The sequence below is a fragment of the Musca vetustissima genome, unplaced genomic scaffold (genome assembly GCF_032173495.1).
Source record: "Musca vetustissima isolate MV318-11 ecotype Yass unplaced genomic scaffold, APGP_CSIRO_Mvet_v1 utg3459, whole genome shotgun sequence".
Classification (NCBI taxonomy): Eukaryota; Metazoa; Arthropoda; class Insecta; order Diptera; family Muscidae; genus Musca; species Musca vetustissima.
Genome location: NW_026887786.1, coordinates 12,091 through 84,179, shown reverse-complemented (window position 1 = coordinate 84,179; position 72,089 = coordinate 12,091). Strand labels below are relative to the sequence as shown.

The 72,089-nt window shown below is 33.1% G+C and overlaps 5 protein-coding genes across 5 annotated transcripts; 1 reads left to right on the top strand and 4 right to left on the bottom strand.

Annotated features, from left to right (window-relative positions):
• Positions 1-23,151: 23,151 nt before the first annotated feature.
• Positions 23,152-24,474, bottom strand: LOC133335475 (small ribosomal subunit protein eS1). The gene is made up of 2 exons (XM_061543749.1): positions 24,069-24,474; positions 23,152-23,670 (listed from the first exon to the last, which is right to left on the bottom strand). The coding sequence occupies exons 1-2, from the start codon at positions 24,407-24,409 to the stop codon at positions 23,205-23,207; spliced, it is 807 nt and encodes a 268-aa protein (XP_061399733.1). The 5' UTR covers positions 24,410-24,474; the 3' UTR covers positions 23,152-23,204.
• A 7,373-nt stretch (positions 24,475-31,847) lies between these two features.
• On the top strand, positions 31,848-44,204 carry LOC133335474 (coiled-coil domain-containing protein 102A). Its single transcript, XM_061543748.1, has 10 exons — positions 31,848-31,915; positions 31,997-32,107; positions 32,221-32,414; positions 32,475-32,671; positions 35,472-35,610; positions 35,674-35,767; positions 35,832-36,170; positions 36,233-36,340; positions 42,596-42,762; positions 44,141-44,204. Exons 1-10 carry the CDS (start codon positions 31,859-31,861, stop codon positions 44,202-44,204), a joined length of 1,470 nt encoding a protein of 489 aa, XP_061399732.1. The 5' UTR covers positions 31,848-31,858.
• On the bottom strand, positions 37,507-57,597 carry LOC133335473 (glutaryl-CoA dehydrogenase, mitochondrial). Its single transcript, XM_061543747.1, has 3 exons — positions 57,592-57,597; positions 38,453-38,918; positions 37,507-38,300 (listed from the first exon to the last, which is right to left on the bottom strand). The coding sequence occupies exons 2-3, from the start codon at positions 38,916-38,918 to the stop codon at positions 37,507-37,509; spliced, it is 1,260 nt and encodes a 419-aa protein (XP_061399731.1). The 5' UTR covers positions 57,592-57,597.
• A 350-nt stretch (positions 57,598-57,947) lies between these two features.
• Positions 57,948-62,194, bottom strand: LOC133335472 (uncharacterized). The gene is made up of 2 exons (XM_061543746.1): positions 61,919-62,194; positions 57,948-59,096 (listed from the first exon to the last, which is right to left on the bottom strand). The coding sequence occupies exons 1-2, from the start codon at positions 62,192-62,194 to the stop codon at positions 57,948-57,950; spliced, it is 1,425 nt and encodes a 474-aa protein (XP_061399730.1).
• An 8,275-nt stretch (positions 62,195-70,469) lies between these two features.
• Positions 70,470-71,660, bottom strand: LOC133335471 (solute carrier family 2, facilitated glucose transporter member 12-like). The gene has a single exon (XM_061543745.1). It carries the CDS (start codon positions 71,658-71,660, stop codon positions 70,470-70,472), a length of 1,191 nt encoding a protein of 396 aa, XP_061399729.1.
• Positions 71,661-72,089: the final 429 nt, after the last annotated feature.

The following is a 72,089-nucleotide window of genomic DNA, read 5'->3' as shown; positions in this document are numbered from 1 at the left end:
GTTTTATAATAATTCAGCATTTAATCTTCGTTAAGTAGTCATTGTATACGTATATGTCAGAAAACATGTTGGGTGTAAATGTACCATTAATATATTTTCACTATTTTATTGCAATATCTGTTTTAAATAATAAAATACATACCCCTGATAATAACAACCATTTTTATAATAGTACATTTTACAAATTTTGTTACAGTTTTTGTAGTTTTCTTTTATATTGCTAATCATGTACGTTTGCAGATTCCTCAGTAATATAGAGTATTTTTCCGATTTGGTTTTTACACAGCAAACAACCAAATTATGGAGTCTAGAATGTTTAACTTTTCCTAGAATGAAAAAAAAACTATAGTTGATTTCTATATATTTTATAGCATTAACCAAAAAAATAAATATATGTAAATATGTGTTTTATTAAATAAATACCCTGCTTCATTTCATTTTCTATTGATGGACTTGTTAAGCAATAAATATTAAAATTCCAGCAATTACAGGACTTTTAGAGTTCATTCACTTCCAGTTCCATTGGTGCCAAATACATACGTATGTATATTATATTTCGAAACGAAAGTTTTGATATGTGTCACTACTATTTAGATGACTATATACTGAAAATATGGAAAAACAGATATTATTTTATTTCAATACTTACCCACAAGTTTTTTATCTAACTTTAAAATATTTTCGTTACATTCTTTTCAAATAGGCACCCGCTATAGGAAGAATCCTGTTACAATAGATATGAAATATATCAACATGAAACATAACAAAATCTATTTAAGATCAGTTTTTTTAATTGACAATCATGGCATAATTATACAATGTAATCTCATGCAGTCATATCCCAGTATGGAGTATGAAGTAACTAGATCACCAAGTAACTAGCTATATAACTATCGGGCATGTTCTGGCATTCACTTCAGCGACAGAAGTGTATCGAACACACGCCGAGGTGTTCTGTAACACACTTTACACCCATTTGAGGTGTATTCTTTACACTTACATTTCCATAGTGAGAGTTGGGTGTATTCATGTTTTTTCATATAAAAGAAAAACTTTTTTGAAATAAAAAAGGCACATGATGATAGATTGATATGTTATTATTGCATATAAATAGATACTAAGGTTTGTCTTCAATTTTCTTCAACTGAATTTCTCGCTTGACACAAACAGCTGATTTGAAGTAAGGCCGAAAAAGATAGGGATACCAAATGTTCCCCTTAAATCAATAAACAAATTAGTGATATTACAGAGTTTTTCATACATATATTTTATGTTGCGAATAATAAAATATTAAGAAATAATAATAAAATTGTCGTTAGAATTAACGAAATTACTAAAAAAATACAGAAACAATGTTAAAAACGAATACAGTTTATATTTTATGGCAACACTATTTCTGCAAAGTACCATGTCGACGTTTATTTTTGTCGCAGTTCAAAATTTCAATTCACGTGAGAAGCAGAACAAGAGATAGCTTCTGAGGTGAAGTGTATGTGTAAAGTGAAAAGAACACACCGTGAGTTCCAGAACATACCCGTATATAATAGCAGACAATTGATATTTTTTGAACAACTGGGATATTTCCAATTTTGTCATAAATTTGCCTTTGACAAAATTCAACTTTCAAAATTTAAATGATAATCGGGTATGTTCTGGAAATCACTGTGTGTTCTTTTCACTTTACACATACACTTCACCTCAGAAGCTACCTCCTGTTCTGCTTCTCACGTGAATTGAAATTTTGAACTGCGACAAAAAGAAACGTCGACATGGTACTTTGCAGAAATCGTGTTGCCATACAATATAAACTGTATTCGTTTTTAACATTGTTTCTGTATTTTTTTTAGTAATTTCGTTAATTTGAACGACAATTTTATTATTATTTTTTTATATTTTATTATTTGCAACACAACATATATGTATGAAAAACTCTGTAATATCATTAATTTGTTTATTGATTTAAGGGGAACATTTGGTAACCCTATCTTTTTCGGCCTTACTTCAAATCAGATGTTTGTGTCAAGCGAGAAATTCAGTTGAAGAAAATTGAAGACAAACCTTAGTATCTATTTAAAATTTGTTTTTAATGGTGTTTCATGCTCATTTTGTGATTTTAAACAAATTATACGCAATAATAACATATCAATCTCTCATCATGTGCCCTTTTTATTTCAAAAAAGTTTTTCTTTTATGAAGTGAATGCCAGAACATGCCCGAATATCTTGATTCGAAATGTACGCATATTTTTTGTTCAGTGGCAAAAATTACTAAATAATTTATATTTATTTGAGAGCAAAGTCGCTTAATTATACAAGGTAGCTTTCAATTTCAATTTAATGGAATCAATTTAAACGAAAATAGTTTCCTTCGAAATGTACGCATATCATGTGTTAAGTGGCAAAAATTGCTAAATAATTTATATTTATAAATATTTTGATGTTCCCTACCTCTAAAACTTATAAATAAAGGGTGTAATAACCATGGTTAAATCTTGATAGCAATGTTCAGCTTTAGAAAATATATTTTGTTTAATTCATGATGCAATAATAAGGTGATGTATCACAACAACAAACTTTGTTTTTGACTCGATTATCTGTCAAATTTTTCCATATAATATTTCAAATGGTTGGCAACACTGCACAACGAATTCAAGTAGAAATTAAAATGGAAATTAAATGGACTACCTATTCATTGTGCCGTGGTTTAATTTATTGAAAATATGCCAATCGACATACATACAATTTTATGGAATTTATCTTTCTTTTTTTTTTGAAATTGATATATCAATTCCAAATCAAATTCTCAAATGAGACTACCTTCTCTAATTATGCCATGATTGATAATGAATATTAAGGTAAGTTTAGATTTACGAAATCCACTCGATTATTATTCTTTTTTGTGGTCTTACCCGTTTTCTCCGTGTACCAAAGTACATCCACATATTGATATAAATTATACGGAGAGCTCATATATATTGTTTGCGTTTTTAGAATTCATCACTTACATACATTGTTTGTCCAAACGTATCTTCTGTTCGTACATTAATCTAGAAGACACAAAGAAAAAATATGTATTTGTAATATTATAATTTTCAACTCAAAAAATGTATGATAACAATGTTTGCGCCATATAACATCATACATAGCATGTTGATGTATGTAGAAAATCAGTTGTATGTTTATATCATCCATTTAAAAGTCATATTTAGACAAATATATATAGGAAGGCATCATATTTCACATATAAAACTACTGCTGCATTTAATTTCCCTAAATGTATACTTATCTTTAGGTTATCTGCCAATGTAATACACAAATGATGCAAAATGATTCAAAAAACCTGTTAAAAATATATAGAATAAACATTAAATACATTCATTTAATTTTCGTACAAATGATGATAGAATGTTAAATCTAATAATAGATTATGCATTTAAAATAATGTTTAATATTAACATTTAGGCTATTCGTTCTAAATCGAGGTACTAAATCCTAACAGTTTAGATATGTATTTAAATGATATAAAGTCAATCAGCTGATATTTGTTTACGTATACATATACAGTTGCGGTCAAAATAATAGCAGCGCTCCGTACAATCAATATTTGGAAAACGGAGAAACATGCTGTGATCATACGAGTGACAATTATGAAGCTTGACCAAAAAGTCCACGAGAAAGTTGTAATAACTTCATCGATTTAATGTAACACCAATGTGAAGCAATATTACGGACCAAATGTTGTGCAACAAATTATTAAAATTCTCGAGAATAATGTATTTCGTTACCAATGCTTATGTTTCATATAAAAACAAAAACATTTGTTTTTTACCCGACCACCACAAAAATGCGTATATATACGTAAACAAGTAACAGCTGACAAATCCACATCATTTCTTTTTAATACTAATCTAAACAGCTAGGATTTCGTACCTCGATTTACAAATAGAGTCGATTTAGAAGTCATAGTCTAAACGCGCTTTAAGGTGACGTATACGGTATGGAATTGACATTTGAAATCGAGTGGATTTAGTAGTCTATTTTTTTATTAAAGAAGTAAAGAAAACTGATGATCTATTAAGTGAAGATTTCCCATTCAATATTTGTTCAAGAACTTGACATAAAAAAGGGAATTATAATACAATGTTGGCTCCTACTTTAAAAAATGTCAGTCGCCCCTTAATGTTAGAAATAATAATAAAATAATAAAATTGTTTAATACTTACCAATTATACATACCACCAAGAGTCCGGAATTAATTTAATGGTATAGGTATCACCAATTTTATATCACCATTTTCGTATATTATTATTGCATATTTATATTCTTACCCATTGATTTTTTTATTAATCCGCATAGAAGATATCACCAAATTGATGGCACCAGCCGGTTGCGCATGAATGTATACTTACATACGCCGAATTTGTAACGTAACGTATTGCCCATAATGTGTATATATTGCCCTTTTGCTGGATTAGTTTCCACATATTTGCGATTCTACAGGTATTTTCCTCACTGGTATTGTAATTTTGTATAACGTCGAATAGTAAGTATTGGGGAGACGCATATGATGACTTCCTGTATGTCTCTTTAAGTTGCATTTTATTAAATGTCATAGTCACATTTTTAGTTTATACGCCGTTCTCCTTTATTCTTTTATATTAAACTTATATCCTGAAAGCCTGAAATCCTTGTTTGAATCTCCATTTAAAGACCAAATCAGGGTCTATTAAAACATCAACCCGAAAGCGACAGCTGTTTTTTACATGCTAATGCAAACAAATGGTTGATTTCGAATGATGTCACATAATTTTGATATATACACTGGTGGCCAAAACTAAAGCTACTATAATTGCATGAATAATAAATGCCGTATAACTTTTTCAAAAATCAAGATTTTGTTTTTTTTTCATTTTTAAAACGGGGCTTTGTTCACTTAAAAAATCAAAAATGCAAAATTCAATATGAAATAAGTAATAATTTATGGATAAGGGAATTGTTTCAATTTTTGCTTGGACAAAACTAAAGCAATTCCACAGTACAAACAGATGAGCTCTATAAATTTAGTTATTTTCATCATTTTAAATCATTTTTAAATGGATTTTTTTACAAAAACATGTGTCTGGTTTTCAATTTTGACTTAGCTAGAAACAAATGCAGTACTCCTGAAAATAGGACTACTATTGCAGTACAGGATTAGGATTGAGGTAGCTTTAAAAAATTGTACGTATGTGTACGAATAGTACTAAAGGGTACTAAATTTGGGAAAAAAATTGACTGTTGGAGTGTAGGATTGAAGTAGTTTAGAAAATTCGTACTTACTCTAAAGTTGGATTTTGCTTGAAAGAATAGAGCTGAAAACCTGAAAATTAGAATAAAGATTACGGTTGAAGATTGACCTATAGAGACATCTTGGGAAATTCGTATTTGTACAAAAAGTACTAAACGGCACTAGATTTGGTACAATGTGGATTTGGGTGAACGAAGAGGACTGGAAACCTAAAATTTGGAATAATGGTTGCTGTTGGAATATATAATTGAGATATTGAAGTATAGTACTTATGTGCACTAAATGGTACTATATTTCGTACAACTTGATTATGTGGGAACGGATAGAACTGAACTCCAGAATTTTGGAATAGAGTTGGAATCTTTAAATGTGGACTTAAGGGTATTATTGGAGTGCATGACTGAGGTAGTTTTCGGAAATTATGGGCAAGAAAAAAAAACAAAATTTGGTGCAATTTGGACTTTGGTGGAATTAAGATCACTGTTACAGTGTAGGATTGATGTTGTTTAAAAAAATATTAAAAGTACTAAATTTAATACAATTTGGATTTGGGTGAATAGATAGATCTGGGATCCTGAGATTTGGAATGTAGATTATTACTTAAGTGTAGGAATGAGCTGTGGAAATTCGAGTTTATGTGTACGAATTGTACTAAATGCACTAATTTTGGAACTATTTTCATTTGGGTAACAGAGAGAGTAGACCAAATCTAGTACAATTTAGTGAACAGATTGAGCTGGAGTTTTTAAATTTGGACTTACGATTACTATTTGAAAGCGGTATTGGAATATTGAGGTTCGTTTGAAATATGGGTACGAAAAGTACAGAATGGTACCAAATCTGGCATAATTTGGTTTTTAATGAACAGACAGAGCTGGAATTCTTAAATGTGGACTTACGATTACTATTTGAAAGCAAAATTGAGGAACATTTGGAAATTTGTACGAAACGTACTAAATTTGGTACAATTTGAACTTTTGGTGGAATTAAGATTACTCTTAGATTGTAGGATTGATGTAGTTTTGGAAATTTGTACTTATGAGTATGAACTTACTTAACAATTTAAATTTGGTTGAATCCTAATCCCTTATAATGAACTTGATATTGGATGTAGGGATAGAGGTGGAATTCAGAACTATAGTACAATAAATTATACAGTATACATGATTTCCATATGAACTATTATTTTTATTTATTTATTTATTTTTTTTGAATTCCCCTTCCGCATACGAAGTAGCGGGCACTTTGCTATTCGTTGGATATAAACTCAAGAACAGAGAGCGGGCTAGCTATGGTAGCAGGTCTACATGGCGGAAACTCATATTAATTGGAATTCGACTCAGTGTAGAAATATTATATAATGAATTAAAGTTAAATATGACATAAAAAATACCGCGAGAAAGTCCAAAAATGGAAGTCTAATGCCACAGTATTGCAAGGGTACTGGTAAGCATGGAGGAGAGTCAATAATGGTATTGGCTTGTTTTTCATTTTGTTTTCAAAAAGTTGCTTTAGTTTTGGCCACCAGTGTATATGTCAAATAAATGACTTAGAAAATTGATAAACAATTATGTTGCACTAATACTATCACATTTTGATGTTACAAGCAAAACAGCATTTAAACATATTATTTAAGATATTTTATTATTATTTCATTACTAATAAAAAGTAATGATTTGTTAAATTGTAGACAAAGTAAACGTTAACATTTTGTATCCTCTTTTACAGAAAACACATGTTCCAAATCATATTTAATTACATGTTTTATCTCTGTTTGCAAGGATACAATGTCCTTTGATACATATTTGTCTCGGATTGTGGTTAAACTTCACTGCACTTTCTAACCGGTGATGTTTGCCATACTTACTTTAAAAAATAATAACACTGGTCTTATTATAATTGTGTATATTTTTTAAGGCCCAAACATTGCCATTTCTTAAAATAAGTTCGGCTATTTAATGATGAGGATGTGAAAAAATTTAGAAATAAAAAAATAATACATTTACTTTATGTCCAACAAAAAAACCAAATAATTTGGACTAGATTTCTACTAGATTTCAAAAAGTAGGTACAAAATCCTAGCTGTCAAAACAAAAACCTTTGTTTTTGTCTCGACCATCTGCCAAATATCTCCTTTTAATATCTCACATGGTTGGCAACATTGTACATGGAAGTCAATTAGAAATTACGCACTTTGACAGTTAATCGAGTAATCAGCTGCTCTAAATGGACTACCTACTTATTGTGCCATGTCATGATATAATTATTATATGTCAATCAGTTATTTACAACGGACGGAATTATAAATTTCATTCATAACCTATTTATTATGAAAAGCTATTGTTCACATCTTATTGGAAGATATGCATTACAACAATATATCGTTCGACATATTTCAAGGTATTTATTGAAATTACGAAAATGTTTTCATTATCTGGAATGACAGTTTACAACAGTGTTGTGCCAAACGAAAACACATTAGAATTTTTTACCGAGTTAACCTACTTTATGAGGATTTATTTGACATTTATACAATGGAATTGACAATTTAAACGAAATCCGGAGCAATGACAATTTATCATAAAAAAGACTGACGAAACTAGAATAGATGTGTAACCATTGACGTACTGGAGTTTCATATTTCAATCCAAATTATTTTCCATTTTCCTTTTATACATTTGAAAGCATGATTCAATAATACGGTGATGTATCAAAACAAAAACCTTTGTCTTGTCTCGATCATCTGTCAAAATTTTCCTTATAACACTGCACATCGAATTAAAGTAGAAATTACGCAGTTTGGCAGTTAATCGCTAAATGGACTAACTATTTATTGTACAATGTTTGAAAGTTTTAGACTTTTACGAGTACCAGTACAGACTGTTAGGGTTGAGGGGAAAATTACCCCAGTTAATAAGCAAACACACACTGCACCTAATTCAAGCAGACGTTGTTTATAGACAATGATAGATGGCAGCCTAGGAAGGCTACAGCAGACCAAGTTAATAGCTAAATGGACTAACTATTTATTGTACAATGTTTGAAAGTTTTAGACTTTTACGAGGCTACAGCAGACCAATCATCTACTTAGTTGGAACAAAAACGATGATTAACGATACTAACTGTAAGAAGTAAGATGACGATGGTTTGAGGAAGCCCTATGCTCCCAAGAGGAGAAATTGGAGAAAAAAGTCGTCTCAAAAAATAGAACAGACGTGGGCAAAAATTAGGAGGTGGGTTAAACCGAAAATGTACTTGCCGGTCGCTTATTAACAAATATGAAAAATATACCATAAAATACTTGCTACGGAACTCGAAAGGAAGTGTAGAGTTATTTTTTCACATTAAAGAATTCTTCTGAAGAATAAATATTGAAAATCGTCTCTATTTTGCAAAAATGATCCAGAAATGTATTCCGAAGACATAATATTAAAAGAATGGACAACAAACCATTGAAATCAACAAACGTTTGAAGATGTATGTAACGCTAAATATATGAACTTATATTTGTTTCATTTTTTCGGATTTTTGTGGACATAAAATAAATTTTGAATGTATGAAAGAATTTTATTGTTGAAAAAAAAGTTTTCGCCAATCTTCCTGAAAATAAATTATAAAAAATGTAAAGGAATTAAATAAGGTAATAAACAAATATTTATGAATAAATCTTATATGATTCAGTTCTTCTTCACTACATACAAACATCGCGCACTTACACTATATATGCACGAAGAGAAATTCTACGTATTCTCTGGGCTTAATTCACAAGAGAGTAAATAGTATCGAAGCATATATATCAAGCCCCAACTTAAATCAAATATTTTTGTTGATAAAAATCGACTAAAACGGCAGGTATACTAGGTACTTTTACCTGGTTAGCCTAGTTTATGAGGATTAATTTGACATATATGTAATGTAATTGACAATTTAAACACACTGGGTTAACGAAATCCAGTACGATGTAAATGTACTATAAAGAAATAAAAAAATATGTTCTATGATTTTTTATATTATGAAGGGGAAGGTTTTATCATAGTAAAAATGTGTACATTCTTGCAGCTTTTGGAAACTCAAAACTGGGGGAAATCTAGAAACCATAAATTTCAAAAATATTTCAATACATACTTTTATATTTATACTCGTATATTTATAGTTTTGGTTATAATCGAGACAAGATAATCGAGACAAAAACTAATGTTTTTGTTTTGATACATCACCTTGTTATTGCATCATGCTTACAACAGAGGATTTCTTTCCACGAAAGCAATGTTGTATTTGATCAGTATTGCGATTTTGATCACGATTTAATATGAATCGAGATTTTCGATGGTGTATTTTTGTATGATAAATCATAATAAAATAATTTTTTTCTCATAGCAATATATAATTATATATAACTTTTTTGGAGAGGGTACAACGGGTTAAATATATCCTAGCCTATAAACATATATATTTTATATGTAAGCGCGCAATTTGTAGTCAAGAAGTATTCATCACAATGAATTGTATTTATACCAATTAAAATGAATTAAAATTTAACTTATCTTATTATTTAATTAACATTTTTTTGCAGCATCCACTGATATGTCTGAAAATAAAAATTGAATACGAAATTATTAATGGCATAAGATTTTAGGTCAAGTCGGAATATATATATGGAATACATATACAAATATAACTATGCACCTATATTTCTTGTTCTTGTCGTAGAGCAAGGTCTAGGTCATCCAGGGAGACAAGCTGGATATCAGCTACCTCTCAAGTTTGCTGTCGAAATCCATTATTGTGAATTGATTTCTATTATAAAAAACAAACAAAATCAAAATTTCGACATTAGACTAGAGAAAAAAAAAAACATCTGACCATGATGCAATAATAAGGTGATGTATCAATACAAAAACCTCTGTTTTTGTCTCGACCATCTGTCAAATTTTTCCTTATTATTATATTTACATGGTTGGCAAAATTGCGCATCGAATTCAAGTAGAAATTACGCACATTGACAGTTAATCAAGACATCAGCTGCTCTAAATGGACTAACCATTAGAGCAGCTGAGCAGTGGGTAATTTCTACTTGAATTCGATGTGCAGTGTTGCCAACCATTTGAAATATTATATTGAAAAATTTGACAGATAATCGAAAATTGCTTCATATAAGAAAAACGCGAATAAGAAAAACACTGATATAAGAAATATTTGTTAAACACCAAAGCTAGCAAAGTCCAAATTTAGATTAGGCGAGTTTACTTGCGGCAAGTCTTTGTTTGTAGGAGAAAGGGGCAAGGGGTATAGAAATGAAAAAAAAAAAAATGCTCGTACCGACAATTTTCTGGCAATTCGTTTTGTGTATTTCGTATTTGTTGACATTTTATATATATTTAAATGTGAAAAAACAACAAATAAAAAAATTTTTTGGAAACCGAATTGCCTTGTATAGACGCAAGGAGCAAGTTCAAAAGAGAACGATAAAAATTGTCGCAAGTAAACTCGCCTAATATAAATCAGGACAAAGGTATTTGAAAACGTTTCATATAAGGAAATATGTAAATTATTTTCCAATTTATTAACGTTGAAAATGTTTTATTTCATCAGCCTAGTCTCAAAAAATAATCCAAACCTAGGATTATTGACTTCACTCTAAAATTAACAAAATGGCCGACCTTTAAAAATAAAATTTTTGGAAAATCGCCGATTTTTGACCAAAAACCAAGTTAAAAAATGAGGAAGTTCTTCACCGATTGGCTTTATCCTAGTTCATACGATATCTATACACTCACAGAGAAACGTGTACAAATTTGGAATCGATTGGGTTATTAGTTTTTGAATTATCGTGCCCGCTATTCTTTTAGAGAAAAACGCGTTTAAAGTTTGAGAAGCCCTTCAGCCGTCACTTGAGGCTGACAGAATAAATCGGCTATATCTTCAAGAGTTCTTGAGATTTTCACTTGAAATTTTGTAGGGACATTCTTGAATTAGTGTAGATTCGAACTATGTCAAAAAAATTTTTGAACGCCCGAGAATGGGGGGATGGGGGTTCCCCTTAAACAACAGACCAAATAATACTCCACTTGCGTATAGGCATATAGTGGTCGACATTTGTTTGAGAGCATCTGACGTACCGTTCCAAAATCTACTAATTTTACAAAAGGTTCCTGAACCCACAAAACTGTTAAAACCAAGGTGCGCAAAAATTCGCTCGCGAATGATTCAAACTACATTCTTTTCGTTATGTGCTCATTTTAAGAATGAATTTATGGCGATAAATTCTTTCTTAAAATGAGCATTCGCCAAAGAATGGTCGCACACACATAACAAACGAGTGAGAGCACACAACAACGTTCGTTCGTTTCGTTTGGTGGTTGAAATTCTTTCTGACATTCTCTCACGAATGAAAACAAACATTCCCGAATTCTCGCGAATGCTCAAAACGGCAACAACAAAAACAACAAACGTTCGTGAACTCAATAGTTGTTGGACATGTGTTTTGTTATTCCACACACTGCTACACACACATTCGTTCGTTGTTTATATGTGTTTTTATGACATTTTTGTTTGTTGTTGTTATTAACAGTGCTCGCGAGAATTCGCGAACATTTGTTTTTTGAGTTTTTCAAAAGAATATTCTTCAGCAACAAATGCTCGCGAAAGAATGAATCAACGACGCTTGCAGCGAAATGTTATCGTTCGTGAATTTTTCGTACAATGCGAACATTCGTCATCTATTTTCATTTTCAAAATCTGATCGATTTATTTTATTGCAGGTTTTCTTACACGTATTTGAAAAGTTTCAACGGTTTTTTGTGCGGGAAAATTCAAATTTGTAACACTTCATAATATATATATATGGATTGGTCATGCCTGTCTGTATGTCGAAATTACGGTAGAGATCTACATATTTAGGACAACTATTTGATATTGAAAATGACCGAAACGTATCCTAATGGCAAATAGAAGAAAAACTGTGTTTGATGTTTTTAAAATAACACTTCAAAAACTACCTTAACCATTTCTCTTAATACAAACAATATCCAAAGTTAAAATTAGTTTAATCCAGATACTTACCAAGGTCGTCCATAAATATTTATAGATTTTTTTTCAACTACAAACAAACTTACCTTTGAAACTACACAATCTAATCAGCAAATTGAAATATTATATTGCCCAAATAGAAGGATATCAATTGAGTAAATTTGCTATAACAATTTTGTTGTGGGAATAGTTAGTGTTCAGTTAGTATTTTATTTTATTGCCCGATTAAATTTACAGTATATATTATCTTTTAAATTTTCATTCCCTTGTCTATATAATGAAATTGGTTTCCACGCATATCTAAAAATAAAGAAATATATTATCCATAAGATAGGGATGCTATTCTTTTGCAAAAAAGAGAAAATATAATATAATAAAATAACAATTTGTATCGAATTTGTAACAATCCAGGTAGGCAAAATATTTTATGTTCGTTGGGTGAAATTCATTATACATTAGATATGTGAATGTTTTTTTAATGTATGATTATAAAAAATAACTTACTTCCAGAGTTTAAACAGACTGGAAGGATTTTATAAAGTTTAAAATTGTTTAAAGAAGTAGTAAAGGGATGAAAGTCGAAAGGATGCCATACGCCAACTTGGGAAACTATTTAAAAACTTAATCAGCCTTATTCTCGATATTCGCTAGGGTAATATCTCACGTGTGAAATTTTTTCGCTTTCACATTCTTGCCTTATTCTGAATGAATAGGGAGAAGCAATCGTGTTGCCACATTGTAATTAAATTTTGTAATATTTTTCAATATTTTATTTATTGATTTTCTGTTTTTTTAATCGTTACTTTTTATTGATATTTAAACGTCATAACAATATAAATGTGAAACATCAAGAATCATCTGTAAAATTGCTTTGTAATTAAACGGAAATAAATGAAAGTTTGAAAAATATGGCAACATAAAACGGCATGTGAAACAGCTGTTTATTGTTTTGATGCAATTTGGTGCAACACTTTTGATACCTATGAAAAAATTTCACTTTGGGTTCATTGCATCATTTTCTGAGAGTTAGCCGTAAAGTAATATTTAATGCGAAAGAAAACAATAGAATAGTAGAAAACAATAGAATAGTAGAAAACAATAGAATATACCTTATACGACCAACTAAATTGTTTTTATAAACAAATACGTAAAATAAAAATACTGTAGCTATTTAGCAAAGAACGGTATTTATTTAACAATAATAAAATTTTCTATAACAACTTTAAACATTAGAAAAATAAATATATGCACGGCAACAAACGATAGAGGTGTGCTATAATTTAAAAATGGTTAAATAAAGCTCTAAAATTTGTAGCACAACATTGTATATAATTTTCAAGCTGGACCAACAAGTATTTTTTCCGCTTTGAAAATCATAATACAATACCTCTTCAAATAATTCGTTCATATTTTTAATCGGAAACTTAAATAAAAGATAAATCGTAAGTTGGATATTTAATGACACTAGATTCGAAATAGCCAATAGGCGAGAAAATCAAATTCTAACTGAAGGGTAAAAATTAAATAAAAAAGGAACACAATTATGTAGTGAAATAATAAACTGAATTAATTAATTAAATCTATTAATAAAAAATTAATTAATTAAATCGTTGTGTTTTTGCCATCATAAAAAATGTTCTTTTATTTGTAATCTATTGTAGTTGTTGCACCAAATTGCAAATATGTATAAATGTTATCCATAAGGGACTTTGTTATATGGGAATACTCCAATGTGTATTAAAGTTTTTTAATTCGAAAATAGATTAGAATGGATTGCATGTTCTCCACAAAAGGTTTGATAAATGGACCAGTAGTCCTCAATTCGTATTGAAGTTTTGAAATTTGTAATGTTGAAATAGTTTTGTACACCGTGAATCGAGTAGTCTAAATATAGGAATAAATCAAGGCTTTTGATCAATGGACCGAGTAGCCTTCAATTCGTATTGATGTCTTGAAATTTGTAATGTAGAAATATGTTTGTACACCGTGCATTTACAATTATAGCAAAAACATTTAAATACAATTTGTTTCATAAAAAGGGTTAGTAAAATTTCCAAAAAAATGTAATAAACACCTTGAGAGGAGAAGGTAGAGAAAATTATTATTTAAAATTTTGTATGTCATATGACATGCAGAAAAAGGAGAACATACTTCGAAAGAACATAATACATGTTTCCATGTAAGAAATTGTTGTATACAATTCAAATATCTCATCTCCTTCATTGGCATTAATCGTTTCCTTAAAACTAGTTGTTAGTAAGAAGAAATTCTTATAAACTAAAATCGTGTTGACGTGTAATCGAATCGGTATTCCAATAACGTTCCGGTTATCAAGTGTTCACATGTTCGTTATTAAAACTCTTGGTATTGATGATCCTCCTTTGCCTTGGGATCTTCCATTTCGTATTCCTCTGCACCATACCTACTTTACGGGAAGAGAAATAAAAAACAAAAAAATGCAAACAAAAATTAATGCTGTTCAAAATATAACCCTAACCATAAGTGATTTATTAGCCATGTATTTAAAAGGAACAATTTCAGGTTTTATAACAAAGTTATATCATGATATATATAATCATAAATGTTTTGTCATCATTCTATTGTCACTTTATGTTTGTGTTTTATATCAAACAACTTCGTTTGAAAGTTATTCGTAATATTACGTTATATTTTCCTAAATCGAGATGATTTTTATAGTGATTTATTTAAATGTACATAATGGGTGTTATCAGAAGAACAATTCAATTTCTGTATAATTCCACAGAAAAAAAAAAACAATATTCATTTTTTACAACTATTGCCTTTATTAAAATTATTGTGAACTGTTATTAAAAATTCACTTTTTTAACATTATGTTTAAATGCTTCAATGTGTATTTTTCTATAAACATTTAAAAATAGATAAAAAACTCTATAAATATCCCCCCGATATTAAAGTGTCGCCCATATAAACGTCGACCTAAACCTCAAAATATATCAGCCTTATTTCCCTATTCATTCAGAATAAGGCGATAATGTGAAAGTGAAAATTTTTTCACAAGCGAGATCTCTCCCTAGCGAATATCCAGAAATAGGCATCACGGTACAACTCTAGTTTAGTATAAACGTCCATATTTTTTTGAAATTGTTCCATTTTTTGTTTTCCCTATTCATTCAGAATAAGGCGATAATGTGAAAGTGAAAATTTTTTCACAAGCGAGATCTCTCCCTAGCGAATATCCAGAAATAGGCATCACGGTACAACTCTAGTTTAGTATTAACGTCCATATTTTTTTGAAATTGTTCCACGAGGTAGGTATTATTAACCGGAAGTTCGAATACTGGTACCCGGTTCTACGGAACCCATTATTACAAATATGGGTATCATTTTAAAGGTTATAAAAATTCCCTTCGTTTGACGTACTTTTTTATAACGTTTAAAATAATACCCATATTTTGTATAATATGGGTATCATCATGGCCTTGATCGGTCGAAAAAAATACTGAGCGGCTGAATTGCAACCAAAAATTAATTTTAAGCAATTGTTAAATATTCATCGATTTCCAATAGTGACTTTTGCTACCAAATCTAGTAAAACGTGTCGATTTTATAAGTTTTTATAAAAATTTCTTCGAAAAAAATCAGTTTTTTTTGCCAACTCCCGTTCGTTTTTTTTCAGTGTTTATGATATCTACTTTTTCTTTGAGGATTGATTTTCCCTTGCGGATTTTTTGTTCATAATAAAAGGAAAATGATGAAAAGAAAAAAATTGCTTACGGATTTGGTATTCATGATTGGGCTGATAATTTCATAGGCTATTTTTGGCTTAAATGCACTTTACGGACACCTCTCAGATCATTTTGAAATTTTTATCATAGGTAGCCCTTCTGATGCTGATTACAACAACATGCGTTTTTTCGGGGGGAAATCAGTACTTCCCGAGATATGGGGTTCCAAAGTTCAAAAAATACCCCACTTTTTATTAAACATATTTAAGAATACCACTCCGAAACGTTTAATTTTTTTACAGCACATAGTCCTTTTGGAGCTGATTACAACCACATAATTTTTTTGGGGGAACTTCGTACTTCCGAAAATATGGGGTTCAAAATTTTAAAAATAAGCTTATATGGTTATTTCTTTTATTTAAGGATTTTTTCCTTTAGGGACACTCGGATTGTTCTGGATCTCTGCTGATCCTGTATAATTTACATGATTACATAAATATGTTACTATATGGGAGGAAGTCCATACTTCTTGAGAAATGGGGTTTGGAAAAAATAGGCTGGGGCCGGGGATTTAGTAATGAAGCTTATTAAATATGATTTTAATTTTATTCAATCACGTATAACTTTTAAAAAAGAAATTGAAATTAAAAGAGAATTCCGCTCGCGTAGCCCAATTTTTCACCTGTCCATAGAAGAAAGTCTTAAATCCCCGGCCGAAGGCCGGCTATTTATAAAAAAATTGAAATTAAAAGAGAATTCTGCTCGCGTAGCCCAATTTTCCACCTGTCCGTAGGAGAATATTTTAAATCTCGGCCGAAGGCCGGCTATTTAAAAAAAAAAAATAAATTAAAAGAGAATTTTGCTCGCGTAGCCCAATTTTCCATCTGTCCATAGGAGAAAGTCTTAAATCCCCGGCCGAAGGCCGTCTATTCAGAAAAAATTGAAATTAAAAGAGAATACTGCTCGCGTAGCCCAAATTTCCACCTGTCCATAGAAGAAAGTCTTAAATCCCCGGCCGAAGGCCGTCTATATTCAGAAAAAAATGAAATTTAAAGAAAATTTTGTTCTCATAACTCAATTTGTTGTCGGATAATAAGTAAGGGTATAAAATGTAGGTTTTTATTAAATTTTGATACCCCATATTTCCGGAAGTACAAAGTTCTCCCCAAAAAAAAAAAAAAAAATTATGTGGTTGTAATCAGCTCCATAAGGACTATGTGCTGTAAAAAATTTAAACGTTTCGGAGTGGCATTCTTAAATATATTTAATAAAAAGTGGGGGTATTTTTTGAACTTTGGAACCCCATATCTCGGGAAGTACTGATTTCCCCCCGAAAAAATTTATGTTGCTGTAATCAGCATCAGAAGGGCTACCTATGGTAAAAATTTCAAAATTATCTGAGAGGTGTCCGTAAAGTGCATTTGTTCCCTATTTTTTTTTTTGGTATAAAATTCGATCTCTAAAAAAAATATTTTCCACTCTCAATATTTAATGCCGTGCAGTACAAATATTTAAATCCTAATTGCTCTAAAATTAAAATATTTAAATTATTTCATTGTAACTTTCAAACGAATTTCGTGTCCGTCCTTGTCATGAAACCATCGATTGCATTTCCTTGTTGCTAAACTTATCTTTTTTTAATGCAGACAAACCAAGGCAGATTCCATTATATGTTCTGCGCGTATAGACAGATATATCTAGAGAAGAAAATAATTTTTTTCGATCAATATTTGTATGAAATCGACAAATATGATTCTGCTAATAAACACACAAGCAATTTGTAACACTGGCTTGTTATAGGGTAATGTTAATTTAAATATTGAACACATTATGTGTATATTTTACAATGCTGGGTAGGAATATAAACGGATAATAAATAAAAAGAAAACAAAAAATGTATTTGTGCTTTTAAAAACATGTTAAAACATTTATTGAAATCAAAAATTATTATGAGAGAAGCGCATGGTTATTTTAGAAGGCTTCATTCCATACTAGTCCACAAGTTTTAAATGATATATTAACCAATTATTGATAAGGACTTACAAATATTGCAAAGTGTAAAAGTCATGATTGTGAATTTGTGGCTAGGCTATTTAGTACATTAGTAAATTTTCACAACATCGAAAGCCTTTTAAATGACAAATATGTGTTCTGCCAAATACTAACTGTTTTGAAATACTGAAGAGGATTTTCACATATTTGCTGGTGGCCAATGTTCGTGGAATTCTAGAAAGTAAATAAAAAAGAGCTATTAATATTTTATTTAAGAAAATATTAAATATATATTTTAAATTGTGTATAAATCAGTATGGATTTTGTGTCATTTAACAGTCAAATGATGGGGAATCCGAAATAATATCATCATAATGATTATAATTAGAAAATTTAACTTCAATTTATTATACGAACCTATTGTGATCGTGAAAATGCCACTTCTTCAGCGATATTTATGCACAACATATCTCTGCAAATAAAAGAGAACAAAAATTAATTTCTTGTACTATAGAGTTCTATATGTTCTCCTATAGACTTTTGTTAGTTGTTCAGAGTGGATTTTGTGTCATTTAACAGTCAAATGATGGGGAATCCGAAATAAAATCATCATATAGAAATAACATGATACGGTAATCAAATTCGAACATTTTTCCACGTAAAATTAAATTGAGCAATTATCCTATTTCTATTCCTTAACCACTAGTATAGAAATGAAAATAAACTCAGTTTAATTTTAAGGCAAATTTCGCGAATCAAATGTATTTGAGAATTAGTATATTAAAATTGTATATATTAATAAAACATACCTCTTTCGATAATTCTGCACCAGAATATCAATTTAAATAATCTAAAACAAAATAAAATTAAAATAAATAACTTATTTTTTCTGTGAATTGTTTTAATATTTTAATGTAAATAAATTTGATCAGCAATTAATTTTGCGTTGGTAATGGGAGAGTTCTCTTCATGGCTTATCAAAGCGAGCTGGGTTAGTGTTTTCATCATATAACAAATCTATTTAATACTTATAAAGTAGGTACATGTAAAATTTTAAGAAAATTTCTTTCAAATAAATATCACAAGAAAAGTTCCTCTATACAATAGTACACAAAAATGCCATGTTTTTATTATATTTACCTTTTGGTGATACGACACCACAACAGGATTATGCAATTGAAATCGCAGCAAATATGAAATCTGAAACAAATAAAAATACAATTAGATATTGTTTATATATTTTTTATACGCAATTATGTTAAATTATAAAATCAGCAATTAAGTTTGCGTTGGAAATGGGAGAGTTCTCTTCATGGCTTATCAAAGCGAGCTGGGTTAGTGTTTTCATCATTGAAGTAATTTTGAAATATAAATTAAAAATTTTAATTTTTATTACCTTCTTCTTTATTCTCCGTCCAATGGTCACTAGTCATTTCTTCATCCAAGTAAGTGATTTTTCATTTATTACCTGCAAAATGAAACAGAAATAAACAAATTAGATATAACTCTTGTCGGCTGTTGAACACATTTTTAAATTAAATTTAATAATCAGCAATTAATTTTGCGTTGGAAATGGGAGAGTTCTCTTCATGGCTTATCAAAGCGAGCTGGGTTAAAGTTTTCATCATAAAATATATATTCTGTATAAGTTTATATATAGTACATTAATATGCTTACCTTTGAATCCTTGAGAGATAGTGGCAAACAAACTGCATTGTTTTAAATCAAAATCTACAAAATAAAAAAAATAAATATATATTACAATAATGTTTTGGGTTGTGCGGAAGGAGATATATAAAAAAGAATTTAAAAAATCAGCAATTTATTTTGCGTTGGTAATGGGACAGTTCTCTTCATGGCTATTCAAAGCGAGCTGGGTTAAAGTTTTCATCATAAAAAAATTACAATTAAGGTATATTTATATAAGTGTGTATGAAGAAAAATATCTCGAATTTAACACTTCATTAAAATTTTCGGAATTTTTTCCGTGCCTACAGATTACATTTATATTGGACTTGTTTTAATATTTTCAAATTAATAAATCTTATATATTCTAGGCATATAAGTTTCACATTTTTACACACACCTTATTAAATACGCCTCAGTAATAATAAATAGTATTTTTATAGAAATTTCTTACGATTCTTACCTTTTATTCTATGGTAGATGTTTTAACTTGGAGCAATAATACATAAGGTATTTTTTTGATCCGTCTTACATCTGCAATCAAATATAAAAAAATGAAAATTAAAAAGTGTTTATAACTATTTTTTATTGCTTCTAATTTATGAAATAATAATCAGCAATTAAATTTGCGTTGGTAATGGGATAGTTCTCTTCATGGCTTTTCAAAGCGAGCTGGGTTAAAGTTTTCATCATAAAAATGTTTAGTTTTTTTTTTGACAAGGATTGCTAATAACATAATTTCAGTTAATTTCAACACATTTCTAAAAAAATGAACCAATAAAAATAAATAGAGTGAACTCTCAATAATTTGGATACTCAAACTGACATTAAAGTATTGAAAAAAATCAGGGTATTAGGGTATTTTCGAATTCGAAAATATGAACTACCCCGACATTATCGAGAGTTCACTGTAAATAGAATTTTTTGGAGTATGGATATTAAAAATCTTCCAATTATAAAATATTTATTTGTACCGGCTTCGAAAAACCATTCACAAACGATATAGGAGGAACTGAAATATGTCTAGTAATCCTTATTCATATTTTGTTTTTTCATAAGTTACTCTGCTCACCTTTTATTTTAATTCCATATAACTGTTTGTACTGGGAGATGAAACAACTGAAAGAATAAAAAAAATATTATAATTTTCATTCGAAAAAGAAAAATATTTACTAAACTTATATTTATTTATCAGTTCTACTATCTAGATTGAAATAGCTCACATTATGGGTTTCAAGTTTCAAAAAAATACATCATTTTAAATCGATATTGTTAAAATGTTGTAGAGAAAAAAGATGGCGAAATAAATATGTTCTGGAAATTCGAGTAAGCATAGATGAGTTGCAATTGTCTGCATCCCTTATCCTTTATTACTACAATTGTGCAGCAACCGTTGTTGCTTTATTCCTTGTTTGAATATAAATGTATAGGTAATTCTCTTACCATTAGACAGATGAAAATATTGCCAAACTTAAGAGACAAAAATAGTTTTTTTCTTTCAAAATTGTTATTAGAGGAATATTTGAAATCCGTAGGAATACTATGATGCTGCTCTCTCTCTTTCGCATATTATGAGAGAGTGAAAATGAAATAAACAAATATTTCAACACAAACACGATAGCCACGGCTTGCTTGCAGCATATGTATATAAAAATAGAAATTTTATTGACAAAAACAAAACAATAATGACTAGATTGCGCCATCTTTTTGCTCTCCACAACAATACAAAGGAAAGAAAATCAATGCATATACACATACCTTTTGTTCAGACGTTGTGTATGGAGGAAAATTGTGTTTCATCAAATACACCAGAAATCTGAAAATATAAAAAAAAAATACATAAAACAATATTATTTTAAAGGAATTATATAATAATAGCGAATGAGTTCTACATATAAAAATCTATTTAATTTGCATTAACACTTTTTCAGTTCTTCATATTTTAAATTTAATACAAGCCGAAGAAAAAAAATATAGTCTATGAAAATATTGAATTTAAAATTAATATATCAGTATATTTCCAAAGGCACCATAAATTGATTTCATGAAACAAATTAAATAAATTACACGAATTTAGGTAATTTAAACAAAATTTCAATTGAGGAACTCGATTTGAAACCACAAAGTTTTATGAAATCACTTTAGTGTGGTAGGCCTTCGACTAACTATAAAATTAAAAAAAGGTCTTTTTTGTGAAAGTTTAACAAATTTCTAACATATTTATAATCTACTATGAAAATATATATTTTTTAATTTTATATCTATTTCATAGTATTGAACAACATACCTTTAAATCAATCAAAAGTTCATGTTATCACATTTTTAATCTGGTACAATAATCTGTAAAAAAAGTAAAAAAGAATTGTTAATACTCTTCCATAGTTTTAATTAAAACTTGTAACTAATAATTGGGTACATCAGCTAAATTAGTTTTCATCAAGTTGCTTCAAGAGTAGCAAATAATTCGAATGAACATCATGTACAATATAAATAACTCTTAAATTGTCATTGTAAAAAAAAACTTACCTTCAAAAATTGAATATCTCGAATCGTCATGTCGGCAATATTTTTTTGTATCTGAAATAGACAAAAAAAATCGTTAGAAATGCATCGAAAGTAATTTTACAATATTGTATAAAAATTTCAAAAAATAAAATTATCAGCATATAATTTTCATCATACTGCATCAAGAGTAGCAAATAATTCGAAAGAATCAACATCATGTTTAAACTATAAATTTTTAGAATTTATCAAAAAATTAAAAATGCTTACCTATCACAAAGAAAAATATTCCCCTTGGATGTTGACATCATATTTAGGGAGGTGGTGCACCCATACATTGCAACCAACTATTGTTTGGATATCTACAAAGAAAAACAAAAAGAAGGTATACATTAGCTATAACTCCAACAAAGAATACACAATTTATTTTCATCTTGAAACTATCAGCAAATAATTGTCATTCATTTCTTTTTTGTAGTATTTCAAAAAAGTGTCAGCGACGAAAAATAATTAAACATCATTTCAAAGACATTAAAAAATATATTATAGATAAATTTACTCACCTCATTTTTGTTGAAACAAGATGTTTTTTTTTCTCCGATGAATGCGTGTGTTCTCTTCAAAGCGTCTAGCCCAACTGAAAGTCTGTAAAGAAAACAAGAAAGCAGAACGACTTCCCTTCGAACAAACAACCTATGACAACAACACACATGGGCGGACAACTGCATCGCAGAGTACGTTTGTTGTGTCACCCTTAATGTTGCCTCTCTTATCTATAGCAATGCTCTCTCAAAACAAAACAACAACAAATATTTTAGTGCAGTGGTTATGACCATACCATTTCCCCCATATGCTGCTGAAATAACAAAAATTTAATCATGTTTTTTTTAACTCAAAACTTTGCAAAAAGTTTTGTCTTTCATTCTTTTCTTCAAAATTAGAAAAAACATTTTCTACAACGAATGTTACTTCCAGGTATTATGCATTTAAAATATAAACTTCTTAAACAGACTCTTGTACTGGAGGTTCATAACCTTCGGGTCTGTCGATGACGGCACCTTCAGCCGAGACAACGGCTTCGGTACTCTTGCTACCACCATCACCGTGCAATTCCAACAATTTGGACAAATCGAAACGGGGCTTCTTCAATACCTTAACCTTGCGGATGTAGACATCGTGCAAAGGATAGATACGTTGGCACTTCTTCTCAATATCCTTGGCAATGGAGTCCAAAGCCAATTTGCCAACCAACTGCTTCAAGTCAGACTTGGTGACTTCTTCGGTGATGATTTCGTGCATCTTGACGCGAATCTTACGGACTTGAGAGTGTTGGGCATAGCAGGTCTTGCGTTGGGATTGTTGATCCTTTGCGGTGAAACCGATGCAGAAGACACGGAGCAAGTAGCCATCGGTGGTCTTGGCTTCAACAATACCTTCGATGAGGGTTTGCCATTTCTTGACCATGGATCTGGAATGGGGGTTAAATACAAAATGCAATAGATTAGTAACTACAACAACAATAATAACACATTTTTATTAAATTACAACAATTGTATACACCATAAACAAATCAAGTGAACGCCGCATAGTGTAACATCACAAACACACACACACACATGTATATTAGCAATTATGCTAAATGAACAAACACATGTTGTTTCTTTATATATATGGACCATTACTATAGTCTTGAGTTTTCATTATTAATTATTTAATGTTATTTCTTGTTCATCACTATTATTGCACTTTTTTGTTTTGTTGTCCACTGTCTTGTTGTTTTCTACATTCAAGCACTATTGCGAGCGAACACGTTTTTCTTTTCACCACACATTGAACACATTTTATTCTTGGGCAGCACGCTCGTACCTGTATTTATCGGTGGTCAAATCCATACCGTGGAAGTTGCACAAGATGTTACGGTCTTGCACATCTTCGGCGATGAGACGGAATTTACGGAAAGAACGTTCGGAATCGTTGTCCTTTTGCAAATCGCCCAAAGCGACTTCGAAGACACGGCCCTTCAAGTAATCAGAGGCGATTCTCTGACCCTGGGTACGGTTGACCAAGGTTTTGCCAACTTGGCGAACAACAAACATGTTGGGGGCTTTAACATCGTACCAATCCTTGCGGGAGAAGGGATCTACGACCTTCTTCTTGCCACCTTTTTTGCCTCCTTTGGAGAGTCCCTTATTTTTACCGACCGCCATCTTCAAAGTTCAAAGCGGAAAAAGAACGAGTCACGTTGATTGCGATATCAAAAAAGAAAGGAAGCCGAAAAATGACAACTGAACAGTAATTTTTCGTTAAGTTTTGACAGATTTTTGGCAGTGTTCACGACAATTTTGTACAAGATGTTGCCATATTGAATTTATTGAAAAATCAAAAATATCATGTTTTAGCGAAAATACATCATATTAAAAAGCTTCAGCCATGAATATAATGTCAACTTTAAGTTTTCTTCAAATAAAAGTTGTGTATTTACAAATATTTTTCATTTTACATATATAATTTTTTATCTGTATGGCAACACCATGAAATTATTTTAACGAAACTTTTCTGAACACTTCCCAACATATGCCCACCAATACAACTCTGTTCACACATAGAGTTGCCATGGCTTTCATTTGGAGCTTGTATTCGCTTAGCATTTATTTACACAAGAAGAGCTATGAAATATTAAAAAAAATCATGGCAAAGTAAAAATGGTAGAATTCATGGCACAATTATGAAGGTAGTCTCATTTGAGAAATTGATAATTGCAACCCTTTTTAATATGGAATTCATATATCAATTTCAAATAAAATGAAAAATAAATTCCACAAAATTGTATGTACAGTAGTGGACATTCGTTTGAGCGCATATGCGATTTTACTATGAAAACACATTTTTATATATTTTTTTTAAACAAAATGGTGAATATAAGGTATCGAATATCAAATACAAACATACACTTTGAAATAACTGAAATGCAATAAAAATAGCGTAATAAACAAACTTAGACTTAATAATGGATCAAAAATATTTGTAATAAATCAAAGTAAATCAAAAAAGAAAAAAGTAATAAATTACTTATATTTTTTGCATAAATGGGTTCGGTTAAGCTATTGTCATCATAAATATCATCAATTCTACAAGGAAATATGGACATTCTAATACAAAAATTGGAAAATAAATAAATCATTCAGAGTGGGTAATTACATTAAGGGTCTAAAAAAGGAACATTTGTGGTGTAAAACCATCAGCAAAGACAATTCCAATTCTGCTTTAAGAGATAAAGGACGAATTCGAAAGAAACCAGCTAAAAATCGATATTCCAACAACAAAATTAAGGAAATTTTTTAGCTATCTGTTACAATACGTACCATTTCACGGTACTTAAAGTTTACTTCTTAAATAAGATGGACTCAACGAATAACCAAGCTACGTTTAACGAACGCTTACAAATGAAATTAGTGGAATTTGATAAATGCATATGGAGTGGACAAATAAATTGTAAATGATCATAAACATGTGGTAAGATCGAAGCCGAATTTCTGGCGGGAAGTCACATGGTATGGTGTACATACTCGTACGAATGTAAGCTTTCACTTTGTGATGTGTCCACCAAAATGGATTCTTAAATGCATAATGAATTATTAGACGTCGTTTTAGTAACACATTTTGATTAAAAAGAGAAGGATATAATTTTCTCCAGGATAACGCTTCCATCCAGCCTCGAAGTAAACAAAAACTTGATTTTCTGACAAAAATATAAATAATTTACCACGGACGGCTTGCACGTATATGAGATTCCTGTGGCAAAGGTGTATGACTCTTTATAATGTTTTCTTTTGTAAATTCCTTAAATATGCTGTGAAAGAATGCTGGTTAGATATTTAACCAGCAAAATATTTATAAATATAAATTATTTTGCAATTATTACCACTGAAAACATAATATGCGTACATTTCGATGGAAGATATTTTCATTTAAATTTTAAAAGTTGAATACTGTCAAAGGCAAATTTATGAAAAAATTGGAAACATATGACTGCATGAGTCTACCTTGTATAATTATGTCTTGGGTAAAATAAGTTAAATAAGTTCAGAAAATGCATTCTACTTTAACGTCTTATAATTGGTGTTTTGTTTATGTGAATTTTTTACTATATTATTATCTAAGGAATATATGAATTTTTTTTCAATATCAGTTCACGAATGTTGCAATTCTGAATTTTAATTTACATTTCCTCACCTTATTGGGCCAATCTTTAATTCAAAAGTGATAGAGTGTACATCGCTTTAATTAAGTTTAAAAACTTGGCCGATACGTATTGCACATTAAAAAAAATTGAAAAAATGTATAATTTTATTTTAATATAATTATTTCTAATTTATTTCTGGACGCCTACGTTACAAAGACACTTTTTAATTTTTTGACAATTAATGCATGAACTCAATTGCCATCGACTGTCCTGTTGCTTCCAAACGCAGGGTAAGTAAAGGTCACATTGAGCAAACCTTCGACGAAAACTGTTAAATATTTCTTTGCTAAAATGTGACCTCAAAATATTTTAATTGCAAACACAAAATCATATGATTTTTGTACAACAAAATTACTATTATTATATATATATATGGTAAAATTTGTTATTCCGCAAAATAGTCTACATAGAGCTTATATATTTATAAATTTTAACATTAAGAATTTTGAAAATTGGTTCCAAGAGGCAATAGATGCTTATGCTTGCATACTGGGAGAATTTATCCTAATATGTTAAAAAATATGCCAATCGATATGCATACAATTTTTTTGGGAAATTATTTTACAGATTTTTAGTCTGTTCCCGTACTGCAAGAATCTACGAGATTTTACAATTTTTTTCGATATCATAAAGGAAAAAAGTGCTATCTAAGTAAAAAATAGTAGATTCTTGCAGTACGGGAACAGAACATATATTGATAGATGAACTACAATTAAAAAGGGTTGTCGATATCAATTTCTCAAATGAGATTACCTTCTATTATTATATCATGGAAAATGGCCTTTGAGTAAGCTAGAGCTGTATATTTTAATAAAAATAAAAAAAAATGGTCTGATTCATTTTAAGCTCTGTTACAAAGAGCCGATCCCAATTTAACTACATGGGAAGTTCCGTGGTCGGTGCATTCCAAATGTAAACACATAGTTGCCTGGTGAGGTTGCTTTCAAATGCATACGGTCTTTGTAAAATTAACTTTTTAAACATGGTACAAGGAAACAAGGTAGGACAACTTGAGGTGAAAAAAGCAACTCTGTAGGTAGTGGCGTTTTCTGTCAAATACGTAAATGTACGCAATGAAAGCGTTAAAAGTGTTTTTGATTTTAATAAAATTTCAATAATAATTGCAGTTTTTCCATAAGCGTATGTCGCGGGAGTAGTACGTCCACCCACAAAAAAACAAATCACAATTTAAAAGGAATTTGAGTTATGTGGGACTAATAAAATGAAAAATAAATTCTATAAAATTTTATGTATGTCGATTGGCATATTTTCAATAAATTAAAAAAATATATTTTTTAATTTATTGAAAATAAGTGTTACAACTTAGGGGGGAACACATGAGAGAGTGTTTAGGGCGTTGTTTAAAATAAATGATGCTGGAATCGCAATTTATTTTTGTGTGGTAAATGACATAAAATTGTGCTGATTTTGGGAATTGAATGATGCAACAACCCTAAATCCTGATTTTTTTTCTATGTTATGTAAATGTGCTTTACCAAGAACTAGATATATGTCGATTATGTTTTCCAATGATATTTTGCAATTCATAGGCGACAATAAATAGTAAATAGCAGCAACTTTTGAAGGCAAATTTATTTGTGTACTCATATAGCACTACACATGGTTTGTCAAAGTCATATACAAAATGTGTGACTTTTAATGTAAAAGTATAATCAAGTTTGACTCTCTACAATGCCAACTTAACATGCACTGATCGAATCCTCTTATGTGTTTCCGCCTTTATATTTATATTTATATTTATATTTATAAGAACGGGAACTTAAAAATATTAATATTAAATATTTTTGTCATTGAACACATGATGTGTGTACATTTCAAAGGAAGGTACTTTCATTTAAACTTTGAAAGGTGAATGTTGTCAATAGTAAATTTATGAAAAATTTGCAAACATATGACAACATATGGCAACAATCTACCCGATTTTACTATTTTCTTCGATATCATAAAGGAAAATTCTCAGTAAAAATTAGTGGATTCTTGCAGTACGGGAACAGACCATACATTGTATAAATATGCCATGTTTCAACGTTTGGGAAATTACAAAAATGTCAAAAATGTTGTGTTCCTATAAAAGTATTTTTTTTTTGTTATGGGTCATTATTTAATTTTATAGGAAATAAAACGTCGTAAAGTGTATGTGACAATTGGCTTTACAAACAACACGAAAAAGTTATAAACCATATTATCATGGCTTTAGTGACTCCCCATATTATCACGGCTTTAGTGAAGCCCCATGAAGGAAAATTGTTATCGCAGTAAAAAATTGTGGATTCTGGGGCAGATCACTTGTTTTATTATTTAAATATTCCTTTCGATTTATGTCAAATAAATAAATAAAAATTGATATGACGCATCTACCTTATTGAATATAACTTTCATGAAAAATATAGATATCATTTTATTGTGAATGCATGTTTGAGGATAGGGATACGCAAGGTGTATTTAATAATGTGTAAGTGACACCTTGACCCATGAATACACAAATTCATTAATTATTCCTCAAAGAATAGTTCTTGACAAAAATAAATTAATAATTGTTTTTGTTTATTTTTGTCAAAAACTTATTGTCAGCATGACAATTTAATTTCTATAACAACAATGTTGTTTTTGTAAAATATTTGTTGTTGTATCTAATGCATACACCTTATTAAATACACCTTGGACCTTGGGGATACGTAGTCGAGCGCAAAAGTCGACTTTTATGCCATGTACAGACGAGCGTTGTTCGCTCTCTCATTCATCGTTCGACCCTTAATTATGAAGTAATTACTTAGTTCCCCATACAAAATTTTCTGAGCGAACACCGACTTTTGTACATTGTTCAATTCGAATCACTCCCTGAATAATCAAGAATTTTCTCCCATCCCTAACAATTGAGAGCATTTATCGAAAATAAATTAATTTTGGCAGGTTGAAAATATTTATAAAATTTTCAAACTATTTTAGCAAAACGGAAAATGATGAATGAAAAATAAAAACTTGTTTAGTTTTTATATATGCAGCAGTATGTAAATGTTGTTATCTAAATAATGCAATATGAATTTCTTTCCCCTTGGTTCTAATTAACGTACAAAACAAGAAACAAATTTAGGGAATCGCAAACAAAAAAATTCTCAAAATTTTTATATATGATATTTGAATTTAGAAAATATAAAAATGTATGAAAACAACAATATTTTCAGAAAAAATGGAAAACATGAATTAAAAGTAAATAGATATGTGTTCATACTACAGTCGGAAAAAGTAAATTAATTAAACCAAAAAGTCGATTTTTAGACTTTTCGATTTTTACCTTTGACTAAAAAGTCAACTTTTCGATCTTTCGAATTTGTCAAAACTGTTCAAAATCAATTTTCGACTTTGACTGATTTTTTATATGAATTATTGTGAACAGAAAATGTATAGTTCCGGAAAGTGCAATTTTTGGCCAATTTAAGCTTTGTGATAAAAAACCAAGTATTTATGAAGAAAATCTAAAGTCGATCTTTGAAAAAAGTTTGAAAAGTCGACTTTACGATTTTCTCATAGATCAAAAGTCGACTTCGACTTTTAAGGGCTAAGCAGAACGCTCGCGTTAAGCCATCCGTTGCGTTAAGTGTTATCGAAAATACAACAACCACAAGGAAACGATAACACAAACGCTCGAAGTTGATGTGCGCTGCGCTTTGGAGTTAAATATATTTTAACTTTTTGCGTGATTTAACGCGATAACAAAAAACGCTCAACGCGAACATTCTGTTTAGCCCTTTAGATTTTTCAATACAAAAAGTCGATTAATCGATTAGTCCAAACGAAGTGTCATTCAATGAACTAGTTCGTTCCGGAACTACAAACACCTGATCAACTTTCGTTTGTTTTGATTCTCATTCGCCACGGTTGGTCCTCGTCTCGTTTGCTTTTTGCTTTCAACTTTCATCTAAACGCAACCAGAGAGTCACGAGTCAGCGTCATAATTTTTGAACGGCGTGAAAACCAAACGAAAGAGTTAGAGTCTAAACACAACCAGAGAGTCACGAGTCAGCGTCATAACGGCGTGAAAACCAAACGAAAGAGTTAGAGTCTAAACACAACCAGAGAGTCTAGAGTCAGCGGCATACTTTTTCGCCGGCGTGAAAACCAAAAGAAAGAGTTAGCGGCACAAAATATCAATTATTTGTTTTCATTTTCTGACAAAAAATTTTACGTTGTGCAAACCAAATTCAATTTATTATTTAATAAACAATAATGTCAATGAACTTGTGAAAAATTATTTTTTTCCATTTTATTTTTAAAATTTTCTTTCATTTTATTATAATTTCGTTAAAAAACGTCTACATGTTTGAAAATATTTGTTTTTTTAACAGCACTGCCATATGTTTTGATATAAATTTCCACTGAAATGTTGGCACTGCTGATTAAACGTTTTTCTCTCTTGCTCTCAATTGAGTTGCCATATTTTAAACTCAATTGAGAGCAAGAGAGAAAATTTGAGTATGACGCTGAGCAAAAATGAATAAAATCTATTCTGGCGTCAAGCCGCTAGACGCGAACGTCAGTCGTCGCGATTTCCCTTTGTCAATAAATACACGGTAAACGATCGTCGCTGACTCTACACGCTCTGGGTGCGTTGAGACTCTTAGCGGCTAGCGGCACAAAATGTCATTTATTTGTTTTCCTTTTCTGACAGAATATTATACGTTGTGCAAACCAAAATCAATTTATTATTTAATAAACAATAATGTCAAGGAACTTGGGGAAAGTTATTGAAAAAATTATTTTTATTCCATTTTATTATTAATTTGTTAAAAAACGTCCACTGGCATATGTTTTGATATAAATTCTCATTGAAATTTGGTAGCACAGTTGATTTTTAATGAATAAAATATATTCTAGCGTCAAGCCGCTAGACGCGAACGTGAGCCGTCGCGATTTCCCGTTGCCAATAAGAAACACACGGCAAACAACTGTCGCTGACTCTAGACTCTATGGTTGCGTTTAGACTCTCATTCGCCAGGTTGGTCCTCGGCTCGTTTGCTTTTACCTCAGGTTTACAGGGTTGTAATTAGCAAACTCTGAATGTGAGCTACCCTTGCTACTCTCATCCTTTCCTTAAACCTCATTCGTAAACAATGCAACTCCTTTTTAGTCTCCATCCCACCTCATTCGTAACTTTCCGTCTTCTTTTTTGACTTCTTCTTTACAGGGCATTTTGTCTTATCCCATCCCATTCGTAAAGGTGGAACGTTTTTCAATATTTCTTTTCTGCAGAGACTTGTGTTTGATTGGCGAAAAAATGCCTATTGGAGGTTGAAATAATTTATTTTATTGTTTTAAAATATTCTATAACAAGACTTTAAGCTTGTTATGATCGAGAACGAATAAGATTAAACGTTTTGTTAAAATAATCTAAAGCATGATGGAACAAGTAAACAACACTCGTTATGGAGATACTGAGTGGGAGGCTCGCGAAGTTAGTATCACAACAATTAATCAGAATATTCAGGATATTATAAATGAGGATTTTAATATTAAATTATTTTATTTTATCCAGTCTCAGCGACAGCGCGAATTGGAAGAAGCTCGGGCACGGGCGGCCCAGATGGAAAAGACTATGAAGTGGTGGTCGGATTGCACAGCCAATTGGCGAGAAAAATGGAGTAAGGTAAATCTTAAAAGCTCAGCAACGCAAACCGCATTTCTGTGGTTACCAAAAATTTGTTATGTCAATACAAACACATACACATATTAATGTATATCCTTGCATATTGCATTTAGGTTCGGAATGAACGTAACAAAGCCAGAGAAGAAGCGAAACAGTTAAGATCAAGCTTGGAAATGGCAATGAAGGAGGCCAACTCTTATAAACGCGAGAAAAATGATCTCGAAATACAAATTTCTCAGCTGAAAAAGGAAATGGAGAAGGTTCATTCGCTTATGATGAAACATGCAGGACAATTTCATAAATCCGGGTAGGCTTTAAATCAATTCCATAATATAGATAAAAAATTCTAATAAAGGATTTCATTTAGTGTGGCCGATACGGGAGAAGAAACTGAAGGAAATGTTCGAGACTCCAACAATTCGCCGGATATGTCTTCTGATGGTCTGAAAAATGTTAATAGTGAAGATGGTTTAGTAACAAAGTCAGCGGGCGGTGACTTGAAAGATCTTGACATCGAGGAGTTTATTTTAAAGGGGGCTATGCCGAAAAATTTGGCAGATATGGGTAAGCAATCTATGAGTACATTTAAGAAATGACGCTTTGTTTCCGGAGTTCGTAGATATTATTGAACAGTTTAAATCCTTATAAAAAAACTTTGTTTTTGCAAAATAGTCAGGCTTAATCCCAGTTAGTTGTTTTTATAAAAAACAACTATTTATTAGTGGGGAATGTATGGCATTGTCCGCCGAGGGGTAAGGCAGGGAAGACTATAGTTTCGGATCTCGCCACTGATCCTCATCAGTTCCCTTAGTTTTTTGTTGGGATATTCTCCCCAGAAGCTATTAATAGCTTCTTTACAAAAAACCTTTCAAACCCAAATGTCTCTTGTGACAATTCGAAGTTCTTACTGTTTGGTTTATTGCTTTAACTAGCAATGCCAACAACAACGTTATGTGCATTCGTCACAAAGTGACGACACATAGCAGTGGGAAATGTATTGTAGTTGTCTGTAAATGCCTTGTTGACCACGAAGTCATGCGCCAACGAAACGAACTTCTCATTAGGGTCGTATCGCTGGTAACGTAAGAACTTCGAATTGTCACAAGAGACATTTGGGTTTGAAAGGTTTTTTGTAAAGAAGCTATTAATAGCTTCTGGGGAGAATATCCCAACAAAAAACTAAGGGAACTGATGAGGATCAGTGGCGAGATCCGAAACTATAGTCTTCCCTGCCTTACCCCTCGGCGGACAATGCCATACATTCCCCACTAATAAATAGTTGTTTTTTATAAAAACAACAAACTGGGATTAAGCCTGACTATTTTGCAAAAACAAAGTACAAATGGTATCCCAAATAACCCGCTAAACACTACTGAAGTTGTAGACGAGGCACGGTCATACTGTTTGGTTTATTGCTTTAACTAGCAATGCCAACAACAACGTTATGTGCATTCGTCACAAAGTGACGACACATAGCAGTGGGAAATGTATTGTAGTTGTCTGTAAATGCCTTGTTGACCACGAAGTCAGGCGCCAACGAAACGAACTTCTCATTAGGGTCGTATCGCTGGTAACGTAAGAACTTCGAATTGTCACAAGAGACATTTGGGTTTGAAAGGTTTTTTGTAAAGAAGCTATTAATAGCTTCTGGGGAGAATATCCCAACAAAAAACTAAGGGAACTGATGAGGATCAGTGGCGAGATCCGAAACTATAGTCTTCCCTGCCTTACCCCTCGGCGGACAATGCCATACATTCCCCACTAATAAATAGTTTTTTATAAAAACAACAAACTGGGATTAAGCCTGACTATTTTGCAAAAACAAAGTACAAATGGTATCCCAAATAACCCGCTAAACACTACTGAACCTTTAAAAAACTTTAATTTGTTTTTGAAGAAGTCCATAAAATGAGATTCTGTCGATAGGAGAAATCCGGCCTTATTCGAAATGACTTCTGGCCATAGCAGCAAGTATCTAAGTGTTGTGACTAGATGCCAAAATCGGCTTCGCCACAGAATCTTATTTTATAAAAATAAAAAATATCTTTTGAGGGAGGGCCGATGATTGCGACCAATCCTTAAACTACATATGGGAAATTACAAAAATCTTTTAAATTCCTTGAAGCTGAGGTTTGCAAGGTTATAACTCGCGAAGTATGAACATATTGCATATAATTTAAATTCATTTCTATAAAATGAAGTGTTCTTGTCAAAATCTTAAAATATTGGTAACAAAATAATAAGTTTGGTGGAAGCTGTGATGGTGGTAATGTAAAAACATGGGTGAAAATGTGTTGAAGCCAACGAGTTTTTTTGTGTTCGTTCCTGATTTGTGGCTAAACTACACAACGCACGCATATGTTATCAGTGACTAAGTTGCAGAATACCCCATGGACAATATGGTTCTAATGAATGATTTTTCGATATAATCACTGCATCCACCCTAAATGGATGCTGACATTTTGAAGCCGGATTTTCGGTATTTTTTTGAATTTTTCTTATAATTAGGATGCGCATCCAGGTAATGGATAAAACTGATTATAGGATTGTAGAACTCGTGATTTTACTTCGTTTAGTGTATATCTCATGAATGTGCTCACCGTAGGTTCTTTGCAATTAGATTCCAAAGACGAAAATTTGGTGCGAGAATTTTTATAAAAAAGATCATTTTTGAGTCTAAAATTAAGAAAGTTCATTCAAATTCTGTGGAACCCTGCGTGATTTTAGTTTTTTTACGTACCGGATCTAATGAGCCCATCCGTGTCCTTTTGTGTATTTTCATAGGAGATTACTGAAATCGGATGCGCATAAAAATCGTATGCACGTTGCGTGAAAATCATCTAAAAGAATTTGTAGAAGAAATCGTCACGTGTTGTAGAAGATCTAGACTAAACCGTATTATCTAAACCATACCAAAAAATCAAAAATTAAAAAAAAAACATTTTGTGACAATTCAAAAATGAATTTATTTTATTTTCACATATTTTCAAGTTTTTATTTGTTTTTCGCGACTATCAAACCGTATTTCAATGTGATTTGCCTAGTAATGCAAAGATACAAATGTGTTTAACCATTTGTGAGAAAATTCGCGAATTACAACAAATAGGAGTTAATTTAATTTATATTTGAAATACAAGATTTAAAACCGCTATAACTTTTGTGCGCCGCATCCGAATTTGTGAACGCGAACAGATTTTGAATCAGCATATTTTCCTTAACCTATGTACCAAAAATCAAGAATGTGCTCGCAAAAAATTTTTTCAAATTTTTTTAATGGAATTTTAAAAGAATTTTGTCATTTCCCATATATATCTCTATATCGTTCACTAATTTTATCATTTAAAAAATGTTTATCCAATTGTAGATGAAGTGTCTGCCGAAGAAAAGCGTTTAATACAACAACTATCTAAGGATGACTTTGATGAAGATTATTTGCTTCAAAAAATATCTATGTTGCAGTTGAGATTAGATGAAGCCCAGAAAACTGTGCAAGCTGAAAGAGAGTAAGATCAAATTGTAATTGACATAGAACATTTAATACTTATAAAAATTTAATTTGTTTGCAGTGAAAAACATGTTCTGCATAAGAACATTGAAAAACTATCATTAGAAATACAGGAAGTCCGTGATCGTCAAGAAGAATTGAGAGCAGCCAAACAGGTAAATATGTTTTATGCTCTCATTACATTATTTCAGTTACTAATACAAAATATAAATCAAATAGGAAGCTGTGCGTGAATTGTTAACATTGCAAGAATCTCATCGGGCCGAAATGCGTATTATCAATAATTCTTTGGCCGAAGAGGTAGCATCTCGAGAAAATCTTGAAAGACGTTTGGGTGAACTACGTACAGAACTTGAAAGGCTTCAGGCTGAGAATGCCTCGGAATGGGGAAAACGTGAACGTTTGGAGACGGAAAAATTAGGCCTGGAACGTGATAACAAAAAATTACGTAGTGAAATTCGTGACTTGCAAGATCGATCTGATCGTAAGGGTCGACCATTGCCGGCTACTGATGTTGAAGTTCGGGCATTACAACAAGAGTTGTCTGAAAAAACAAAGGTAAATAGTTTGTAAGTCTTATTCATATTATTTAACTTGATCGATGCTATTGTCTTTTTCAGGAATTAAGTGAACTGAAAATTTCACATTCCAAGTTGAAAAAATTGTTAGCCGAAACTAATACCGAATTGGGTCACGCCGTGCGACGGGCTGAACAATATGAAGCTGAGGTAAGTAGTAAAATGCAATACCTTGTGGAATATGTAAAATTAAATTCTAATCGAAATTCAATGAGTTTAAAGTTCAAAATTATATGCTACACATTACCATTTCAAAAGGAAATGAAAAAATACTATTTGGCTTTTAAGAAATATACCTATATCCTGTATGACGAGGTAAATTTGGTTTGCAACTGTGATTTACATAAATATAACATAAAACAGTATGCCTGATGAGCCACCTAACGAACGGCGAAACTCGTCGCATAATATGGGGGATGTTGTATCTCTCTGGCACATCTCGAAAAAGAAATAAATAAAAACAATTACACGAATTATCTTTCGCTTTAAAATAAGGCACAAAACTCGAAAAGGTTAAACCCCCCGCCAGGAGGGCTAGAAAACCACAAATAATAAACATAAATAATACAATTTGTATACTGTGGTATGCACATATTCTATAAAGAATCCAAAAGGAGGTAAGAATCAGAAATTACCATGACTAGGCAGAAATTCGCGGGCTCTTCTTAGAAGATGGGAGAATGTTTCAGCATTTATTTTATGAACTTTTTAATTTATTTATTATATCTTTATTGCAAAAAATAGAAGGATTTTTTAAAAAGTTCTTTGTTCTTAGATGATATGTGGCGATCATTCTTCTCTCTTTACAAACTGCCACTAACGTAAGCCAGGGACTGGACTTCAGAAATAAATAACCTCAACATAGTGTTACAAGTTATCGGCTTTGTTTTAGCAAATTGAAGAATGACCATAATTGGAAGTTGCTTTATGTAAATATTTATAATTTTGATGAATATTTCTTTCGAAATTTCATTCATTCAAAATTGTTTTGAATATAAAATTATTGCCTTTAATTTCATTAGTATTAAGCCTGCATTTCAGACGCTGTTGTTGAAACTAAATAAATTTTCTTCGTTGAGTAGTATTTACTAATGAAAACATGTATTATGTTTATGTAGGTTTATTATTTAGTTATTTACAACTCGATTGATTTTGTATTAGATTATTAATATTATTATTATTTAAAATTGAAATATCATACGTACATTGTTACTTAAAAAAATTAAGGCACTTGTTTTCGGGTCTTAAACATAGATCCGAAAACTAGTGCGTTATTATAAATGCATTTCAAACGAATGTATAATACGCTTATATTTTTAATTTGCAAATGCAGCAATACCGGTTATAGCACGACCCAAAATCAAAGCATGAATATCGTGTGTACCCTCATAGGTATTAACGGCTTCCAAGTTCATAACATGACGAATAATGTGGTATTCATCTGAAATGCCATTGCCACCCAACATGTCGCGCATAATGCGGGCAATTTCCAAAGCTTTGCCGGCATTATTGCGTTTGATCATCGAAATCATTTCGGGTGTGTGCAATTTCTGATCCTTTAGACGACCTACTTGAAGACAAGCTTGCAAGCCCAAGGCAATATCAGTGCTGGCATCGGCAAATTTCTTTTGGATCAATTGATTTGCTGCGAGAGGGCGCTTAAATTGTTTGCGATCCAAAGTATATTGTCTGGCAATTTGAAGGCATGCTTCGGCAGCTCCCAAAGCACCCCAGGCAATGCCATAACGTGCATTATTCAGACAACCAAAAGGTCCCTTGAAACCCACAACATTGGGCAATAGATTTTCCTCAGGTACATGTAAATCGTCCATGAGAATCATACCGGTGGGTGAGGCTCTTAACGAAAATTTACCCTGAATTCTGGGTGTCTCCAAGCCTTTGCTAGATTGTTCGCGATCAATGATGAAACCACGAACCTTATCATCTTCTCCCTTGGCCCATACCACCAGAACATCAGCAATTGGTGAACTGGTAATCCATGTTTTTGAACCATTCAAAATGTAACATTTTGTTTTGCTATCATATTTAGCTCTAGTTTCCATGCCAGCTGGATCACTGCCGTGATTAGGTTCAGTTAAACCGAAAGCACCTGGAAACAAACAACAAGATTCATGTTATCGCTTATCATAGATTGTGATTAAACACTTCAGCGTGTGTTATCATTCAAATGTTTTCATGAGACTTGATTCGCAAAAACACCAGACACACACACACGCACCTATACATATACATATAACTTACCAATTAATTTTCCCTGAGCCATACGGGGTAGGTATTTCTCTTTTTGTGCCTCTGTACCATAATCATAAATGGCACCCATGGCCAAAGAGCTTTGGACACTCATGGCTGATCTATAGGCAGAATCGACACGCTCAATTTCCCGTGTCAAGAGACCATAGGCAACACTTGAGACACCGGCACAGCCGTAGCCAGTTAGGGTGCAACCCAAAGCACCCAAACTACCAATTTCTTCCATAATTTCCTTATGGAAATATTCTTCGCGATTCCCCTTTGTCACTCTGGGTAACAGAGTAGTCTGGCAATAGTTGTGGAACGAATCACGAATAGCAATTTCATCTTCGGTCAATTGCGATTCCAAGTTCAAAGGATCTTGCCAGTTGAATTTGGGGACCTCAGTTGATTTTGTGGCAAAAGTTGCCCGGGACACCAATGGGCGCAGTTTAGTTAATAAGTTCTGGGCAATCATGTTAATCTTTATGTTGATATTGTGCACAAACTACTGCGTTAGATAATTGTATTTATTATTAAGTTTCACGCGCACAACAACAACGAAGGCCCACACAGACGATACAAAAAACAGCTGCTGAGGTCTCTATCGACCACTCCGCTTTCCCAGAGTATTCTCAATTGACTGACTGGGGTCTACGCTGTGCAATGATACGGAGACACATGACATGTTGTTTTGTTCTCTCTTGATAAACGACGAAGAAAAAATAATAAAATGTTATCAGCATTCGCTCTTTATGCTCATTTGTTAATACACCAACATACCATTCGCACGCTGAATTGTTTTTGTTATACAGTCTATGCTCAATACAGAGAACTTTTTTTTATATTCAAATAAATACTTGACCATGTTTGATACTCAATACATAGTGGATTTTTTTCAATTTCTTAATCAATTAGATTTATATAGTTTTGAAACAGAGTAGTAGAAACGTTATTATGTTTTCAGGATGTCGTTTTTTAGTTATACAATTTTCCATTGAATTTTTAGTTAGTTATGTATGTATGGAATTTTTGAATATTTAAATAAGGAAAAAATTTCAAAATTACATTTATTTGGTATCGACTGTAAAAATATACATAAATCTTCGTTTTTGGAAATTTTTAATTGTTTTGCTCGTCATTATGCTGAAATGATATCAAAAAATGTTATTTTAGTTTATTTGTTTGTTAAATATATAGAACAAAATTCAGAAATAAAAAAATTAATGTCACTGTGCAATAGCATTTTGTCTGGTGGAATATTTCTTTTGGCGAAGAAAGCTCGTTATTTGTATATTTACTGTCCTTATTTGTATTGTATTATGTTCGGGGACCTTAAGTGTATGCCATTCATTTTTATGCTGAATCATAATGATCGGAATTTGTCAATGAAATTATATACAGTTTATTTTTTGTTTAAACTGAATATATAACGTATTAGGAACGTATTCGTGGACCCAAATGCATTCCGATTCGGTATGCATTAACAACCTGGAGTAACAGTTATGGAGTGATGACAACAATAACAAACATTTTTGTAAATTATTTTTCTTCTCTTTTAAATCTTCAAATATATATGTGCAAAGTTAATCGAGAATGGGTGGGGTTCCCTTAAACCACAGTTTCTAACAACGTTCCACATGTCCTTTGGACCTGTACATTTTTCGAAAAGTTGAGAATGTGCGTTTCTCTTCAGTTTTCTTTTGAGATTCTTTGTACGATTCCTTAATTTGCATTAAATTTTCGATCTATCCTCAAGGAAAGTTTTGTACGCCAGATCAGTTAGAGATTCGCTATAACGGACTTCTGGACACCGTATCCAATTATCGCTGGTGTAGAAAGAAATATTTTGTGAATACAGTTTAGTCTTTCGGTAAGTAGGCTTAATTGGTCATTAACACTAGATGTAAGGAAGATTCTATCCAGACCGGAACTATTCACCGTCACTGCAGTAATTGCTATAATCAATGAATTCATGAAAGGCTTCATTGAGCCTCAGAGGACATTTAAAAGACAATAAAACAAGTGCACGTTTCAAAATATTTGGGCATAATACTTGTCCAGAAAACTACAGAATTTTTCTGCGATACTAAAAAATAATCAATTAACCCTTTGACGTATCAATTAGCGCAACGAAGTTCGCATCCAAATGTTAGCACACAACATGCACTAAGTAAACCGGTTTTGATGCTTAAGAACAGCCGCAAAACGAAACGAAATGTGAAAAAAAAAACTATTTATTTTAGATTAGATGTTGAGCACGGCATCAACTAGTTTTATTCTTATTATTATGAGAATCGAATCATATTCATGTTAGGCACAGAAATTGTACCACGAGTCAGACTCGTAGAAATACGTCAAAGGGTTAATGATGTAGATTGGTGGAAAGTGTCCAAATGGGTTGGATAATTATTATGTATGATTGACAAGCCAATTCTAGAACTAGCTTGTCGAACAGAAGAAGCTAGTGAAATATCAACAGATTGTTATTAAAATCGCCCATTGTAATTACATTACTCTACTGTACAAAGAGATCTGGAAGTTTCTTCTCAAATTCAACAAAATTACTGTTAGGTAAATATACTACTCCTATTAAAAGATGTCTTAAATTCTCCACAATTTCAATAAATAAACATTCAACAGACACAGCTCTTCCCTCTATGTTGGTTATATTAAATACAAAGCATTTAATTCCACTTATTAGCGACAACACAAACTTCACTTTTTGGATTTTTTTTTTTGATCAGTAATTTTTACTACTAATTACTTTTGTTTTTTATAATTTCTTTAATATGTTGGTTTTTACCAATATATACAGTTTTGTATTTAAATTTTTTTGAAATTATTAAACCAACTCCTCCACCTCTGCGAACAGGTCTATCATTTCTACAGACTGAGTAACCAAAAATATTAAACATTGATATACCGATTATAACCAGATCACTATCTTCAACAATATTCTTGATTTCTGAAAGCTTTGATGAATTAGAAAAAATGTTTAAACTTTGAGAGTTCAAATGCATTAAATTTAGATTTTGCTCTATGCTTGAGAAACTATTGCGAAAAAATTGATTATCATGGACAATTTCGCCAATATTATTTAAATTCATAATTTGAGATAAAAAAACTATATATAAGCGCAGAAAATTTTAAAGATAATATATACGTTTAACAAAAAAAAAAAGATAAGTTAAAGAAGATGAAGATGATGGAAACTACTCTCGTTCCATAATAAATTACATATTCCTTACAGGCGTTGATGCGATAAGCATCCCATCAGAGCCACCATGATCTGAAAATTCAGCACATTGGTATAAGTGGAGAGTTCCTTCAGTGCCATTGGGGTAAACCACATACACTTTTGGCAAGTCCGAATTTTTTAGTTTATACTTTACGATCCTCTCTTTTAAATTTGCGGCATAAATACAACAACTTAGAGGCAGCTTCGTGCAAGTGGTCATTAAGATATACTTTATTTCTGATATCACCACCAATTATATCTGAGAGAATTAAGTGACAATTGTTGTGGTAATTCGCCATTATGCAGTCCCTTGTATAAACACAATTAAATTTAACCATCTGTATTGGTTAAATTTAATTGTGTTTATACCTTCCTTCCTTTTGTTATATAGCAGCAATGTTGAATATCCGATGAACTAAGATTTACTTTGCATTAAGAAGCTATTTTGATAACCGGCTCTCGAAGGTCATGAATAGCATCAGGTATTATTTACTATTTTACTACTTTCCTTACTGGTTAATTTGTAATTCCGTTGGCAGCACCTTGTAAATTTTTTTAATAAGAATAAAAGCTATGCTCACACTATTTAAGATAGAGGTTTACATTGCCAATACCCCTAGGATGATTGGTATTGAAAATGTGATTTATCGGCCTCACATTCAACGGTATTCGGTATTTTGGGGATGTTGGGAACTTTTTCAATCGAATTGACTTAAAATTGGTATTTCGGGTTCCAAAAACTTTCAATATTGGTCAACTTTTTAAAGCAGCCCATATATAACGGTTCCAATTAAGCCTCGGTTTCCTCCTGGATACCCCGATCGATTTTTATGGGAATATACCGTTAAAGTTTTAATAATTTATTTTTACTAGTCATTAAATATACATATTTGTTGTTTTTTTTTACTTTCCAGGTTAAACGTTTACGACAGCGTGTCGAAGAGCTCAAACGTGAATTGGCATCTGCCGAAGATGAATTGGATTCTGCCGTTAATCAAGTGCGTCGTTTGCAACGATCCAATGATGAGTTAGTCGGTCAAAATGAAGGTTTACAGGTTCAAATACAACATTTGCAAACAAGGTTTGAAATTATATAACAACTTATTTTACTGTTCGTATTTTGAATGAATGATGGCCATTTCACTAAACCCTCATTCTAACTTTTTTTTAACATTTTTGGAATGCTGCTGGGTGTCTAATATTAATACGTACATTTCTAACATTCTCTCTGTTTCTATATAACTATTGCAAAATAACGATATATAACTATATATAATACACTAAATATTAGACGTATCCCAAGTCCCCAGTTACGTGGTGGTGGTGGAAGCTATAATGGCGTTCAATTGCGTAGTAAAATTGCTGTTGAAATACCCAGTGATTGTTTGCCAAACATTAATGATTTACGGCAAATATTCGACGATGGACCATCACAGAGTAATGTTGTGGGTCTACGTCATTCCACGGGTGGTGGTGGTGGCAATGAAGCGTCCTCGTCGAAACGTTCCAGTCACACCGAACGTACACTCTTGCAACAACAATCGAGTAATTTTTTTGACGCCAAAACTTCACACGTTGAGGAGAATATCTTTGAATCGAAAAGTCGTAATTTGGAATTCGAAAGGGCAAAACAGAAATTTGACAATCCGTCGCATTTGCATCATCAACATCATCACCACCAGCGCGAACAACGTGAACGGTCATCTGGAAGACATAGTGGACAATCCACTACCAATAGCAATGCTTCCAATTCAAACACCAGTGCTCCAAATAATCGAGCCAACCTAGTATTGCCACTGAAAACTAGCACAGCTATTGGAGGCACCAATATGAGTAATTCGAATTCTCCGAATCTGAATACAAACTCATCCAATCTTTCCAAAGACGATATCAATCGTCAATTGTTTGAGGATCATTCACGTTCTTCGACGGTTGGTGGTAGCGGTATTGGTGGTGGAAATGCTGATTCCAAATTATATGCCAAAGAAAATACGAACTCAGCTCCATCTGGAAATTATTCCAGAAACAGTATAAATCTAGATGGACTTAAAGTATCTGATGATGAGGTAAGTATTGTTGAAGTCAACATACTGTCAATTATGGAAGACACAAAAACATAAAAGCGTATTTACTTAGTGTAGTAAGTTTGGTAATATGTGTTTAAAAGTATTGTTTTTATTTTTACCCTACACAAAATTATAGGCGGCAAATACAATACGTACTCGAAGAACATACGAAATCGGTTAGATCGAATTTAAGGCCTTTTTTACAGTGTTTATTATGCCTGCTTTATAATTTTATTTTTCTACACCATTTTATTTTTTTGTATTTTTTTAACAACAATTTGCTTATCTGATATATTTGTAAGTATGTATATTCATCTGTAACTAACAAATCTAAACAAATTCCCCATTCGCATTTTTATGTTAATCATTTTTTTCTTATTTTTCCTCTCATAGACTCCGTAATTATGGATCAACAAGTTTGCTACTCGACGAGGAAACCGAAGGAAACAGTGAATGAAAAATACATAAAAGTATAACGTAAAATTGCTGTATAATCATTTAATGGAAAGTTTGCTAAAATGGATCAATGGGTTTTACGCCAATCAAAGATGAGGGAAAGCAAAAGAAGAATTCTACAATCCAATGGCGTTTCAACATTATATTACATTTTAAGAAAAAAAAAAAAACATCTCTTAAGTATTATTTTAATGACAATGACAACTACCGAATACGTTTCCTTATCTACCTTTAAGTATTACAACATTAGTTTGTAAATCATAACATTTCCATTTCACACGAAAGTGTTTGTGTGAGTATGTATTTTAATTATCATCAATCATTTAAGTGTCATTACATCATTTGATTCAATATTCATTAACATTCACAAACAAAATTACATATAACTTATATCAAGTACATTCAATAACTGCAGTTTATATTCTAATCAACATATTCAAAATATGTATGTATGTCTTGGAACCAATTCGAATAATGAATATACAATAAAACATTAAACTATCCACATTTTAGTGTATTGTTATCATTGCAATTTTCATCAAGTGTATATGAAAATTGTATAGAAAATGTCATTTTCGTCAGAACAGAATATTTGTTCCATAAGCCAAACTTAAAAAAAAAGATTTCTAGGCGCGCCGATATTTTACTCAATTTCTCCAAATTGAAAGATCATGCTTTTATATGTCATCCTCCACATGATCTTGCCATGCCTTTTGAGCTGGGTATCCTCATCCATTCGTACATGGCCTAGCCACCGTAGTCGCTGCGGCACGATACGACTGACTTTGCCGATGTCCCTCTATAGAAGGTAAAGCTCGTGACTCATTCGACGCCGATATTCACTGTCGACGCATCGGAGTGTAAATATTTCGGAGAATTTTTCTCTCAATCATTTTAAGAACAGCCTCATCTGCTTGCACAAGTACACATGCTTCTGATCCATACACCAGCACAGGTAGTATCAGAGATGGGGCCTTGTTTCTGAATTGTTTACATAGACCATAGTAGCATCTGTTGCTCAACACTATTCTCCTCCGAATTTCAAAAATAACGTCATTAGTTTTATTTATGGTGGTACCGAGGTATATAAAATCGTTGACTACTTCGAAGCTGTAGTTTTCAAGTTCCACAGTTGGTCCCAGTCCACTGGACGTATTGCCAGACCCACTTTGGAATTTGTTGAAGGCTTCTGTTACCGCTCGCAATGTTCGAACCAGGGATGGAAAATGTGAAAAGGTACCAAAAGAGAACTTTTTTAATAAAAGATTACTTTTTTCAAGAAAATAAAAAAAAAAACATTTTATTCAGTTTCATAAAGATCGATTTTCAAGATATCATCACTTAGTCTATCTTTCTGATGGAAATAATATGAGAATTCTTGCTTCTTTCGATAGCATTTGAATATGTATGCTATTGACTAATTTCTCGAAAGCCAATATACCCAAAACTAACACGAATTTCAGTTCCAAAGTGTTTTGAAATTATTGAAGTAATCACGACGACTATGAATGTCATCAATTTGCCTACCTCAGGAGATAGCACAGAGTACGCCAAATTGAGTATCTGACAAACATATCCGGTTAAAAAAGATTGGAACTGATTTCATTTCTGTATGACCTTTTCCTGCAGGATGTTCAAAAGGTCACACGTTAGGCTGTCACCTTGTCTGCGCCCTAGTTTGGTATTGAAGGTATTCGAGAGGTTCTTTCCGACTTTAATTGCTGACCATGTGTTGTTCGTGGGTCTTTTCCAGGATTTTGCACAGAGTGAAAATCTGGTATATGGTGTATTTGCCAAGTCTGAAGCCGCATTGGTATGGCTTCAGTCGTTCACACAGTACGTTGTATATCACTTTATATGCGGTTAAAAATAGACTAATCCCTCTTTTGTTTTCACGGGACACAGGATGATGTGATTCCAATCCAGCATTTGACCACCGGTCTTAAATAACTGGGTTGGTAACCCATCGGCACCTGCTGATTTGTTATTCTTCAGCCGATTAATTGTTATTCTGACCTCATCTGGGCTAGGTGGTATAATCTCTATACCATAATCTCTCGCTGGTTCTGGATTATTAATATATACACCCCTATTCCGTATGTCGTCGTCGACACGAAACGACGTCGAAGAGAGTCGTCTTTTGCAAATTGGTATTCCCTATGTCGTTGTCGACATTTATCGATAACTATTGAAACATTTTTGGTATTCCGTAACAATGTGTGACGACGACGATGTCGAAGATTTCTTCGTCATAGCTTTTGTTGACGACTGAAGCGTTTGAACACTTTTTTTTAGAAATTAAAAAAAAAACATGACCGGACAAGAACAGGATACATCATTCTAGAATCTATTCAATACTTAATGCAAAATAAAGTGTAAATAAAGAAAAATATGTGGGATCTATATATAAATCTGAACCGATTTTGACCAATGTCAACAGGAATCGTCTATGCGCCAAATAAAATTTCATCCCAATTGGATGCACTTTTCCAAATTTCATCCCGTTCGGATCATAATGGTGGCATGTAACTTGTTTAAAATAATACATGGATGGAGGGACATGCATAAATCGACTGAAAAATAATTCTATGTACCTATATAATAAAAAGTAACTATGGGTCTATCTCGTTTCTTTTTGGTCGTTGCAAACACATTTACCCTGTGCCACAGTGCGGTGAAGGATACAAACACATTTTTGCCCAAAAATATGCAACAAATTTTGTTGTTTTTATTGATATTATCGATAAATAGTCGACATCGTCGCATGAGTGTTACAGAATACCTAATCACCTGCGTGAAGTTAGCGATATCGCTAACTTTCGATAACAAAATTTTTTATCGAAATTACAAGGTGACACAGAACATCACAATTTCACGTTTAATACTATTTTTATCAACAGTGCTTTCCAACAGAGATAGCGCAGAATATTATAAATTAATATTTTTTTTTAAATTATTACTAAAAATGTTAACATAATTCATTAGTAATGAAAACTAATAAAAATACGAAGATTTTGAAACATATTTTATTATAATCTAAACCTAAAGTATTACTAAGTCACAAACATTTTAATCCAGTGAATCAGGAGAGATGTCCGCCTCTGGAAGCCTCCCTATATAAACCTCGAACATAGTGATGGTACCAAATGAGAGAGGGAGTCTCTACGAGTATTTTGGTATGCACCATTTGTTCAAATTCAGTTTTTTGTAGAACAAAGTTGTTGAATTTCTGATTTCCAACTGGTGGTCAGGACACAAAAATGGCTCTGGAAGCCTCCCTATACAAACCTCGAACATAGTGATGGTACCAAATGAAAGAGGGAGTCTCTACGAGTATTTTGGTATCCACCATATGTTCAGATTCAGTTTTTTGTAGAACAAAGTTGTTGAATTTCTGATTTCCAACTGGTGGTCAAGACACAAAAATGGCTCTGGAAGCCTCCCTATACAAACCTCGAACATAGTGATGGTACCAAATGAAAGAGGGAGTCTCTACGAGTATTTTGGTATCCACCATATGTTCAGATTCAGTTTTTTGTAGAACAAAGTTGTTGAATTTCTGATTTCCAACTGGTGGTCAGGACACCAAACTGGCTCTGGAAGCCTCCCTATACAAACCTCGAACATAGTGATGGTACCAAATGAAAGAGGGAGTCTCTACGAGTATTTTGGTATGCACCATTTGATCAAATTCAGTTTTTTGTAGAACAAAGTTGTTGAATTTCTGATTTCCAACTGGTGGTCAGGACACAAAAATGGCTCTGGAAGCCTCCCTATACAAACCTCGAACATAGTGATGGTACCAAATGAAAGAGGGAGTCTCTACGAGTATTTTGGTATCCACCATATGTTCAGATTCAGTTTTTTGTAGAACAAAGTTGTTGAATTTCTGATTTCCAACTGGTGGTCAGGACACAAAAATGGCTCTGGAAGCCTCCCTATACAAACCTCGAACAAAGTGATGGTACCAAATGAAAGAGGGAGTCTCTACGAGTATTTTGGTATGCACCATTTGTTCAAATTCAGTTTTTTGTAGAACAAAGTTGTTGAATTTCTGATTTCCAACTGGTGGTCAGGACACAAAAATGGCTCTGGAAGCCTCCCAAACCTATAGTGATGGTAAAATGAAAGAGGGAGTCTCGTTCAACATTTCCAACTGGTGGTCAGGACACAAAAATGGCTCTGGAAGCCTCCCTATTCAAAACTTTACTTTGCACTTTTTGCCATATAACACAATTCACCCATGCATTTTAAAGGGGGAAACTTTCATTAAAATTTAAAAACTGAATATTAGCAAATTAAATTTATGAAAAAAATTGGAATCATATGTCAGCATGAGACTACCTTGCGTAATTATGCCATGGATTTAGCATAACTTAAATCACTTTGTAAACATAATAAAATTAATTTTAAAATTAAATCACATTCTAATGCTTATTAAAAAATATATACAAAAATATTCGATCAAAATTTATTAAAACATAAAATGACATAAAATCAAAAATTTATATGGTGCAAAATACATCTAATTTCGTAATCTTATTATCCCATTTGAAATTTTTGAGAAATCGAAGCCAAAAGTCAAAAACTCCGTTTTTTACTGGAGTTTACTGGGTATGTTCAAAGGTGTCCCACCTGTGGTATTTTACGGAAATTTGTAATAACTTTTTTTGTAGTAAATATATATGAAAGAAAATAATTTTAGATATGTTTGAAATGATTGTTGGAATGCAAACAAATTGTTTATCGAAAGAAAACTATCACTGAATTCTTCCTGCGCCCTTACAACCAAAAAATGAAAAGTTTACAATTGCAGTGCGAAAACATAGTCACTCATGTAAATTTTGTCGACCACTGAAAAAGCTAGCCAAAATGGCTTACGCAGATAAAGAACAAGATTGGCACATAAAAAATTTTGGTTGCGGGTCGGGAAAATTTTAAATCGAGATTTTATGAGCGCTGTTCAAAGGTGCCCCCTCTCCCCTTTATTTTTTACCCCATTTAATATTAATTTTGTGTATTTTAGGAAAGTTTTTAATCTTTTAAAACTATATCGATGCCTTTGCCGAAGCTAACTTTGTTCATTTTTTAATTCAATATATTTAAAAAATGTTGAAAAATTGCCTTAGTTTTTAAAAGATAAAAAGGGAAGACTTAAGCATAAAATAGTATGTACATTAGAACAATTTAGATCTACTGCATTTACTAAATCTAGTACAGTGTAAATGTAGTATTAGGCATGAATTTACCCCCTGTAGACCTTATTAATAGTCCATGCTTGTTGTGTGTCTATACGTGCATGCTTGTCGTTTTTATTTCAATCAACGACGCTTGTATGAGCGACACAACGAAATGAACAGTGAATTTTTGTGCAAATGGTTATCTTCAAATATATACACCTTAGTCTGTTTTTACACGGTAGATTGGTTCCAGCAGTAGCCGTGTAAAAAAGGGAATTCCCCTAAATTAGTGCTATTCACATTTGCTTTGACCAGTAAAAATTGTTGTTTAGGTGTATGTGCAAAGTTACAAATATTAAGAAGCATTGGTATTCATTTACCAGCCAATTTAAAATCTTAAAAATAAAAAATTGGAACAACTCTAGTTTAGTAAAAACGATCAGATTTTTCCGAAATTTTTTCCAGAGGTAGGTATTTTTACCCTAACTATGGGGACATCTTTTTTTTCTTGGGGGACGTACCTGGTTACCCGGTTATTTGACCCGGATGTTCGGGTACCCGGTTATATCGGGTTCAACGGATCCTGTTAATATAAAATGGGTATCATTTTAAAGGTTATAAAAATACCTTTCAATTGAGTGGTGATACCCATTTTAAATTAACAGGATCCGTTGAACCCGATATAACCGGGTACCCGAACCCGAACATCCGGGTCAAATAACCGGGTAACCAGGTACGTCCCCCAAGAAAAAGAGATATCCCCATAGTTAGGGTAAAAATACCTACCTCTGGAAAAAATTTCGGAAAAATCTGATCGTTTTTACTAAACTAGAGTTGTTTTTTGTTTTTGTTTGTGATCAAATAAAAGTCCTACGATAACTCAAAAACTAATAATCCAATCGATTTCAAAATTTGGGATGTTTTCTGTGAGTGTATGAACTAGGATAAAGCCAATCGGTGAAGTTCTTACTTATTTTTTAACTTAGTTTGTGGTGGACTCGATGGTATGAAATTCCTTGTCATCATTATCCCCCCGAAACAACGCCTGTACTTGGATCATAACCATTTGCACAAAAATTCACTGTTCATTTCGTTGTGTCGCTCATCCAAGCGTCGTTGATTGAAATAAAAACGACAAGCATGCACGTATAGACACACAACAAGCATGGACTATTAATAAGGTCTACAGGGGGTAAATTCATGCCTAATACTACATTTACACTGTACTAGATTTAGTAAATGCAGTAGATCTAAATTGTTCTAAGGTACATACTATTTTATGCTTAAGTCTTCCCTTTTTATCTTTTAAAAACTAAGGCAATTTTTCAACATTTTTTAAATATATTGAATTAAAAAATGAACAAAGTTAGCTTCGGCAAAGGCATCGATATAGTTTTAAAAGATTAAAAACTTTCCTAAAATACACAAAATTAATATTAAATGGGGTAAAAAATAAAGGGGAGAGGGGGCACCTTTGAACAGCGCTCATAAAATCTCGATTTAAAATTTTCCCGACCCGCCACCAAAATTTTTTATGTGCCAATCTTGTTCTTTATCTGCGTAAGCCATTTTGGCTAGCTTTTTCAGTGGTCGACAAAATTTACATGAGTGACTATGTTTTCGCACTGCAATTGTAAACTTTTCATTTTTTGGTTGTAAGGGCGCAGGAAGAATTCAGTGATAGTTTTCTTTCGATAAACAATTTGTTTGCATTCCAACAATCATTTCAAACATATCTAAAATTATTTTCTTTCATATATATTTACTACAAAAAAAGTTATTACAAATTTCCGTAAAATACCACAGGTGGGACACCTTTGAACATACCCAGTAAACTCCAGTAAAAAACGGAGTTTTTGACTTTTGGCTTCGATTTCTCAAAAATTTCAAATGGGATAATAAGATTACGAAATTAGATGTATTTTGCACCATATAAATTTTTGATTTTATGTTTTAATAAATTTTGATCGAATATTTTTGTATATATTTTTTAATAAGCATTAGAATGTGATTTAATTTTAAAATTAATTTTATTATGTTTACAAAGTGATTTAAGTTATGCTAAATCCATGGCATAATTACGCAAGGTAGTCTCATGCTGACATATGATTCCAATTTTTTTCATAAATTTAATTTGCTAATATTCAGTTTTTAAATTTTAATGAAAGTTTCCCCCTTTAAAATGCATGGGTGAATTGTGTTATATGGCAAAAAGTGCAAAGTAATGTATATTATTTTACATTTTGAAAATTTCTGACCTCTTTCATTTGGTACCATCACTATGTTCGAGTTTTGAATAGGGAGGCTTCCAGAGCCATTTTTGTGTCCTGACCACCAGTTGGAAATCAGAAATTCAACAACTTTGTTCTACAAAAAACTGAATCTGAACATATGGTGGATACCAAAATACTCGTAGAGACTCCCTCTTTCATTTGGTACCATCACTATGTTCGAGGTTTGTATAGGGAGGCTTCCAGAGCCATTTTTGTGTCCTGACCACCAGTTGGAAATCAGAAATTCAACAACTTTGTTCTACAAAAAACTGAATTTGAACAAATGGTGCATACCAAAATACTCGTAGAGACTCCCTCTTTCATTTGGTACCATCACTTTGTTCGAGGTTTGTATAGGGAGGCTTCCAGAGCCATTTTTGTGTCCTGACCACCAGTTGGAAATCAGAAATTCAACAACTTTGTTCTACAAAAAACTGAATTTGAACAAATGGTGCATACCAAAATACTCGTAGAGACTCCCTCTTTCATTTGGTACCATCACTTTGTTCGAGGTTTGTATAGGGAGGCTTCCAGAGCCAGTTTGGTGTCCTGACCACCAGTTGGAAATCAGAAATTCAGCAACTTTGTTCTACAAAAAACTGAATCTGAACATATGGTGGATACCAAAATACTCGTAGAGACTCCCTCTTTCATTTGGTACCATCACTATGTTCGAGGTTTGTATAGGGAGGCTTCCAGAGCCATTTTTGTGTCTTGACCACCAGTTGGAAATCAGAAATTCAACAACTTTGTTCTACAAAAAACTGAATCTGAACATATGGTGGATACCAAAATACTCGTAGAGACTCCCTCTTTCATTTGGTACCATCACTATGTTCGAGGTTTGTATAGGGAGGCTTCCAGAGCCATTTTTGTGTCCTGACCACCAGTTGGAAATCAGAAATTCAACAACTTTGTTCTACAAAAAACTGAATTTGAACAAATGGTGCATACCAAAATACTCGTAGAGACTCCCTCTCTCATTTGGTACCATCACTATGTTCGAGGTTTATATAGGGAGGCTTCCAGAGGCGGACATCTCTCCTGATTCACTGGATTAAAATGTTTGTGACTTAGTAATACTTTAGGTTTAGATTATAATAAAATATGTTTCAAAATCTTCGTATTTTTTATTAGTTTTCATTACTAATGAATTATGTTAACATTTTTAGTAATAATTTAAAAAAAAATATTAATTTATAATATTCTGCGCTATCTCTGTTGGAAAGCACTGTTGATAAAAATAGTTTTAAACGTGAAATTCTGATGTTCTGTGTCACCCTGTAATTTCGATAAAAATTTTGTTATCGAAAGTTAGCGATATCGCTAACTTCACGCAGGTTACCTAATCATTGTCGAAGTGATGTCGATGCGAAGTGATGTCGAAAGACAAACGTCGTCGACAACGATGACGACATACGGAATAGGGGTGATTGTTTTCTTCGCCGGCACTATTTGATATCAGAAGCTTTGAAAAATGCTCCTCCCAGTCTCTTAACACGCTATCTGAATTTGTCAGCAGATTTCCACCTTCATCTCTACAGGAGGATGAGCCTGTACCAAAGCCTTCGGTTTGGTGTTTTACACGTTGTTAAAATTCCCGAACTTCGTTCTGACTCGATTTGCTGCCGACCCCGTTTTCATACCCTCCACCATAGTATGGAGGGTATATTAATTTTGTCATTCCGTTTGTAACTCATCGAAATATTCATTTCCGACCCTGTAAAGTATATATATTCTTGATCAGGGTAAAATTCTAAGACGATCTAGTCATGTCCGTCCGTCCGTCCGTCTGTTGTAATCACGCTATCTTCTGAAGGAATTGAGATAGGGTGCTGAAATTTTGCACACGTTTGTCTTTTGTCTGCAGGCAGGTCAAGTTCAAAGATGGGATATATCGGTCCACGTTTAGGCATAGCTCCCATATAACAGTACCTCCCAATTTTCGGTATTTTGGGGTTCTTGAGCGCGTTTTTCAACCGAATACGCTGAATTTTTTTACATTGAGTTCTTATTGGGTACTAAATGTCTCCACAAAAAATTATAAATATAGGTTCACTTTTTCTGGTAGCCCCCATATAACGGTACCTCCTAATTTTCAGTATTTTGGGGGTTTCCACCAAATTCGCTGCAATTTGGTATTTTGTAGTCGTATGTGGTAAGAAATCTCCCCACCAAGGTAGATATACAAGGTAGCCGCATCGGCGAATTTCTACAACAAACATCGGTTGTTGTATTTTGATATGTCAAAAATATTTTGCCAAAACAAACAGATTGGCAAGATTTTTTTACACAAATTCTTGTAGAAACTGTTAATAAAAGTATTGCCAAAAAAGCTATTAGAAATTCGGAGATTTTCATTTATAATTTTGTTTTTTAATTTTTAGGTTCAACATTACAAGAACATTTTTGACATTTATTTGTCCAACAGCTGGCCCGATGCGGCTACCTTATTAAATATACCTTGCTCCCCACCAAAAATTATTAATATTCGCCCCCTTTTTGGGGTAGTCCCCTTTTTTATCAGCCTTATTCTGGATGTCAATTCCATGTGAATTTACTCGCTCTTTCCCTTCGCCTTATTCTGAACAACATTTCCCTGTGAATTTTTTCGCATTCTCGCTTTCGCCTTATGCCATGTTCTGACGGGCAATCGAACAACGTAGTTCGCTCTCAGAATTACGTACATGAATTAACCCGTTCATACAACACTATTCTTAATTCATGTTATCAGAGTTTTTTATTTCAAACTTTTTGTTTCTAGTTTTACGCCAAAATTCTAACATATTTACATGAATCGCATATGGATCTAAATAGAAATATTAATTCTCTTTCTCCTGACTATAGTATGAACCCATATCTATTTACTTTTAATTCATGTTTTCCATTTTTTCTGAAAATATTGTTGTTTTCATACATTTTTATATTTTCTAAATTCAAATGTCACATATAAAAATTTGGAGAATTTTTTGTTTGAGTGTCCCCAAATTTGTTTCTTGTTTTGTACGCTAATTAGAACCATGGGGAAAGAAATTCACATTGCATTATGTAGATAACAAAATTTACATCCTGCTGCATATATAAAAACTAGACAATTTTTTACTTTTCATTCATCATTTTCAATATTACTAAAAAAGTTTGAAAAATTTATAAATATTTTCAAGCTGTCAAAATTAATTTATTTTCGATAAATGCTCTCAGTTGTTAGGGATGAGACAAATTTCTTGGTGATTCAGAGAGTGATTCGAATTGAACAACGTACAAAAGTCGGTGTTCGCTCAGACAATTTTGTATGGGGAACTAAGTAATTACTTCATAATTAAGGGTCGAACAACGAATGAGAGAGCGATCAACGCTCGTCTGTACATGGCATTATTCTGAATGAAGTTCGAAAGCGAAAAAATCCGCTTTGGGGATAAATTAGGTATTCTGAATTACAGGGAGTAGGAAATTTTGTGCGAAATTTTTCGCTAATAAATTTAAAGGGAGTTGACTACAAAAACATACGTAATAACTATTTTTATGAAAAATATTTACACAATACTTATTCTATGACGATTTAGAATATTATAAATGATAATAAGCAAATTTTTAACTGGAAAACAACCAATAAAATGCCATTGGAAATCCTATTGATAACGATGCATGCTGAACCAAGTATTGCCAAGAAATGTATGAAGGCAATAAGGAATATTTAAGTCGAGTTTGATTTTTGGAGGCGAAATACAGACATTTTGGGTGAGGATCTGTCTCTCAAGAAAAAAATTTTAAAAATTATGGAAAACCCAAATTTGCTTTATGAGCCGCTTAACAGTGAAAAACTTAAAAAAAATTATGAAAGAACAAAAAAAAATTTTTTTTCAAAAGCAAATCATAACATAACAGGCCACTTTAAGAATTTGGGGAGATAAAATATCAGAATTAAATAAAAAGGCACACAATTATGTAGTGAAATAATAAACTGTGAATTAATTAATTAAATCGTTGTGTTTTTGCCATCATAAAAAAATGTTCTTTTATTTGTAATCTATTGTAGTTGTTGCACCAAATTGCATCAAAACAATGAACAGCTGTTTCACATGCCATATTGTAGGTTGCCATATTTTCAAACTTTAATTTATTTTCTTTTAATTACAAAGCATTTATACAGCGGATTCTTGATATTTCACATTTGTATTGCTATATAGTTTAAATAACAGTAAAAAGTAACAATTTTTAATAACAAAAATCAATAAATAATATATTGAAAAATGTTACACAATTAAATTACAATGGGGCAACACACATTGCAACTTAATTTACGATATGGCAACACGAATCTTTGTTTCAACCACCATTTTCGAAAACTCGAATCCGCATCTCGCATTTTTTGCATCTCCCTATTCATTCAGAATAAGGCGAGAATGTGAAAGCGAAAATTTTTTATATGCGAGATACCTCCCTAGCAAATATCCAGAATAAGGCTGTATATTAAAATAGTTATCTGATTTGTTCCGCGTTTTGGGTTTGGTTCTAACGCTCTGTTGTAATCATTTCTCCTGCGGAGGATATCGACATCAAAAAATAGAACGTAAGGTTCGATAATGAACGCTATATGAACTATAACCCGCATTTAGGCCTAGCTCCTGTGTGGGAGGTACCAGAAGAAGTGAACCGATATTCCCCATCTTCGAACTTGAACCAAGTTTGGAAGAAATAATATTTTCTGAAACAAATTTGGTCCAAAGAAACATGGGGTCTAGAACCATTTAACTGTGTCGAAGTGTATACACCCTCCTTAGCCATAAAGCTGATGGTATATTAACCATTAAAAATTTCTGAAATTTGTTTTATATTTTACATTATGGTTTACATAATCGGTTTGTAGAAATTTCGATATAGGTCCACTTTTTGTATTTTCCCTATATCTTCATTTCAAGTACCTGTCAGTATATCTATGGTGGAGGGTATCCAAAATTCGGCCTGGCCGAACTTAACGCTTTTTCACTTGTTCTTGTTCTTTCTTCTTTTTTCTGAAAATACTAAAATAGGAAATTTATGTTAGATTTGGGATGCACAGGTACTAACTGTGTCTGCGTCACTCGGAGATCTTCCGGTACCTACATTGGGGTCGTAGAGGGTAAAAATAAATGGAAGTGGCTGTAGATGAAAAGGAAAGAAAAGAAGCAGATAAAACGGTATACGTGTTCAGATGCGCTGTCCCAGCTACTTTAAGACATGCGAAAAGTGAACACCCACTAATCTTATACCGTTGGCAGGCCAAAACAGAACAGCGACATCGAAGATGCTCGATCGTCTCAAAATTACTCATTGATTTTTCAAATTGGAAGTTTGTTTTACCTAATTTATATTCGACCACTCTTAACGCATTCCTTTATATTTAATTTCTCCATGTCTTGGTATCGTATTTTATGAAGTTCTACTAATATGTCTAATGATCTGTAGAATCCTTGTGAATGTGGCTTTGATTTGCTTCAATCTGTTTTAATAATTGCAAAACTTGCTCAATTTCCTAATGCTACATTTAAATAGTGCGCCCAAATCAGATGCGTTTCTTCATGGATGGATGGATTTCACCGCTACTACGGGAATTGCTATTCATGATTGAGCTGTATACTTGTGAGAAATGGATAATCCTTTAATAATGACGCCTTGATTATGAATCTTTAAAAAATTGTTTGTTACAGTAGATAGTGGATATAAGCACATCTGATATATGAAATCATATAAGAAATATTTCTTATATGCGTATGTACGCTTATAAGAAACAACTTTCTTATATCCGATAATTCCATATAAGAAAAAAATGCATATAAGATAGAAAACTCCGGTTTTTTTGAGTTTCTTATATCCGATATCTACTGTACTAATATTAAATATGTTCGTTAGCATTGTATGCATTTATGTATGTTGCAATCAAAATTCTATATTTTATTATGAATTAATTCATACAAATAAATATTTATTTAATTAAATATGTAGATTATAATCAAAATTCTTTTTTCATTGTAGTTTCTATTTTTTATTTTAATAAATTCTTCTTTTCCAGTAGATGCTAATCGCATCCGATACATACATACAGATGTACATTTGTTTTGTTGTTGATTTTCATAAAAAGCCATCCATTATACAATCAATGTTTTTGGGGGAGGGCAGCCCATCCTTCAATCCATCCACTCGACATCAATGCAAATTTTCCTAATTAAGGTTTATTCAACGCCTATGCTAGGTTATCCTTTCTTATGTGTTCGTCTCGTCGTATGTTATGTTGCAGGCCGAGGCATAATCGAACTAAGCTCTTTTGAACTTTTGCAAACATTCGTATAGAGTCAAACACTTTGTTTCGGGCATCAAAAAGAATACACACAATCCCAGTAGCATGCATAGAAATCCCATGATGAAGAAGAACAGCATCGCATTAATGGTCGCCGAGGCCGATACCAAAGCCAGTGCCAACTGGAGTGTATGCTCGCCAATCAATACCGCTGCCACGCACTTACCCTTCAGCCTGACGGTAAATGCCTCCGATAGATAGACACTGGCCGCCACGGAGACCCCCACGCAAATGAAAAATTGGAACAGCAGCATTAGCAGGGCAATAATTTCCAAATCTAGTTGAACAATGGCTGAGTTAGTATTTGCCAAATATTCCATGATGCCACCAGTAATGAGCATAAATATTGTGGCCGGCAGCATTGTTGCCACGCACATTTTGCGCCGACCGTATCTATCGATTAACAGGCAACCCAAAAAACTGCCACATGCTCCCGTGGCCGCCATCGTGTACAAACAATTGGTGTCACAATTGAAGCCTAACCAACTGGCGGACAAATAGACGCGATTGAATGGCTGTGACATTGTCAGCGTAACAAAACCGCGTAAAATAAACAATTTGAATAATGGACCGGCGTTGCACTTTCGAAAGACATACCAGCCACTCTGGTCAGCATCAATTGCCATTAATTGGACGCAGTCCTCACGCACGCGCATCACTTCCGTGCTGGTCAATTGGCTGCCGATGAGTTGTTTCAGGACATTGTTCGCTGCAGGTTCACGCTGCTGTTGCATTAGCAGCAGTGGCGATTCGATGCGTAGTCTAAATGCCGCAACGATGGCGGCTAAACCCAAACATGCAACCGCAATGCCGTGAATTTGATCGGGCTGTATATTACGATAGCCCGTTGGTGGTTCGAGTGCATACCACATATATGTGAATGTCAGTTGCATTAGAATGCCGAACCAGAGAGAGCATCGTTCCGTGGACATGACAAAACCGCGCATTTCCTTGCTGCACATTTCGGGGCCAACGACGAATGTCTGCACTTGTGTTAAGCCCAATGCCGCACCCTCAAATATACAACTGAAAATCAGGGCAATGAACGAGTTGGGTAATATAACGAATAGTATTCCACCGACAATGAGTAGAGAACCACTAGTCAGCTGGGTAATGAAATGAAAATGTAATTAATTAGTAGTAGAGAGTCAGTAGGAGATAAACACTAAATAAAATTAAATTACGTATTTGATGGATGGATGATTGATGTTTTAAAATGTAAAGTACGATGCTACGTACATGTGAATGACATTTTGTAAATTTAACATTTTGAGTGTATTTCCTACTGGAATGTTTATTGTAAAATAGTAGCGAATTACTATTTACTTTGTCACCGGTACTAAAAGCTATTAATTACTATTAATAGGCTAAAGAATAATAAAGCAGCCTATTCCGATAAATTACCAGCCGAACTATTCAAGACCGGTGGTCAGATGCTGGTAAGGAGCATGCACCAATTGTTTAGTACAACTTGGCTAGATGAATGCATGTCCAATAATTGGAACATAAGCACAAAAAAAGGAGATCATACACAAAAAAAGGAGACAAAACGATATGTGCCAATGGTCAATGACATTTTATTGGACCATACGAATGCGGCTTTAGGACTGACAAATCCACCATTGACCAGATTATTTACTCTGCGTCAAATCCTAGAAAAGACCCACCAAAAACAAATCGACATTATTTGCATGAATGAAACCGCATTCTACAGCCCTATCCGTTCAGAGGTGTTTTAAAGCCATTTCTGCGTTCGGGATTCCTGCAAAATTAATACGGCTATGCAGGATATCTTTAACTGGCACAAAATCAGCAGTTAATGTAGAAAAATACCTATCGGAGACCTTTGATACCGAACGGTAGTACAGACAAGGTTATAGTTTGTCGTGTGATCTCTTTATCATCCTGCTGGAAAAGGCCATACGAGAGGCAAAGGTGAACAGAAATGACACTCTGTACACCAAACAAAACATGTTACTCGACTAACACCGATGACATCGACATAATTGATCGAACACTGCGAGCGGTAACAGCCACCTTTGAACAAATTGAGAACGAGTCTGCTAAAGTGGGTCTGGTCCAGTAGACTCGGACCAACAGTGGAACTTGGAAACTACAGCTTCGAAGTAGTTAAGGATATTATATACCTTGGTACCGTCATAAATAAATTTCATGACAAGAGTTTTGAAATTCGGAGAAGGATAGTGTTGGCCAATAGATGCTACTATGGTCTAAGTAAGCTACTTACACTCGCCAAGACGCGATACCACCCGTGCTGTTGTATTGATCTGAAACAAGGGTAAATGCGCATGCAGATGGGTCAACTCTTGAAGTGTTTGAGAGAAAAAATCTCCAAACGATCTCTGGACCGACCTGCATCGACGTTGAATATGGCCGTCGAATAAACCAAGACCATCTATTGTTGGACATCGACATAGTCAGACGTATCGAGCTGCAGCGACTACGACTAGGATGACGATGCCCCAGCTCAAAAGGCATATAAAGGCGAGCCAACCGAGTCACGTAGGAGGAAAAGGCCACGAATTCGATGGAAAGATCAAGTGGAAGACAACATCTCGGAATATGGTTTTTCAAATTGGAAGAGCTGCGCAAAAGACTGACGCGCCTGGAAATCTTTTCTAAGCTCGATATATGATATGTCACGAGCCAGCTAAGAATGTAACAACTTGGAATGCCAAATTAGAGCCTTTTAGGTTTGGAAAATGCGGCTATAAGCCACAAACCGAATAATTATATGAAATGTATGTCAAAATATGGGCCCATAATGCTGATTTTTTTCACATGTTTTTTTTATCGGAATTGACATTAATTTGGTATTTTGTATTAATTTGGTATTTGTATAGCAAACTTCTATACTGAAAATTAATATAGACCCAAGTATAGAGAACCTCCATAGTAAAAAATTATTAATTTTGCGCACATGTGTATATTGCTACTACTATTAGAATGTTTGGTATTGATAATGGAATATATCGATCCACGATATATAACAGAATTGACTGTTTTCAACAGAATTGGCTGTAATATAGAATTTAGGATTCTCAATATTGGTGACTTGAACATAATAGACTAATGAAGATGTTAAAAATGTACCCGTTATCCTTGAGAGAGGACACTTGATCAGCGCGACTGCAAAGGTTCGACGTCGGGAAGTCGACTGGATGCATCCTAGAATTCTTAATCGAGTGTAGAAAATGGAGAGACAAGCAGGGCTCCTGATCATTCATAGAAGAGCGGCCAAGCTAACAAGACGTTCCCGAGGATAGGAGAGATCAGCAACGGAGAAAGAAAGAGAAAGATGGGTGTGAAATAGTGAAGAGATTTATTATGATTAGTGATTAACCTAACCGAAAAAATGAGTCGTCGTGGGCCTTTGTACAAGGAAAAGTGATTTTAAGCAAGCCGAAATAAACAACCGTCGTGGACCTTTATTCAAAGCCAAATGATTTAAATAAACCGAGATCGTGGGCCTTCATCCAAAGAAAAGAGATTTTAAACAAACCGAAATAAAGAGCATATAACAGAAATAAAGAGCCGCCTAAGAGGGCCTTTATAGAAAATTGTTTATACCCGAAAGCAGCAGCAGGGACCGAATGCCTAATCCGGATCGATACAACCAGCAATTTCTTCGTCTTTAGTTATTTGTGATACCAACAGCCGTAACGGGCAGTAGCAGAACAGAGCTAGATGTTGCAAACTTTAAGAATTTAAGTATATGGAATTTGTGTATCAGCTTACGTTTCTAAATAAAGCGAAGTATTCTGAATTAAAAAAAAACTACATTTTTTCACTCTGGGTCACTTCAATATAAATTTTCGGTGACGAACCCTTGTCGTTACATTTAAGAATTTATTCTCCTTTTGAATGCCCTACCTCAGGGTAGGGTATAAAAAATCAAGTTACTTACATGTGCAATATTTTTCGATACACGTCCAACGAACATTGAAGCGGCTATACATCCCACGATAGCGCCAAAAAATAACGCCACTATTAACAGACAACTATCATAGTCGTAATCAAAACGATTTGGCGGTGATTCGTATACGGTCCATGCCAATTTTAGACCACCGGCAAAGAGAATTAACGATGCCGGCACTGTCAGCTGTAATTGAATGCGACAATGCCATATTTGCTGAAACCATGTTTGACTGTCCTCCTCCTGAATTGTGGGTAACATTGGCATTGTGTTGATCGAAATTTATTTTACCGATATTCCTTTTTCAATATTTCAACATTTTGTGCCTGATATTTATGATTGAAAATTTTTCGTGTGTTTTATGAGAAAAAAATTGTTGATGCACGTATGGTGACCGACGGCAAATGACTCAATATATTTATTTGAATTCGACGAAGTGACACTCTTTTCTATCAATAGTAAATATTTTATTTATATTAACGATTTACGATTGGCGATTTCCCTTCATTTTTATGCAGGCTTCATGTATCTCTGTTTGACGTTACTAGACAATCTACTGTGCGCTTTAACAAAATGTTGGCAAAGCGTTCGCATGGGAAGCTAAGTGGCCCCCATTATCAATATACAGTAGTTTAGAAGGTATCAAAAGTTGGACAAAAAACAAGTAAACATATATTTAAATTCGGGCGTAGCGGACATTTTATACCCTCCACGTGGGTATATAACAAACATAGAAACAATCAGGGCTTCAAGGAGAAAACAAAGTACCAACCTGAAGAGATTCAGGTGGCAGTAAAAGCCTTAAATATTCAAAAACCACATAACGATACTCCCCGAATTATCAATCGACCTACCATTGATTATTTCGTTTTCTGCTGGTAGCAATTTATCATGGCAAAAGTCCTCACCGATTCAATGTATTTTGAATGTTCAAATTTTTTCCAATATACCATTTCTTAAGTCGAATTCTAGTAACAAAATTTGACATATCGACGCCTCCGAACCATAGTATGCTAAGTCGACTTAGCATGTTTTAAAGTTCTTTACGTTTTTAGATACTACGGTCCTTCATTTATAATCTCTGAAATTTTGATAATCATCGGCCAATCCAAACCAAAGTTATAAGCAAACATGTACTTAGCATGGCCCGTAAGATATATGAAACTTCCATACTTTCAGAGCTTCTACTGACAAACTCACTTTTCAGACTTAGAATACTATGGTTCGGAGGCGCCGATATAATTGAGATTAACATTCGAGGGACAAATTTTATCCCCATTTAAACCACTGTATTGCGAACCCTAAGCACATTTTTTTGTATCAAATGATAAGATAGACTTCACTGTTTGAAATTCTTATCAGCGGTATGTGTATGGCCCATAAACAAAATATCGATTGTATAGAATTAAATTTATTGGATAAATTTGTATTTAGCCGATGAATTTTGACTTTTTTGATTTTCAGTCAGAAATATAAATTTATTTTGCCACTCTTTTAAATCCGCGCCCACATACATACATATATTTTGATAGCATTCATAGAATTGGTGGCGAACAATAATTTCGATAATCGGTTTTAAATGACAGAGAAATTAAATATACATATGTGTTTTAATACAAATTTTGATCAGACTAACTGATTTACCTAGTAGAGATCAGGCTAATCAAGTCATTCGGTTAGACATAATATTGATAAAAGCTACGAAAAAAAGTAGCACTTATAGATTGTCAAAATTCCTAGAATGGGTTCTTCCGTAAGTCTATTTGTTCTTGAACATCGGTTTTGTTGACAGATACAATCCACCAGACTACACCACACGGTAGTATAAGGCATTATGTCATGTTTGTAACATGCAAAAGGAAAACAGATAAATCTGAAGATATAAATTAGGTTTAGGAATTTTTGACTTTTTTTTTTTCTCAAAAATGACTTCGGGACATTCTCATCCATTCTCACAACAAGGCGTAATCAACGTAGTCGCTGCAGCTTCATACGTCTGACTATGTCGATGTCTGAGAACAGATGGTACAACTCATGGTTCATTCGACGTCGATCAGCCCAATCGCCAAAATGTGGGAGAAATTCTATTCCCACGGAAATCATTTTTCTCGAGAGAAAAATCCTCCAATCTCTCTTTAATCAACTTCTTACTTTGTGTACCCTTATATGTTTGCGCAAATTTAAAGTTCTACGAAATAATTAAAAAGAAATAAAGAATTGAAACTCCTACAAGGAAAAACAAGTCTGGAATTCCAACGATTACCATTACGTTTTTTTTTTTGCTGAAGGTGGATATAAAACTGGCGTAGGAAAGGATTCTGATGTTGGTATGACACAATCAACATTTAGTGCTATCCTCTCCGAGGTGGTAAGTAAGCCGATTGATATATCCATTTGGCTGACTTCATTAAGATGCTCATTTGATCCTGTTTCTTCACAGGCAATAATAAAATATTCTCTTCATCATCGTCAAGACCTACAGAATTTATTGCAACACCCTCTACAGACGATTTCATTTCAATAAAATTATAAATAGCTTCTTCGGTGCTTGATGATTTTTGCTCCTTGTTTGGGCCCGCCTCATGTTCCTCATGTTTGATTTATATTTTAAAACCCATACTTATATTTTTATTTCTCTTCGATTTTGTTTATGAGATATTTTGAGAGGAAAAATACAAATCGAACTTTTCTCCTTTCTCCCTTCAACTCCTATTTTACACTGTTGCATACAAATTGTATTCAAATATGAGATGTAAAAAAAAACGAAATTCCGCGCGGAATTTTCTTTAAGGTAGGTGAAAAGGGAGAAGAAAGAAATTCCGCACGGAATTATTTTTGACGATTGCGCTGGATATCTTTCAGAGACTTATTCTTTTAAGCACACCACACTTCAGATCCATACAACAGCACAAGCAGTATAAGCATCTTGTGGTGTGTGAGTTTGGTCATTGTTTCCGAAGTGCTTACGTAGTAGCTTCTGTGGGTCAACACTATTATCCTTCGAATTTCAAAACTGATGTCATAGCTTTATTTATAGCGGTATCAAGGTATATAAAATCTTTAACTACCTCGAAGTTGTAGCTCTCAAATTCAACAGTTGGTCCGACCCTACTGGACGTCTTTTGTGTTGATACCAGACCCACATTGGCAGACTATTTCTCAATTTGTTCAAAGATGGCTGTTACAACTCGCAATGTTCGACCAATTATGTCGATGTCATTTTTTGTGTACGGGACACAGGTTGCTGAGATTCCAATCATTGGACATGCATTCCTCTAGACAAATTGTACAAATGAGCTGGTGCATGCTCCTGGTCAGCAATCTGACCACAAGTCTTGAATAGGTCGGCTGGTAATCCATCGACACCTGCTGCTTTATTGTTCTCCCGCCCATTAATTGATACTCTGACCTCATCTTGGTTAGGTGGAATAGATTCTACACCGTCATTTCTTATTGGATCTTGGGTATCTTCTTCGCCGCCACTATTTGATACCAGAAGCTTTTCAAAATGCTCCTTCCAGATCCTCAACACGCTGCACAGTGTCACGACCGCGGCCAAAAATGGTCAAAACCAAGTACCACGGAGGACAAATTTTTTGATGAGGATTGATAGAAAACACTCCAATTAGAATAAATATGAAATTTTATATCGATATGTCAAGTATTTTTGTCTCTACGAAGGTTCAAATCTGATAATTATTTATAAACTGATTTTTTATCATATTTTCGAAAAATTGGTGTGTTTTTCGGATGCTCAAATATTAGAATATTCACATTAACGGTTATTATAAAAGTGTTTATTTTGGTTGCTGTGGATGTTAAAAACTACGATTCGATGTAGTTTGTATGTTTATAGATATCATATGCTGTATACAGTCGTCCACACTTGTAGTACTTAGTTCAAAAAAATTTGTAAAACAAATTTTGAAATTAGTGGAGCAGAAAACAAAGTTTAAAAAAGTTTAGCTCTAATTTTTTTTTTTTTTGAGTGGTGAAAAGTGTGTTATTTAAGGAATAAAAAAATTAGCTGCGGAGTCCTGCGGTCCTAAGAGTTATTTAACTTTTTCGGTGACCAACTTATGAACAAAATATGGTATATTCATGAAATGGTTAGAAGCGAATGTTGAAATATGTTATGTATACAATTAAATAAGTTATTGAGGGTCAAATAGGAAGGAGAAGATGGATTCAGAAAATAATAATAATACAATCTATATTAATAAAAGAGTAAAGTGATTGACTGACTGACTGATTTAACGATTCATCAACGACCAGACGAAACGGCTGAAGCTAGAATCTTGACATTTTGGGTGAGTGTCACTCTTGGTCCAAAGGTGACAGATAAGGCTGGGTTTTTGGAAATTCGTACTAGAACCGTACGAAAGGTACTAAAAAGTACTAAATTTGGTATCATTTGTATTTGGCGAACCAGTAGAGCTAGAAATCTGAAATTTGGATTGAGGGTCACTGCTGGAGTGTAGAATAGATGTAGCAAAGGACTTTTTGGAAATTCGAACTATAAGTATCGGAAAAGTACAGAAATGTACTAAATTTGATACAATTTCGTAGCATGTGAATGGATTGAGCTAAAAACTTGAAATTTGGAATGCAAATTAAGGTTGAGAACTCATGTGTACTCATGTGTACGAAAAGTACTATATGGTACTATATTTGGTACAAATTTGATTTGGAGGTACAAATCGAGCTGGAATCCTGGAATTTGAAATTAAAATTACCGTCGTAGTGTAGGATTGGGATATGAACGTAGTTTTGGAAATTTGTTACTTATGTGTACGAAAAGTACTAAATCGTACCATAATCGGTACAGTTTGGATTTGGGTGATCCTATAGAGAGGGATCAATGAAATTTGGAGTCAGGATCACTGTAGGGGTATGGGATTGGGGTCAGGATTCAGTTTACGAGAATAATACTTATGGGTACTAAATTTGGTACAATTTGAATTTTAGATGAACCAATAGGGCTAGAATCATGAAATTTGGAGCCAGGATCACTGTTGAGGTGAAAGATTGAGATATGTAGCAACTTTTGATTTATGAACACTGTGGAGGTGTAGGATTGGGGTATGTAGAAAGATTTGGAAATTGGTACTACTATGTACTAAATTTAGTACAATTTGAATTGTGGGTGAACCGATAGAGTTGGAATCCTAAAACTTGAATTTAGTATCATTGTTGGGGTGTAGGATTGGGGTATGTAGGAAGTTTTGGAAATTCGTACAATTTTAATTGTGGGTAAACCGATAGAGTTGTAATCCTCAAATTTTGATTTAGGATCACTGTGGAGGTGTAGAATTGGGGTATGAATTGGGGTATGTAGAATTGGGATATAGTTGGAATCCTGAATCTTGGATTTAGGATCACTATGGGGTGTAGGTTAGTGGTAAGAAGGAGGTTTTAGAAATTCGTACTATTGTGTACTAAATTTGATACAATTTGAATTGTTGGTGAACCGATAGAATTGGAATCCTGAAAATTGGATTTAGGATCAGTGTGGGGTCGTACTACTGTGTACTAAATTTAGTACAATTTGAATTGTGGGTGAACCGACAGAGTTGGAAATCTGAAACTTGATTTTAGGTTCACTGTGGGGTGAAGGTTTGGGTTAAGTAGGAAGTTTTGGAAATTCTTACTACTGCGTACTAAATATAATACAATTTGAATTGTGGGTGAACTGGTAGGGTTGGAATCCTGAAATTTGAAATTTTGTGGCGTGTAGGATCGGGGTATGCAGAAAGTTTTGTTGGATCATGGAGGTGGGTACTTATGGAAATAATATTTGCTAAATGGAACTAAATTTGGTAAAATTTGGATCTGGGTGAACCTTTAGAGCTCGATTCGTAAAATTTGGTACTCAAATTATATATATGATCGATATTAATGTCTGGATTGTTTAGTTTTTCTGACATATTCTGTTTTCTGTGAAAATAAAATAATAGGTCAATACATGCTTAAGTATTTCCCACATTCGCTAAGGAAGTAGCGGGCATATGCTAGTATTTTACATAAAATATGCAATTAGGTGGTAAAAACGTTATTCGAAGCGGATATATGGGAGAATTGGTTTTAAAATATAGCTTTTAAATAAATTTTCAGTCAGTTTGAAGATTGCACTTATTTATCATTATTATACTTTTTTGATTATACTTATTTTAGACATAATGTTATAATATAAATTTAGAGGTCGCACATGAATTACCTTTGTGGAAAGTTCATACAGAAAAAATGGCATGGGATATGCAAAGTGCAGTACAATACTTTTTGAGCGGCTTTCACAAGATGCTAACAAGTCATGCCAACAAATAATTAGTAGCAGCCCGAACTTTTGTTAGAGCCGAGTTAAATAAGGATTTTATTTAGTATTTTATATTACAATCCGACCTTGTAATATCCTTAAACAGCTATAAAGTAAAAGCCCGAGATTATAACGTGGATGATATTTAATCATACATTTGGGAAGACAATATTTTATATATATATATATATATATGAAGTGTGTTTTGAGAATTGCTATACTTAATTTAGCTGAATATAATGATTTTATAGTACAGAATGTTAAATTTTTAGGTACTTTTGGTATGGTAGGTACCTGAAATATGGGCCAACAACTAAATTACAAAACCTATTACTGTCTTCGCCCAAACTTGATGTAATTTGGACGAAGACATGAACATTTTCATAGAATTTGGATGAATATAAACAATTTATAGGCCCAAAAAGCGTATTTTTCAAGACCCTTTGTATGGGAGGTATATCAAATCTTGGTCCGATCTACCCAGTTTTTGGTCCGTTGCTTTATAGGCATAAGTTTATGTAAATTGCCAATTTCCATTGAATTTAGTTGAATATTAAAGATTATATAGCCCAAAATAGTAAAATTTTCAAGACCCTTTGTATGGGAGGTATGCTTTATAGGTCTAATTAAATGTAAAATGCCAATTTTCATTGAATTTGTTTGAATATTAAAGATTTTATAGGCCAAAAAGTGTGACATTCTCAAGACCCATTATATGGGAGGTATGCCAAATCTTGGTCTGATCTATCCAATTTTTTGTCAGTTGCTCTTTAGGCCAATAATAAGCACATGTACGAAATTTCATTAACTTACGATAACTCCTTCTATTTTTGGCCGCTGTTTATATGAACTCGCGACATAGTGCGCTGTCTGTATCTGTCACCAGGTTTCCATCTTCATCTCTACAGGAGAATGTGCCTGCGCCAAAGCCATCGGTTTGGTGTTTTACTCGTTTGTAAAATTTCCAGACTTCATTCCGACTCGTGTACATCTCGATTTGCTCACTTTTTTCTTGTTCTTTCTTCTTTTTTCTGAAAATACGTTTCTCCTCTCTCCTTTTCTCTCGCTTTTGCTTTTGCTGAAGTTTGTAGGGAGTGGGCAATTCTTTGCCATTGTGCTTCTTTGCCAGGAGTGCTTTCGAATAGCAAGTGGGTAAGTTGAGCGGAGTTGGCTTCTGCTATCTGTTGTGCTTGCAGCTTTTCGACTTTAAGTTTCCGTGTTGTGTTAGATCGCACCTTTGCTGCGCCAGTTATGTTCAACGTGCGCACTATTTTAATCATTGTTGAATGTAGCTACCCCAGGTGACACCGCATGGAGGTCAGTGTTCACAATTGAGATGAAAAAGGGACCAAGATAAGTCCATTAAACGATACACCCAAATATTCGATATTATGGGGATTTTGGCAGGTTTTTCAACATTTTTCAAATTGGCTGTAATTTGCTATGTTTGCTTCTACTTTTTAGGGTAGCACCCATATGACGACACCCCCAATATACGATATTGGCTGTAATTTGCTATGTTTGCTTCTACTTTTTAGGGTAGCACCCATATGACGGCACCCCCATTATACAATATTTAAACACGGTTTTTATTAACGTACTGTCATTCCGTTTGGAACACCTCGATTCCACATCCCACTGTTAGATATTTTGATAATTTCAATCATCTTTTTCTAGAGTACTTATACCCTTCACCACACTGTGGTATATGATATTATGTCTTTGTGCATATATTTGTAGCAGGCAATAGGAATCGTGATAGACCCATGGTTCCTTTTAAGAAAAAATATAGAATTACTTTCTGTGTCGATTTATGCATGTCTGTCTGTCCTTCCATCCATGTATTCTTGTATGCAAAGTATAGGTCTCATTTATGATCCGATTTCCAAGAAATTTAGCTCAGCTCATTTGTTTGGCTCAAGAACGAACCCTATTTAAATTGGAGAAAATCGTTTCAGATTAAGATATAGCTCCCATATTTAGTTTCGTCCGATTTTATGTAAATGGGCCAAACATAACGACGATTTTACTCCTTTAAAGGAAATTTTAATTTAATAAAATTCCTTTATAAATACTTTTAGCTAAAATGTTTTTATTCGTGGACTCCAATTACAACGACTGCGAATGCTTACTAACGAAAATTCCATTTCATTAAATTAGATTAAAAATAAGAGTACATTTTATTGAAATATATTGAATAAGAGTACATTTATTGAAATAATTCTTATATTATGTTTGCTTATTTATAAGTCTTCGAAATTTCACCAAACATTCGCGCAAAGTATCCTTCTTGGTTTCCGGCATTGCCGTTACGGCTATAACAAAGAACCCAATCGACAGCCCACCAACGGTGTAAAAGTATTCGGGCAAATCGTAGACATTGAAACGCCACGGTTCCGATCGTATGGCAATAACGACGATGTGTATGGACATTTCCACAATGAAGGCAATGGCCACAAAATATGGCTTAACGGCCAATGGAAATGCCTCGGTAAGATAAACGAAAGATGATGCTGTAGCGATGCCGGCAAATAATTGATAAGTTATTAGCAGATAGAGGACAATGGTCATTGTCTCAACGTTTTTTATATTCTTCGTATCGTCGAAAATGCATCCAATGGCTAAGCAGAGGCAGGAACAACAAAAGAAACCTACAATCATTGGAGTTCTACGTCCCTTGGAATCCACTATAAATGTGACCACCATCGTTCCGATCCATGCCAATATTCCGTAAATGTAATATGTCCAGATGGCATCCGGACTGTAAGCAATCGTGGAGGCGTAAGACAATGCAAAGTAGGTGTAAAAACATGAACTGGCTGCTACAAATACCCGATAGAAGGATAGTTTCACTAGAGCTGGAAGTCCGATGAGGGCGCTTTGTAGAAATGTATTCTCCTTATTTTCAGCCAAATAGCGTTTGTGCTCCATCAGCTGTTCATAGGTTTCGTGCGTTATTGTAAATGGTCGCTGTAGGCGTCTTAACACATCGATTGCAATCTCCTCCTGACCACGTGCCAGATAAAAAATTGGCGATTCCAATTGTAGCATAAATGCAATAATGAAACTTATAAATCCCCAAAGAATTGACAGTATCCCCAACATTTGGGACCCATCGAATGATGAATCCGGTGGCCAAATATACATATAGATAATTTGTAGTAATATGCCCAGTTGAAAGCACATTCCAATGGCGGCTGCATTCATGCCACGCATACCTTTGACACATTGTTCGCCGACCAAAACGAATGTTAATGGAAATACCAGGCCCAAGGCGATGCCATTGATGTAACGTGCCGCCACTAAGGAATCCAATGAGCTTGAATTGATAACTAATAGAATACCCGAAATTGTTACCAACAGCGAGGCAAAACACTGCAGAAAACACAATGAACCATCAATTAAAAATCTTGTTATCATGGATCTAACTAAAATTACCGTTATTATCTTCTTGGGAATTCTATTGCAAAGGATTGCTCCTAGAATGACACCTATTATTGCTCCAATGAACCAACTGATTGGTAAGTGTTTATTGGTAAAATAAGCCCCTTTGCCGGGATCCGCTAAGAACATACCACCAGAGGTGAATATTAATACAGCTGAAAGAAGGAGATTGCGTCAATAAAAAAACCATCATTGAAAAAAAATACGAAAAAAAATATTGTTAAATTTGTCTACATCGACACTTATATATACTACACAAAACTTCAAACCTCTGAAATTCTTCATCGGTGACTGTAATTTGGTATTTCAGGTTCGTGGTGGGTAAAAACTTTTTCACGGAACATGTTTTGATATATCCTCAATATAAAGGTTCTAAATTTCCAAAGATTCCTATACTCCAACAGT

What these genes read in the sequence shown, in the direction of transcription:
- LOC133335475 (XM_061543749.1), bottom strand. Translation starts at nt 24,409, where the DNA reads ATGGCGGTCGGTAAAAATAAGGGACTCTCCAAAGGAGGCAAAAAAGGT. An exon ending in TTGACCACCGATAAATACAG is followed by an intron (nt 23,671 to 24,068) that starts GTACGAGCGTGC and finishes CCCCCATTCCAG; the next exon opens with ATCCATGGTCAAGAAATGGC.
- LOC133335474 (XM_061543748.1), top strand. Translation starts at nt 31,859, where the DNA reads ATGATGGAACAAGTAAACAACACTCGTTATGGAGATACTGAGTGGGAG. An exon ending in GGACAATTTCATAAATCCGG is followed by an intron (nt 32,415 to 32,474) that starts GTAGGCTTTAAA and finishes GATTTCATTTAG; the next exon opens with TGTGGCCGATACGGGAGAAG. An exon ending in CTGAACAATATGAAGCTGAG is followed by an intron (nt 36,341 to 42,595) that starts GTAAGTAGTAAA and finishes TTTACTTTCCAG; the next exon opens with GTTAAACGTTTACGACAGCG.
- LOC133335473 (XM_061543747.1), bottom strand. Translation starts at nt 38,918, where the DNA reads ATGATTGCCCAGAACTTATTAACTAAACTGCGCCCATTGGTGTCCCGG. An exon ending in GGCTCAGGGAAAATTAATTG is followed by an intron (nt 38,301 to 38,452) that starts GTAAGTTATATG and finishes GTTTGTTTCCAG; the next exon opens with GTGCTTTCGGTTTAACTGAA.
- LOC133335472 (XM_061543746.1), bottom strand. Translation starts at nt 62,194, where the DNA reads ATGCCAATGTTACCCACAATTCAGGAGGAGGACAGTCAAACATGGTTT. An exon ending in TATCGAAAAATATTGCACAT is followed by an intron (nt 59,097 to 61,918) that starts GTAAGTAACTTG and finishes TTCATTACCCAG; the next exon opens with CTGACTAGTGGTTCTCTACT.
- LOC133335471 (XM_061543745.1), bottom strand. Translation starts at nt 71,660, where the DNA reads ATGATAACAAGATTTTTAATTGATGGTTCATTGTGTTTTCTGCAGTGT.